The sequence below is a fragment of the Miscanthus floridulus genome, chromosome 6 (genome assembly GCF_019320115.1).
Source record: "Miscanthus floridulus cultivar M001 chromosome 6, ASM1932011v1, whole genome shotgun sequence".
Lineage (NCBI taxonomy): Eukaryota > Viridiplantae > Streptophyta > Magnoliopsida > Poales > Poaceae > Miscanthus > Miscanthus floridulus.
This window is the reverse complement of record NC_089585.1, coordinates 44,874,996-44,947,084: the sequence shown is the minus strand read 5'-3', so window position 1 is coordinate 44,947,084 and position 72,089 is coordinate 44,874,996. Positions and strand designations below refer to the sequence as shown.

General features: G+C 46.4%; 2 protein-coding genes and 1 pseudogene across 2 annotated transcripts; 1 reads left to right on the top strand and 2 right to left on the bottom strand.

The window, feature by feature from the left end:
• The first annotated feature begins 16,999 nt into the window (after positions 1 to 16,999).
• On the top strand, positions 17,000 to 41,473 carry LOC136458194 (uncharacterized; annotated as a pseudogene).
• A 2,544-nt stretch (positions 41,474 to 44,017) lies between these two features.
• LOC136458193 (endoglucanase 3-like) lies at positions 44,018 to 46,317 on the bottom strand. Its single transcript, XM_066458175.1, has 3 exons — positions 45,968 to 46,317; positions 45,660 to 45,866; positions 44,018 to 45,406 (listed from the first exon to the last, which is right to left on the bottom strand). The coding sequence occupies exons 1-3, from the start codon at positions 46,199 to 46,201 to the stop codon at positions 44,339 to 44,341; spliced, it is 1,509 nt and encodes a 502-aa protein (XP_066314272.1). The 5' UTR covers positions 46,202 to 46,317; the 3' UTR covers positions 44,018 to 44,338.
• A 7,190-nt stretch (positions 46,318 to 53,507) lies between these two features.
• Positions 53,508 to 60,890, bottom strand: LOC136458192 (pectinesterase-like). The gene is made up of 2 exons (XM_066458174.1): positions 59,756 to 60,890; positions 53,508 to 54,392 (listed from the first exon to the last, which is right to left on the bottom strand). The coding sequence occupies exons 1-2, from the start codon at positions 60,798 to 60,800 to the stop codon at positions 53,707 to 53,709; spliced, it is 1,731 nt and encodes a 576-aa protein (XP_066314271.1). The 5' UTR covers positions 60,801 to 60,890; the 3' UTR covers positions 53,508 to 53,706.
• Between the last annotated feature and the right edge of the window lie 11,199 nt (positions 60,891 to 72,089).

The following is a 72,089-nucleotide window of genomic DNA, read 5'->3' as shown; positions in this document are numbered from 1 at the left end:
TCCTTCTCGGTAAACAAGCATTGAAAGCCAAGATCACACAATTATTCAATGGATAGCAAGTTGAAACTCAATGAAGTAACATATAGCACATTTGAGATTGAATGATCATTTGATATTTCCACTTTATCCAATCCTTTAACTTTGCCCTTTGAATTATCACCAAATGTAATTCTTTCTTGACCATCAACTTCTTCAAGTGAGGTGAACATATGAGGATCACCGATCATATGTTGAGTGCAACCACTATCAATTATCCAATAACTTACACTGGTCTTGTAGTTCACCAACACACAAGAGATCAAGCTTGTTTAGGGACCCAAACTTATTGAGGGCCCTTGACTTTCTCAACAAGTGACTTTGCAACCTAAATTTTTTTAGGCCTATTGCATGTAATGAGCATTGAAAGCAAAAGGTCTAGCATGCTTGGGCAAGGGTTGTGGTGGTGGAGTTTGACACTCATGGGCAAAGTGACCTTCTTATCCACACTCAAAATACCTCTTTGGCTTTAGTTTTGACTTGTGTTGTTGATGATGTTAAGCTTGAGCCTTCTTCTCTTGATGTGCCAAGTACCCAATACCACTTCTATCTATCTTTATGATGGTGTTCATGAGTAACTCACTTTAAAGATGTTGACCTCTTGTGAATTTTCTCAACCCGGTCTTGAGACGTTCTTTTTCTAACTTGAGCTTCTTATTATTTGCTTTTAGCTCATCATGATTCTTCTCCTTCTTGAGCCTCTTGTTCTCTTCTTTAAGCTTCTCATTCTCAAGAGCTAGATCACTATCATGGTCAAGGTTCTCTATCACAATGGTGTTGGTGGTTGAAAGCTTCTCAAGATCTCTCTTTAGCTTCTAATTCTCATTCTTGATCTTGACATACTCATCATAGTTATTGGACTCAACCACTTGCTTGCCTTTACTACTAGAACCTTGCCCAATGCTCTCAATAATCAAATCATCACATGATGTAGCTATATCAATCTTAACAACATGGTTACTAGCATCATGTGGCTCATTAGATAAAAACTCATGAGAGACAACAAGATTATCATGATTGATCTTGAGATTTGCATATTCTTCTTTTAGCATTTTATAGCTAGTGATGAGCTCATTATGTATCCCCTCAAGTTTATTATGTTTATCTTTAAGCTCTTTCTTAGAAGATTTGATCTCCTTGAGTTTGGATGACATAGCATCATTTGCTTCTCTAAGCTCAACACTAGCTTTTTCGGCTATGTCACATTTAGCTAAAAGAGAGCCATTCTTAAGTTCTAGCTTTTCATTCTTAGCTCTAGTCTTTCTAATGATCTTAGTGTATTGATTTAGCAATTTGACAAGATCATCATATGAGGGTGATTCAAATTCATCATCACTATCACTATCATCATTGCTAGCATGTTCATTACCACTACTCTCATCATCACTTTGTACCTTTCATTCACCCTTGGCCATAAGGCATAGGTGTGTAGAGGATGATGATGATGGTGTCGGTGAACATAGTGAAGAGTCAATCACAATAGCAGTCACCTTCTCGTTCTCATTATCATCATCGGATAAGCAACTTGATGAATCAATATCCATGAGCCAATCACTGACGATGTATGCCTTGCCATTTTTCTTCTTCTTATAGAAATCCTTCTTCTTACCATCCTTCTTCTTGTATGGCTTGCTTTTCTTCTTCTCGTCATCATCTTCATTGCTTGAGTCATCTTTCTTGTCCTTGTACTTCTTCTTGTATTTGTCTTTCTTTGGCTTGGGGCATTGATGTGTGAGATGACCAAGTTCTCCATAATTATAATAATCCATCTCTGAGATTGGTTTCCTTATATTGCTAGTGAAGAACTTCTTTTTCTTGCCATCAAATTTGACACAGTTCTTGTTGAGCTTCTTAAGCATCTTGGTGGTTCTTCTCACCATGAGAGCAAGACTTGTATCATCAATTTCATCATCACTAGAGCTCTCATATTCAACTCTTGCTTTGCCCTTCCCTTGACTAGCCTTGAAGGCCAAGTCTTTCTTCTTGGTGGAATAAGAGCCATCTTATGGTGTGATATGTATATACATCTCATGTGCATTGATCTTTCCGAAGATTTGAGTTGGTGTAGCGGTGGAATGATCACGTTGATGAAGCACGGTCACAATGTGCCCATATTTGTCAATGGGGAGGACACTCAAGATCTTTCTTACAATATCGGATGGTAGCATTTGTGTAAATCCAAGCCCATTGACTTTCTCTACAAGAATATTTAAGCGTGAGTATATTTTATTAGCATTTTCTTTCAGAAGCATCTCAAAAGAATTAAGTTTTTTTATGACAAGATGATAGCGATCCTCATGCTCACTCTTTGTTCCCTCATGGAGCGCATAAATGTCTAACCATAGTGCATGGGCGTCCTTGTAGTTCCGCACACGGTTAAACACATCTTTGCAAAAGCCTCTAAAGATGGTGTTTCTAGCATTTGCATTCCATTTCTCATAATTAACCTCATCGCCTTGGAGGTGTGTGGGATCCTTAGGTTTTGAGAAACCTTGAGAGGCGGCTCTAAGAATTCCAACATCTAAAGCTTCTAAGTAAGCCTCCATACGGATTTTCCAATAAGAAAAATTATCTCCCTCAAAGATAGAAGGAGGTCCAATCCCGTGGGACATCTTTCTCTAGGCGGTTAAGCCTAAATACATGAGCACATGGCTCTGATACCAATTGAAAGGATCAAGATGCCCAAGAGGAGGGTGAATTGGACTAATTCTAAAATATTTTGCAATAATTAAACCCTACACTTAGCCTACTTCACCCCTTGTGCCTAGAATGTGATTCTATTGATCTACTGTACAAAAGTTTACGTTCCAATCCTACTCTAACATGGCAATTCTAATAATGTAAAGACAAGAAATGAATTGCTCGAATGTAAATGCTTAAAGTAAAGAGAGGAGAAGGAACGTGGTGATGTTTTGTCAAGGTATCAGAGAGTCACCACTCCCCATTAGTCCTCGTTGGAGCATGCATGCAAGGGTGTAGCTCCCCCTTGATCCACGCAAGGATCAAGTGCTCTCTATGGGCTGATTCTTTGATACTCTATCATGGCGAATCACCCACAACTGCTTACAACTTGAGTTGAGTCATCCATAAGCTCCGCGGATGATCACCAAACTTCTGATCACCACCAAGCCATCTAGGTGATGGCAATCACTAAGAGTAATAAGCACGAACTCTCACTTGACCACAACAAGCCTAATGAGAAGGATGGATGCACACTTGCTACTCTCCTTGCACTAATGAGGCCTTAATCTTGGATTCTCAAATCTCAATCACCTCACTAGGCTCTTGCTCTCGTAAGCACTCTCAAGGGTGTTTCTCAGCTAATCAAATGGGCAAGAGACCTCCCTTGGATGAATAGAGGAAGTATTTATACCCCTTCATTCAAAACGAACCATTAGGAGGTTGAGTCAGCACTCTACGGGGTGACCGAATGCTCTGGTCAGTTCTCCCCGCCATAGAGCCATTAAGTTGTGACCGGACTCTGACCTGCGTCCGGTCAACACTAATCGGACACGTCCGATCATGAAAACTGCTCTCTAGAACCTTATCGATGCTGACCGGACACTGGCACCTAGAGTCCAGTCACTTTGTTGTTTGGCGTCTGGTCAGTAACCGGATCCTGACTAGCGTCTGGTCAGCACTGACCGGACACGTTCGATCAGGAAACTCCCTCTCTGGAACCTCTTTGGAGTTGACCGGACTCTAGCACCCAACGTCTGGTCACATTTCACTCAGCGTTCGGTCGCAACCAGACGGCTCTAGGTGATCAAATGAACTGACCTAACTCACCCTTTAGTGTCCGATCACTACCAGACCAGCGTCCGGTCAGTCATTTGAACCTCCATTCACTTCTAACTCGAAATCATATGTGAATAAAGTTTGCTCCAATTGATCTTAGGGCTACTCTAGAGCTACCTAGTGCTAGATTTGACAAGTGTGCACCACACCTAACTTACTAGACTCACCTAAGTCAAGCTACTAGTTCATACCCCCCTTAATAATACGGCCAAAGGAAAAAACAAAGTCCTAAACTACTCTAAGTGTCTCTTCAACTCCAAACAACACTTAGAACTAGTTCATCCTTAACCTTATCGTCCATCCTTTGAAAACCAAAACGATTTCCATCGTAGGGGCATGACAACCATGATTGTCCAATCAATTATCATTACCATGACCTAACTTAATTGCCTCTGCAAAACACACATTAGTCATAGTAATCTCGTATTGTCATTAATCACCGAAACCCAACTAGGGGCCTAGATGCTTTCAGAAATATATATGACTAATTATATCTTTTTTTTAATTGCCTCAATCTTCTGGTACAAGTTGTAGTATCTGAACTCACACACTAACATACACCACACGCACGCTACCCACTCACTCACACCCCTAGTACACAAGCTAGATCTACAACCTATTACCTAGGCTATGAAACACGGCTGAGAGATTTGACAGTTGTGGCACATCCGTGTGAGACAACGGAAATTATTTAGGGAACTATTATTCTCGAGTGAGACACCAACGTCGAAGCCAGGCTTTGAACGCGGGCGGGTAGGACGCACACCAGCGATCCTAGCCAACTGAGCTACGGCTCAGTTCTCGACTACCTGTATCAGGAGAATGTATATTCGAAGTAATCTAATTTGAACACGACAAATACTTCCTATAGTGCAAAACGAGATCTGTTCGCTTGAGCTACTTTTCAAACATGGAACAGTGTTTTTCTCTCATAATATTTTAGCATAAGTATTAGCATAAGCCAAATTTTAGCATAAGTGAACATGAGCTCACTTCCTGCTGCGTCTAAATGCCATTTTAGGATGACGAAGACGGTCTGCTACTTAGCAGGAACGTCTAGCGCCCGGACGTCTGGCGCCAGCAAGGCGTCTAGACGCCTTGCGCCTGCTTCCCCTGCCTTCACGGGATGTGATGCTGTTGCCCTGCGCCTGCTGCCTACTATTATAATTTGCTAGATAAATGTACCCGCATGTGCTCCTCACCTGTGCCTCTGTCGTTGGGTCCCGATTTGATCATGCATGCTTGGGGGGAATTATCACGCCCGCTGCCATCAGGAGCAGCAGCGACGGGGCACGCCTAGCCGCGCACTCCTGTTGCTCGGATGCTACTGCTGGCGTGTGAAGCTACAGCTGACCAGCCGCATCAATCTGGAATAAGGAGAGAGAGAGAGCAGTCGAGCATGGATGCAGCTTCATGCTCCACGCCTGCTGCCAGACCATGGATACATCTTTGCGCTCCGTGCCTGCTGTCACGCCCGCTTGGCTTCTCGTGCCGCACATGGGGACTATTGTGCCCGAGGGGACCACCTCTGCCTACACCCCCTAGCCGCGCTTGCTGATGAAACACTTGCAACGTAAAGCATTTGCTGCAACATACGTTCGAAATATATGAAACATTTACAACATACGCTCGCAACATAAGTGCAAAAGCACTGCAAAATATGCATCATCCATATAAAACACTTGCAACATACGTCTGAAATAGGTGAAACATTTGGAAAATACACTTGCAATATATGTGTGAAAATATATGCAACATCTAGATAGAACACTTGCACCTTGCAACATGAAAACACTTGCAAACACTGAAACAGATGAAACATTTTGGAGCATACTGTTACAACATATGTGTGAAAACATATGCAACATCCAGATTAAAATGCTTGCAACATGCCTTTGAAACACTTGCAACATGTGCAACATCCCCCGATCTACTTTTACAACATCCATATGAAACAATTACAACATGCCTCAGAAATGTCTGAAACAATTGAAGCATACATTTACAACATAGGGAGAGAGAGCCTAGGCTGGTCGATTCCAGTCGACAGGGTGGGAACCGGTGGTGAGCGGCTGCGCGCGAGCACCACCACCAGCGCTAACGGCACCGGGCTTGGATCAGCGGTGACGGTGAGGGATGGGGAGCGAGGAGTACCATGGCCGCCGGGGTGAAAGAGGTCACTGTGCCGGTGTAGGGGAGAGTCACTGTGAAAGAGGTCACTCCCTTGCAACACCGCTGCACCACCACCATGGATCTCGCTCATGCTCCATGGATCTTGTCGGGGTGGGGGAGAGGGCCACCAGATTCACTGGTGTTGGGCGCTCCCAGTGGGTGAGGACGCCGGGGTAGGGGGAGGGGCATTGCTGGGTGGGGGAGGAGGACGCTGGGGTGGGGAAGGGTGCACAGCGGGGTGGGTGAGGGCGCCACCGCCAGCCAAGGAGGCAGCCATGGCCGTGCGTCGAGGTGGAGCAAGGCACGAGCGTGGAAGGGATAAGGATAAAGAGGAGGAAGCGAGGAATAAGATTTTTTTTGGGTGCGAGAGTGAGCAGAGTGGCGTCTGTCCATCCGTACGTCAGGTAAGGAGCATTACCGGCATTTTTTTAGGGGAAGGAGCATTACCGGTATGACAAGGCCACAAGGGCACTGCCGCATTGGGGTAGGAACGACCTGCATCAATGGTGAACGCGGCACATGCACATCGTCATACATGGGCCTCTTATAGTCTTATTCTAAAAGTTTGGGCCTTCTTTATATATATGGGCCTGTAATTCATTTTAAAATTTGGGCCTTCTATTTTAGTCATAGGAGGCCCTACCAAGTGCGATAAACAAGTTTCTGCTAAAAAGGTGCAATAAACAAGTCAATTTGTGTCTGGGATAAATAATTATTCAACTAATTCATCTCTGAATTCCCTTTTCCATCGGCACAAACAAATAGTATAGTACTCCGTACAAAATTAACGATGACTATATGCTATTTTGGTGACACTATTTTTTGGCAAATGATAGCCAGTCGTGGCACTCATATGCAAGACTGAGATTGAGCTGGCACAATTTGAGATTGACAAAGTCACCAGGTTCCACCACAAGAAACACAACTAGATGAGCCACTTAGTTCACCGATAATGGAAACTTTGGAAGTCATGATTTATGCTATTTCCGTTCCTGTCATGCACTAATTGTTCAGTCTTCACAACTATTCGGTTGTTTCCTTTCCTCTACTATTCAGTCTTCACCATAGTTATTAAGATCGGACCGAAGATCGAACCGGCGAGGCCGTCGGTTCATTGGTTCACTGATCTAACCATTTAGAACCGGTTGAACCACCGGTTCAATTGTTTTGGACCAATTAAATCAAACCGGTCACAAATACATTGAACCGGCATATATGTATATGCTATAATTAATAATTGATAAATGGTAAATAGCACAATTTAATTGTACAACCATAAGGTTCATACATATGCAGAGAATAACATGTTCTTAAATTCAAAACATACAAGCTCCACAAGTTTTAATGCTCCAGAGTTGTTTTATAATGTATATATATATAAACAAATGAAAAGATAATACATGGAGCACTTACAAATTAGCGCAAAAAGGACTTGAATAATAATTCAAATATTCATCATTGCAAAACAATCTTAAATATTAAAATAAAGTGCGCTATTGCGAAGAGCTTTGAGATAATCAAAACGGATATTATTTGACTAATTTGGAGTTGGTATGACAAAGATATAAATTTTGAATTTTAAAAGGCACTGATGTCAGCGCATCCAAAATTCAAACGTAGCTCGGCATGCATGCCAACTGTGCAAGCGTGAACCACCACAGGTGGTAACAGCTAGGCAGGGGACAGGCAGGGCCTACCAACAGCAGCCGCAGGCACACGCGCCACCCACGAACCAATCAGCAGCATGCTGCGGTGCTGCTCGCGGATGACCAGCAAGAAACCGTCCGGTCCGTATGGAACCGGTCGGTTCACCGGTTTCGTAAAAACCGGTCGGTTCAATCGGTTTTTAGCGGTTCGATTGTACAGACGGTCTTTTAAGTGAACCGGACCGGTTGAAAGGTCCTTGTTTGGTTTTGGTAATTGAGTGATAATCTAGGTGGACTAATTGTGTTTATGTGAGATACACAGGTGATTAGTCCACAGGTACATGTGTGTGAGCAACATATGCCATGAAGGTGAAAATGGCTTGGAGATGTTGCAAAGCTCACACATGTGATGATGAAGGAGCTTAAATGCACATGAGACATGACATTGAGTCATGTGATCAAGGCGGAGAAGATCAAGACAAGACTTGGCTCGATGAATCGGTTGCAAGCGTGAAGGGCAAGTTGAAGGCTTTGGAGTGATGGACCGCGTGGCGGTGAAGCTTGAGCAAGACTTGGCGCCGATGGATGATGGCAACGGTGAAGAGCAAGTAGAGTCAAGATCGATGAACCAATATGATCATGTGATGATATGAAGTGGATCATATCATTGTTGATCGTGTTGGTGCATGTGTTGCATCGACATTGAAGGAGATGGAATGGAATGCGCAAGGCAAAGGTATAACCTAGGGCATTTCATTTCACCGATCATAGGTGTGTAGAGAAGTTTATGACCGGGTTTAGGATAGATGGCTGTACTATCAAGAGGGGCAAACTTCTTTGCATATCGGTCATCTAGTGCCACTCGAGTGATCTAACTTTGCATTGTCGCTAGGATCGAGTGGCGTGGCAAGTTGAGTGGCTAACATCCTTTGAGAAATGATTGTGAAAATGCTAACACACATACACATGGTGGTGTACACTTGGTGGTGTTGGCACATTTACAAAGGAGGTGGTGTTTGCAGGGGTGAGATGGGTTTGGGTCCCTCTCTCCCTCCCGCCGAGCTTGCGAGGCGGGATTCGGCGCTTTCGGGAAAATGGAACGCTTTCGGGAAAATGGAATGTCTATTTTCTATTGCGCTGGATGCAAATTCTTGGTGGTTAGCACATTGGTGCAAGGGTGAAGAAGTTAGAAGTGAAAATGAGTTGGTCGCGAAGATGCCGGCGTCGGTCAACTAACCAGACGCTGGATCTGAATGCACCGGACGCTGGAAGGCTGCGTCCGGTCAGGCTGACGTACGGTGACGCAGTAGCTGAAGTGTGACCGGACGCTGGCTGCGTCCGATCGCGTTTGACCGGATGCGTCCGGTCATGCTCGGGAGCTTACTGGAAATGACCGGACGCTGGGGGGTCAGCGTCCGGTCAGTTGAAGTTGCTGCGTCCGGTCAAGTCAAGTGACCGTTGGAACCGAGACACGTGGTCGTCTACGAGCGACCGGACGCTGAGGTCCAGCGTCCGGTCAACACGACCAGAGTGTTCGGTCGGCCCGACCGTTGCCCAGTGAAGGGGTAACGGCTAGTTTAGCCCTTGGGGCTATAAATAGAAGTGGCCTTCGGCCATGGCTGGTGTGGAGCACCAAAGGGGACTTAGTGTCCATGCTTGTGAGTGCTTGGGAGCCCTCCATCACACACATACTTGATAGTGATCATTCGATTGTGTGAGTGGACGATTCTAGTGCGATTGCATCGTGAGGTTGCATCGAGTGGCACTAGGTGATCGAGTTGCAAGTCGATGGTGCTTGTTACTCTTGGAGGTTGCCACCTCCTAGACGGCTTGGTGGTGGTCTCCGTCGAAGCGCGCAAGAAGCTTGTGTGGCGCTCCGGAGAAGTGCTTGTGAGGGGCATTGTGCTCATCCCGCGGGAGCCACGAAGAGCAACTCTAGTAAAGCGTGTCATTGAGCTACCCTCACTCAAGGGGTAGGTTCTTGCGGCGCCCGACGTGCGGGCTTAGCGGGTGATGCTAATTAGCCGCCGAACCACCAAGTGAGCGATCGACACAACGGGGACTAGCGTGTTGGCAAACACGTGAACCTCGGGAGAAAAATCATCGTGTCAACCTTGTTCTTCCCGTTGGTTTGCATCCCCATTACACAAGCTTGCCATTACTTTTATACATATTAAGCTTGTGTAGTTGCTCTTGTAATTAGATAGCTTGTGTAGCTTGCTAATTACCTTCTTGCTTGTGTAGCATAGAAGTAGCTTCCTTGTGTGGCTAATTTGGTTTTAGTAACCTTGTTAGTCACATTGCTTAGTTTGTGTAGCTAAGTATTTACGCTCTCTAATTAGGCATTGGTTGCCTTGTTATTGAGCATTGCTAGTGAGCTTAGTTATCTTTGTGCTTTTGCTTACTAGCATGTGTAGGAGCTCCCTTGTTGCTTAAAGTACTAGTGGCATAGGTTTGTGTAACCTTGCTCCTAGAATTGTTTAGGAGAGCTCTAGCTAGCCCGACACCTTTGTTGCATAATTGTTATCTTTGCAAGGTGCTAGTGAACATATATAGTGGGGTGTAGTCTTGGCTAGACCGTTAGTTTAAATTCCGCATTTGTATCGGTTAGCCGACGTGATTAAGTTTTAGAAAAAACTATTCACCCCCCTCTAGTCGCCATCTCGACCCTTCACCGGTCTAGCTTGGTTCGGTCTTTTAACGGTCGAACCGCTGGTCCGGTTCGGTCCGGTCCTAATAACTAGGGTCTTCACAACTGTAAATAGTGGATAAACAGTGACGAGTGGTGAATGAATGAATAGTTGTATAGGGTCTCACCGGCTTCAGTTTATTCTTGTTTGAGGAAGTATATGTTATATATTATTAGCCTATACAGAAACATAGGTTCATGGACTAATAGAGTACCTATAGCTAGTAGCAGCGTTTTATTTTAAATAGACATATATGAGTTTATTATCTTAGTATATGGACAACAAAACAACTTCCATGTTAATTATTAAGGCCTAGAATTCAACTTGTTAATAAAAAACATAAAACTAAAGTACCCCTCCACATGGTGATAAACCACCCACTGCTATTTAGTATTTACACAAAAATTAACCAAGTACCCTAGTATCTATTATTTGTCTATTACCAATACATGCCATTATTAAAAATAACTCCTTTATATTTAGCTAAGTGATTGAATATTTGTCTTGAAATAAGAAGAGACCAAAGGTTGTGATTCAAATTGTCTTGAAATAAGAAGAGGCCAAAGGTTGTGATATCTTTTTTATATAAAAATAAGAGCTTAAAATAAATATAGAAGAAATTTCACAAGAAAAGACACAAAACGTGGCAACCAAGGAAGGCATTATATGTAAAGCTAATGGTAATTGATATCCGACGATGAAAAGGAATGCTGACGCCTGACGGAGCCATTAATATATATGCAGAGCAATATGTGTAAGTGTTATACAGCAATATATAGATTTTTTTAGCAGAATTGTACAATAATAGATGAGTTATTGTATAAGGCTTGGATGGGCCCATATATGATTTGTATAGCTAGAGGTCACGACGTTAACTAACTAAGAAACAGAGATGTAGGGTGCTCATGGTGGAACAACTATTTCTTGTTGCAACAAACGCTAATAAGGCCATTGTCTTTAGAGTATGATGTGTTAGTAAAAACAGAGTCTAAACTAAGTTGCATAAAAATCGAAAGATACACTAGCCACGCGGTGCTCATGGGTCTCCTTGCTAGTTTAGTTGTAAATAGTGAAATACTCCGTACATACAAAAATACTTGAAAAAAGTGTCATCCTAAATGAAACCGTGTGTTCATAGACCCTCTTCGCTTGATCGATTCTGTGGCTTATAAGCTGGCTAATACTGAGAAAAACATTGTATCATGACTGATAAGCATGGCTGATACGATCAAGCGAACATGATGTATATAGTAAAGGAGGCCCTGGCAATTTGCTGATTCTTTTGTCAGATTTCAAATAATTGGAGGGCTTCAGTTTTACAATAATCTGCTGAGGGAGAAAAAAAAAGGTAGCTGTTGCTGCTGCTGCTACTTAAGCTATACTGAACACCCCTAAGAGCGAGGCTAATAATGCAGCCGACTACTGATGTATGAATTCTTACAGCCTAACTCTTAGCCCACCCATATAGGATGTGTTTGGTTCGTGTTTTAGTCCTGGCCTGACTAGCCAACTAAGCCAGGGCAACACAAGCCTGGCTCTACCAATGCAAGGGGGTCTTGTTTGGTTCACTTGTCTTAGCTAAGCCGGGCTTACCCATGCCATGTTTGGTTTGCTGGTTAGCTTGAATACAGTCACCTGGTTCTCATTCAGGTAAGATTACCTCATCGAGCCATTCTGTCAAACAGTTGGTGAGCACTCGAACTGTGAGAGCTCCTCACAAGTCCAGATGCAGGGAAAGCAGCGAGCACCTCCTCATCCAGCATGGTTGCCCGAGCTCCTCACGAGTCCAGATACAGGGGAAGCAGCGAGCACTTCCTCATCCGCCATGGCTGCCCGAGCTCCTCTCGAGTCCAGATGCAGGGGAAGCAGCGAGCACCTCTTCATCCGCCATGGCTGCCCGAGCTCCTCACGAGTCTAGATGCAGGGGAAGCAGCGACCACCTCCTCATCCGCCACGGATGCCCATGCTTGCCTACTTGCCCGTGCTTGCCTGCTCGGTGCTCCTTGCCTCCTCCCCAGGCCACCTCCTCGCTGTGCAGGCTGGGCTTGACCTGCGCTCCCCCACGAACTCCTCGCGTGGCTGCACGACAGCTCCAGCAACGATGTGACTGTCAGCGGCACCCGCTGCAGCCACCTCTGCTGGCCGAGCAAGACGCCATGTGCGAGACGGCCGCCGCACATCTGCTGGCCACGCGAGACGGCCGCGCATCAGGCTCCGGGGAGACGGCCGCCGCGCATCCGCATCCGGCCGCCGTGAATCCAGCTCTGCCGCGCATCCGGCTCCGGGGCCTCATCCACCGGCTCCGCCACAGCTCGCGCTCGCGTGGAGGACGACCGACGGCGTTGAGGAGCGCCGGGGACAGGAGCGCGGAGCGCTGCTCGTAGGGGAGGTGACGCGATTCTTTTCCAACACTGCGGACAGCTTAGCCAAGCCTGGCTTCCGGGGAACGGCCACCCACCGCGTTTCCACGGGGCCTAGGTAAGAGGCTCTGGTTGCATTACCTAAGCGTAGCTAGAAGCATAAAACAGGCAACCAAACAGACTGCATCCAGCAAGTCTGGTCGAAAGCTAAGCCAACCAACCAAACACATTAACGTTACATCTTCGCTATTAATACATGACTCATTTATCTCTCTTGAAGCCTACTATGAACTTACCGTCTGCTTTTCCTCTCTCCCTCTCGCATCTTACAGGCCTTTACTATACTTGCTCTCAAAAGATCGATTGATAGCAATGGTAGACTACTAATAGTAGTTCAATGGCGGACCATTTGCTAGGTACTAGTCGTGGGTTGTGATAGTTGAGATCAATTAGAGCAAGGCTAATAATATATCTTTTACGAGTTGTTGGTTATATGGACCATGAACATTTATTGTAGCTCACTTATATAATAGTTAGTTCAGTTATAATCCACCACTTTCTCTTAAAAAGTTTTTTTTTCTTATGATTCAGTTGGCTTACAAACCATCTTTCATCTCTTTCCTCTCCTCTCTTCTTCACCTCATTATTAAGTCTAAGAACATTATCTTAATATACTTGCTCTTAAAAGAATCACGTATATGTAAAGCTGTTGGGGAAGAATGTCTTTGTGCCAATGTCTGATGCGTCCCACGGTCCCACCCCACGGTGTAGGCTTAATAAATTCCTCTCGCGGATTACTCAGGACTTGTGTAATATGTTTTATTATTACTATCCGAACACTCATATATAATATCTCTTTGTGACACCCGATATGACGCCCTAAACTTTAGCCCAGGATTTAAACACCGCAATTATTACTATCCGAACACTCATATATGACACCTGCACGTGACACCCGATGTGACACCCCTAAACTTTAGCCTCTAGATTTAAACACCACCAGAGTGACACCCCTAAATTTTAGCCCGGTTGTCACATGGGAGTGTTCGGATAGTAATAATAAAACAAATTACACAAGTCCTCGGTAATCCGCGAGACGAATTTATCAAGCCTAATTAATCATGGACGAATTTACTGTAGCACCACGTTGTCAATTCATGGACTACTTAGGATTAAAAATTCGTCCCGTAAAATAGTCGTAATATGTGATATTAGTTATTTTTTTATCTATATTTAATACTATATTTACGTGTCTAAACATATAATGTGATAGAGACTAAATACAACACCATACTTGGCGCTGGTTAATCCGGCGCCCTGCTGGTGCTGAGGAGCGAGGCCCAAGCTCCAGCTGTGCTGAACTTTTGCTGTGGAGTCGGAGCGAGATGCTCAGAGTCAGAGTCAGAGAACACCTGCACGGCCACGTTGTGTCTCGCAGTCGCAGGCCATCCCATTGCTGCTGACCTGCTGTGTTGTCTTCGAGACCGCGATCGAGTGCTTGTCCGGTCCCGCCGTTCAGCGTCGTCACACAAGGTTGCCCGTGACCGTGAGCTCACACCCTCACCGCGCTGGTCACTTCGTCGGAGAACGTAGGTAGCGCAGCTGCTGGCATGAAGCACCATGCAGCAGCACATGTTCCTCAAAAGGATAGACTCTGAGCCAATCGCCGCTTGAGCCCATACACACCGGATCGTACGTACTAGTGGGCCAGGAAAACATGTCACATGACTCGAGACTGAAATGATGTTAAAAGTGTACTGTTACTGTATATTCCTAATTTGCCAGCAATCGCTGCGGACTTACTCCGCACTGTATTAGCAAGAACACCAGCGATCGCTGCCCGAACCTTTTCAGACTATAGTGCCGCTCGCTTCTCTGCTTGGCTGCCGCTAGTCCGTCCTACTAGGCTAGCCCTCGTCGCATGTTGTGCGTCCAACTGGTGCGTTTCTGTGAAAGGGCCACCGCAGCTTTGCCCTGTGCGAGTCACAGGCAGGCAGAGGCCGGACCGCAGGACTGTTGGCTGTTGCTGCACCAGCCTACCGAGCCCGACGTCCACACTTGCTGCTACGCATGTGGCTTTCTCAGCATGGACAGGTAGTACAGTACGACGGCCCAATGGAACAGGTCTAGTGACTGCCAAACCCTTGCTGATGCGCCTTGGCATTTGCTTCCTGGTAACACGAATCTTGTTCATCGGAGTACGTACTATTGAAGCTGCAGGAATGCAGTGTGAATACTAGAAATACTGGGCATTCTGATGATGATTGGAGTGGATGAGCCAATCCAATCCGTTGCCTCCGGTCCTATATATATAAATCCATTTTCTGTGCAACAGCTTGCATTGCAGGTTCCTGCGTGTGTTCACATTTTATTTTCCACATGTTATGCCTTGTTTAGTTCCACCCCAAATTCCTAAAAAGTGCTACAGTACCTATCACATCGAATGTTTTCGACCCGTGTATGGAGCATTAAATGTAGACGAAAAAAAACTAATTGCACAGTTTGGTGGGAAATTGCGAGACGAACGTTTTGAGCCTAATTAGTCTATGATTGAACACTAATTACCAAATAAAAATGAAAGTGCTACAATAGCCCCAAATTCTAACTTCCTGAAACTAAAACACGGGCTAAAATGGGGGTATGGAACAAGCTCACAGGCGGGTGGGCGGGCAGCTGCACTGCAGCAGCTCTCGTGTATGCACATGCACGCCACGCGCCGGCAACAAGGCCCGCCTGCGCCGAGTTACGAGGCCACCAACGTGCTACGTCGGGTCAGTCAAACACACCGCTGACCACTCTCAGTATGCTGCCTGTCATGCGCGCACAATCCTCAAATTCTGGCGGGAAGGATGGGCGCACCACGAACATTCTTCTTCAAATTTTACCCCGTTTTGATTTTGGGAGGATGGACAGGCTTCGGGTAAGTTATTTATCCAATGCCGTACTGACTACTGCACGCGTCTCGTTCTCCTATGCGGATGAAGAGTCGCCGTGACCGGACTGACCGTGCAGCTGACACAAAGTTTAGGATACGTTTTAGCCCGGGTTTAGTTCACGAAAAGTTTTTCCAAAAAGTGCTACAGTACCCATCACATCGAATCTTACGATACGTGCATGGAGCATTAAATATAGATGAAAAAAACTAATTGAACAATTTGGTTGGAAATTGCGAGACGAACGTTTTGAGCCTAATTCGTTCATGATTGAACAATAATTGTCAAATAAAAACGAAAAGTGCTACGGTAGCCAAATTTCCAACTTTCCACCAACTAAACACAGGCTTAGTATGCAATATGGCCATATAGGAGTACTATATGCTGTATACTCGCTACACTGAAGCACGGAGACATCCTCGGCGGCGGCGGCAACCCTAGGGCACCGGTGGCCTGAGCGTCGGTGAAGATCTCGGCATGAAGGAGGCGAATAACGTGGAGGCGGCGGCCGCAGTCCTAGGGGCGGCGAAGGTCTTAGAATCCGGTGAGGCGGAAGCGGATCTTGTCGGCTCGCGTCTGATCGGCTAGTTTCTGACTGGACAACGACGACGGATGAAGGTGGTCTAATCGGCGACACTTGGCTTCACCTGACTTGAAGCGGATGAAGATGGCACCAGCAAGGTTCACAACGATGGCGCACTAGGGACGACGACTTGATGCCTTCCACTCACTGAATCTAGCCGCTTCAAGAGAGGATGTTGGGAAGGAGGGATGTGTTTTTCGGTTGTGTGTTCTCCTCTTTGAAGAGGTGTGAGTCTAAGTGCTCTTATATCATTTTGGTTGTGTATATCATTGGTGGATATAGAGGCCGGATTAATGAAACTATTATCTAAAAAATACGCGTTGCACTGAAATGACCATTCGCCGTGTGATTCCTCGTTGCAGCCAAACCTGAAACCTACCAATATACTTGTAGGATTGCAATTACCTCTCACACCTACCTCCTAGCCCTTTTGTTTTCTTTGGAATGTAGGATTTTCAAAATACTCCAAATCCTACATTTTATAATACATTTGCATCTAAATTACTTATATTTGCCTTTGTAATAGATAATTGAGTTACCCCTTAAGTTTGCATATCATTGTTAACAATAAACTCAAATTTAGATATAAAACTTGTCAATATTTTTATCACTGATTATAGTATACGACATTGTTATATATATACAAGACGGAGAGTTCATACTAGTTCACACAGAGGATGTCCTACGTCAAGTGCATGTGGATTGTGTTGCTTTGTGCGCCATATGTGTCGAGAGTGTTAGAGGTGTTGCTAGGTATAGAGAGTTCATATCTCTAAGAAGAATGGATAGTGATGTGCCTGCAATGGGATTTTTGCATGGATATATGCTTGAGGCAAATAAAGAAATTGCTTTGAGGTTTGACAATGATGAGGAAAAATATAAACCTGTTTGGAAAATAATTGACAAAAGGTGGGACAGCAAGTTGAAGAGTCCACTACACTTGGCTGGGTACTATTTGAACCCTTATTATTATTACCCAAACAATGCAAACATTGAGAATGATGGATCATTTAGAGCAGCTGTAATTGAATGTGTTACGACGCTGATTGATGATGAAGAAATTCAAGATAATATCATTGAAGACCTCAACAAATATAAGGAGCAGCAAGGGTCATTTGGACATGACATTGCCACAAGGCGGAGGAGAAATAAGGACTTCAACCCAGGTGAAAAATGTGAAACTAATGTGATTAATAAATTATCCAATATAATTGTTTTTGCTATCACAAGAGTTTAACTTCTTTGCTTATTAATGCAGCAACATGGTGGCTGAATCATGGCACGACTACACCTAATTTGAGGCTGTTGGCAATAAAGATTCTAAGTTTGACATGTAGCTCCTCTGGCTGTGAGAGGAATTGGTTGAAAGGTCCTAATGGCTAGAGGGGGGGTGAATAGCCTAATAAAAATTTCTACAACAACACTTAACCAAATGGTTAGACAATTATGAGGCGAAGCGAGTGTTGCGCTAGCCTACTCAAAATGCAAGCCACCTACCACAATTCTAGTTTAGATAGTGTCAATTCACACAAGAGCAATGACACTACCCTATGTTAGTGTGCTCTCAAAGGCTAACTAAAGAGCCACACCAACCAAGCATGCAAGCTCTCACAACTAGCTACACTAAAAAGCTTGTCAACTAGTTTGCGGTAAAGTAAAGAGAGTGATCAAGAGGGTTATACCGCCGTGTAGATGAATGAACCAATCAATCACAAAGATGAATAACAATGAAGACCAATCACCTCGGAATCAATGATGAAGACAATGATTTTTTACCGAGGTTCACTTGCTTGTCGGCAAGCTAGTCCTCGTTGTGGCGATTCACTCACTTGGAGGTTCACGCGCTAATTGGCTTCACACGCCAAACCCTCAATAGGGTGCCGCACAACCAACACAAGATGAGGATCACACAAGCCACGAGCAATTCACTAAAGTACCTTTTGGCTCTCCGCCGGGGACAAGGTCAAGAACCCCTCACAATCACCACGATCGGAGCCGGAGACAATCACCTCCTCCGCTCGACGATCCTCGCTGCTCCAAGCCGTCTAGGTGGCGGCAACCACCAAGAGTAACAAGCGAAATCCACAGCGAAACACGATCACTAAGTGCCTCTAGATGCAATCACTTAAGCAATGCACTTGGATCACTCTCAATCTCACTATGATGATGAATCAATGATGTAGATGAGTGGGAGTCCTTTGGCTAGGCTCACAAGGTTGCTATGTCAATGAAAATGTGCAAGAGTTGTCCCTTGAGCCAGCCATGGGGCTATAAATAGAGCCCCCAATAAATAGAGCCGTTATACCCCTTCACTGGGCAAAACGCGCTCTGACCGGACGCTCCGGTCAAACTGACCGGACGCTGGCCCTCAACGTCCGGTCGTCCGATGGACGCCACGTGTCATCCCCTTCAAACGCTGTTCGTCAGATTCCAACGGCTACGAAGCTGACCGGACGCTCCGGTAAAACTGACCGGACGCTGATGCCCCAGCGTCCGGTCGTTTCCAGTAAGCTCCCCGAGGCATGTTTTTCCGACCGGACACGTCCGGTCCACCTTGACCGGACGCAGCCAGCGTCCGGTGCTCAACCCTAGCCTACTGTGCCGTCTGACAGCTCGACCGGACACAGCCTTTCAGCGTCCGGTCGCTGAGTGACCCAGCGTCCAGTCAGTAGACCGACGCCAGCATCATTTCGACCAACTCCATTTCAACTCTAACTTCTTCACCCTTGCTCCAATGTGCCAACCACCAAGAATTTTGCATCCGGCGCAATAGAAAATAGACATTTCATTTTTCCAAAAGCGCCGAATCCCGCCGAGCAAGCTCGGCGGGAGGGAGAGAGGGACCCAAACCCATCTCAACCCTACAAGCACCTTGTGCACGTGTGTTAGCATATTTTCACAAATATTTTCAAGGGTGTTAGCACTCCACTAGATCCTAAATGCATATGCAATGAGTTAGAGCATCTAGTGGCACTTTGATAACCGCATTCCGATACGAGTTTCACCCCTCTTAATAGTACGGCTATCAAACCTAAATGTGATCACACTCTCTAAGTGTCTTGGTCACCAAAACAAAATAGCTTCTATGGTTTATACCTTTGCCTTGAGCTTTTTGTTTTTCTCTTTCTTCTCTTCAAGTTTAAGCCCTTGATCATCTCCATGCTATCACCATTGTCATGTTATGATCTTCATTTGCTTCTCTACTTGAAGTGTGCTACCTATCTCATGATCACTTGATGAACTAGGTTAGCACTTAGGGTTTCATCAATTCACCAAAACCAAATTAGAGCTTTCAATCTCCCCCTTTTTGGTAATTGATGACAACCCTTATACAAAGATATGAATTGAAATTCAATTGAATTCATGTTGCTTGCCCAAGCATATTTACCATGTGTAAAAGGATATGGACAAGTTTCATGAACCCTAAGTGGTAGCAATTGCTCCCCCTACATATGTGCTAAGAGTTTGGATTGAAGTGTGCACATATGCTTAGATAGGAAATGTAGGAGTCAATGTCTACCATATGATGCTAAGGTATAAAAGATGGACCTTTGAAGCGTGATACCAATCGGAGTGCACCAATATACCATCCTTAGCACCATGGTTAGCTTAATACCACTTAGAAACATTTGGAAGTGAAATCACTAGATATCCTATACATGCTAGTTTGCATTTCATCATTTAAATCTACAACTAGCATACATCACACAAGCATGGATATTATAAATATGGAACTTATGCCATGCAAGCAAACATATGAAATGCACGTTCAAATGCATCATACAAGTTCATGAGCTTGCTCCCCCTACTTGTGTGCTCAAAATTTTAGTTGATCCCTTTCCTTTGTTTCTCTCCCCCTTATCCCCTTTATCTTTGTTTCTCTCCCCCTTTGTCATTAATGACCATAAAGGTTCTAAATAGAATTACTTGTAGGGTCGAGATTATCAATGTCAATCAATGGGGTGAGGGTCATTTTCCCAAATTTGGTTCAATTCTAGATTATTTCCCAAAGATATTTAACTCGGTTTGATCTAAGGACAAGCTTCTTCACACCTCCAAATAAGGGTTATCTTGTACCATGTTGAGTTAAACACTTATAGTTCATTTTCTAGATTAAACACTAGGTTTACAAGCCTATAAACATGTCATATGCCATCACTAGATCAAGTCAAGCATAGAAGCAATAGTGACACCATATTGACATCAAAATTCATTTGATTTTCATGAATGAGCCTAATAAGATAGAACCATATGCAAGATCCTACTAAGATTGAAAATATGACTAGATGCACTAAACATATCCTTAGCAAGGATGTATGTCATGCCAATCAACTTTTACCTTAGATTGCTCGAAGGAGAGGCATGTCATATGAGTGGGGGTGCATCAACACATATTTGAGAAATCCAATATGTTCAACTCATTTCTTAGCTTGCAAAACCTTTTCTCATCCAATGGCTTAGTGAATATATCGGCAAGTTGATCTTCGGTGCCTATACTCTCAATGCAAATGTCCCCTTTTTGTTGGTGATCTCTTATGAAATGATGGCGGACATCAATGTGCTTTGTTCTTGCATGTTGCACCGGATTGTTTGTCAACTTGATTGCACTCTCATTGTCACATAGCAATGGCACTTTTTTGAACTTGATTCCAAAATCACTCAAAGTGGCCTTCATCCAAAGTATTTGTGCACAACAACTACCGGCGGATATGTATTCGGCTTCGGCGGTAGATAATGCAACACTATTTTGCTTCTTTGATGACCATGAAACAAGTGATCTTCCCAACAATTGACATGTGCCCGATGTGCTCTTCCTTTCAACCTTGCATCCCGCATAATCCGAGTCGGAGTAACCAACTAGCTCAAACTTTGCTCATTTGGGATACCACAAACCAACATTTTGTGTATGCTTCAAGTACCTCAATATCCTCTTTGTAGCCTTTAAATGACTTTCTCTTGGTGAGGCTTGAAATCTTGCACACATGCATACACTAAACATGACATCCGGCCTTGATGCGGTCACATAGAGTAGGCTTCCAATCATAGACCGATACAACTTTTGATCCACCATGTTTCCACTTGCATCACTATCCAAGTTGCCATTGGTTCCCATTGGTGTGCTAATGACTTTGCTATCAATCATTCCAAACTTCTTGATCATGTCCTTGATGTACTTGCCTTGACTCACAAATGTACCATTCTTCAATTGCTTAATTTGAAGACCAAGGAAGTAACTCAACTCTCCAATCATGGACATCTCAAATTCATTAGCCATCATTTTACCAAACTCATCACAAAATTCTTGATTGGTTGATCCAAATATGATGTCATCTACATAGATTTGCAATACAAATAGATCTTTTCCAATCTTCTTGATGAAAAGAGTTGTGTCAACCTTGCCCATTGTGAACCCTTTAGAGAGTAGGAAGTCCCTCAATCTCTCATACCATGCTCTAGGTGCTTGCTTCAAGCCATACAATGCTTTCTTCAACTTGTACACATGGTTGGGCTTCTTATCATCTTCAAAACCGGGAGGTTGCTCAACATATACTTCTTCATTGATATAACCATTGAGAAATGCACTCTTGACATCCATTTGATAGAGCTTGATGTTGTGGGCACAAGCATAGGCTAGCAAGATTCTAATTGCTTCCAATCTAGCAACCGGGGCATAGGTTTCTCCAAAGTCAAGACCTTCAACTTGTGTATAGCCTTGTGCTACCAATCTTGCTTTATTCCTTACAACTATCCCATCTTGATCTTGCTTGTTTCTAAAGACCCATTTGGTTCCAATCACATTGTGTCCCTTTGGTCTTTCTACCAATTCCCATACTTGATTTCTTGTGAAGTTATTCAATTCTTCATGCATAGCATTCACCCAATCAACATCCTTCAAAGCTTCATCTATCTTCTTTGGTTCAATGGATGACACAAAAGAGAAGTGTTCACAAAATGATGCTAATCTTGATCTTGTTTGTACACCTCTTGAGATATCACCAATGATTGTATCTAAAGGATGATCTCTTGCAATACTTGTTGGTTGAAGCAATGGAACTTGATTGCTTGCACTTGCTAGATCATTGGGTTGAGATGATGTACTAGCCACTTGATCTTGATCAATATCATGAGAGTTATTTGCACTAGCTTGATTTGTATCATCTTGCACATAAGAGTTGGAGAGCACTTGCACTTGATCATCTTCATCATCAATCACTTGCCTAGGCCTCAATTCACCAATATCCATGTTCTTCATAGCATTTGAAAGTTGAATGCCTCTAACATCTTCTAAGTTCTCATTCTCTTCTTGTGAACCCTTGGTTTCATCAAATTCAACATCATGAACTTCCTCAAGAGTACCACTATCCAAATTCCAAACTCTATATGCTTTGCTTGTGGTGGAATACCCAAGTAGGAATCCTTCATCATATTTCTTGTCAAACTTGCCCAATCTTGTGCCTTTCTTCAAGATATAGCATTTGCAACCAAAGACCCGAAAATATGCAATGTTGGGCTTTCTACCATTCAAGAGCTCATATGGTGTCTTTTCTTTCAATCGGTGACAATAGAGGCGGTTGCTACAATAGCAAGCCGTGTTGATAGCTTCGGCCCAAAAAGATTGACTCACATTGTACTCACTAAGCATAGACCTTGCCATATCAATGAGTGTTCTATTCTTTCTCTCAACAAGGCCATTTGATTGAGGTGTGTACTTGGCCGAGAATTGATGTCTAATTCCAAATTCATCACTTAACTCATCAATTCTAGTGTTCTTAAACTCACTACCATTGTCACTTCTAACTCTCTTGATGGTTGTTTCAAATTCATTGTGAATGCCTTTGACAAATAATTTAAATGTTGCAAATACATCACTTTTGTCCACTAGAAAGAATACCCATGTGTATCTAGTGTAATCATCCACTATCACAAATCCATATTTATTTCCACCGATACTAGTGTATTGTGTTGGCCCAAACAAATCCATATGCAATAACTCAAATGCTTTACTAGTGCTCATCATGCTTTTCTTAGGATGGGTGTTTCCAACTTGTTTGCCGGCTTGACAAGAACTACAAAGCTTATCCTTTTCAAACACAACATCTTTCAAGCCTTTAACTAAGTCATGCTTAATCAATCTATTCAATTGTTTCATTCCAACATGACCAAGCCTTCTATGCCATAACCAACCCATGCTAGACTTAGTGAACAAGCATGTAGACAATCTAGCTTCACTAGCATTGAAATCAACCAAGTATAGATTCTCATATCTAAAGCCTTTGAAGATCAAGTTAGATCCATCTACACTTATGATTTCTACATCATCTACCCCAAATATGCATTTGAATCCAAGATCACACAATTGAGCCACGGATAGCAAATTGAAGTTCAAGCTCTCTACTAGCAACACATTGGATATGCTCAAGTCATTGGATATTGCAATCTTACCAAGCCCTTTGACCTTGCCTTTGCCATTGTCACCAAATGTGATACTATCATAGCCATCATTGCCATTGGTGTTGATTGAGTTGAACATTCTTGCATCACCGGTCATGTGTTGAGTGGGTGCACCCACTATCAAGAACCCAATGCCTTCCTCCGGCTTTGTAATTGACCTACAAAAGAAGATCAATTCTTTTTAGGTACCCAAACTTGCTTGGGTCCTTGAAGGTTAGTAACCAAGCTCTTTGGCACCCAAATGGCTTTCTTCTTTGAGCCCATCCATGGTTTGCCAATGAACTTAGCCTTCACACCATTTGTACCCTTAACAAGCATATAGGAAGAATTAAGCTTAATGGAGGATACATTAGCATTTTTGCTTTTGTTGGTGCATTCATGCTCTCTATGACCAACTTGCTTGCAACTAGTGCAAAACCGACCATTGTTCTTCACAAAACTTGTCTTGTGAGGAGCAAAGGCCGCCTTGCCTTTCTTGGGGGTATAGCCCAATCCCTCTTTGTAGAGAGAAGCTCTTTGGCTACCCAAGGCCATAAGCAAGCGGTCCTCACCACCATAAGCCTTAGCCAAGGTGTGAGTGAGCTTAGTTACCTCCTTCTTGAGGTTCTCATTCTCAACCACTAGTGAGGTATCATAAGTGTGACCATCACTACTAGATGAGGTAGAAGTGGAAGTGCTACAAGAAGGGTTAGTTGGAGGAACAATGATAGGCATAGATAGTGATGTATCAATTAAATCATAAGTTAAACCTACATCACAAGTTTCAACATGCTTCTTTTTATCTTGTTCATTAAGCAAAGTGGAATGAGCTTTTTCAAGCTTTTTGTGAGCCTTGCCAAGCTTCTCATGGGCATCCTCTTGCCTCTCATGAGATGCACTAAGCTCATCAAATGCTTGCTTAAGGGCTTTTAGTTCCTTACGCAAGCTTTTGTGTGGGGGTATTAACCCCTATACCCTTACGGCTAAGCTTGGGCTGGCCCGGATCGATGGGTTCAGTCCACCCGAAAAACGACGTGCGGCTCGGTCCACCTGATCGGAGTCCCGCACAAGGAATCAAGACGGATTTGGCGACCTAGCAGGATCCTGGTCGATTAGAATAGGAATCCTTGTCCGGCCACATATGGCAATTGTAACTGACTAGGATTAGTTTCCAGATCTGTAACCCTGCCCCCTGGACTATATAAGGCGGGCAGGGGACCCCTCTAAAAAACATCTCTCATTGACATACAGCAATACAAATCAGACGCAGGACGTAGGTATTACGCCTTCTTGGCGGCCGAACCTGGATAAAACCTCGTGTCTGTCTTGCGTCACCGTCTTGTTTGGGACTTGCGCATCTGTCTGCCGATAATCTACTACCTTGGGCATACCCCTAGGTAGACTGCCGACCATATTTCGTCGACAGTGGCGCGCCAGGTAGGGGGTGTGCGTACTGCTCTCCAAGCAAACAAGATGGTCATCATCTCCGGCTCCATGGCTACGCCCAACGGCCTCACGTTCACCGTCGGCCAGATCACCTGGACCACCGGCCCCGACGTTTCCATCGCCATGACCACGGAGGAGGCGTGGATTCAACCCGCGCCGACGACTACTTCACCTGCATCGGCTACGGCTCCGACCACGGTGGACACGGCTCCGACCACGACGAACGTGGCTCCGACCACGATGGATCTGGCTCCGACCACGGTACATCTGGCTCCGACCACGATTACAGCCACGCCGACAACCCGTCGTCCGCTTCCCCGCTACAAAGGAAAGCAGATCGACGACACCGACTTGCTCGACTCCATCGATCGGGTCGGCATCAAACTCGCTGAAACCCTAGCTCTGGTAAGTACGATTCAAAGCCAACCTAATGAGCAGGTAACATCTCCCCGCAACAGATCTATCCAACCAGCTCGGACCAGTCATCCTGCACGACTTGGAACAGATCTTGTGGTCGTATCTACCCCTGAGGGGCGCTCCGCTCGTCGCCAGCCAGCCTTCGCGACGGGTCTCCGACTCTGCGAGTACGAGGTCCCGAAGGAGAACCACCAGGTCCAGCCCTACGGCCTGCGAAACGCTGCCTCCAGCTACGCGTACAACCTACGACGCCGCTCGGATCTGTGTCCTATACATCGATCTCGGCCGAAGCCATGCAACATCGTCAACATGGTCCGGATCGAAGATCATCAAGAAGGATCCGTCCACATAGTCCGAGAGGGTGATTCCAGCTCCTCATCCGGCATTGCTTCCAACGCATCGGTCCACACCGAGCTTCAGCGTCACGAAGATGAAGGCGTCAAATACGATCTGGATCTACCAGACCACGCCCCGGGTTTCCCCCAATTTCCGTCTTTCCCGCCAAGACGAGGGGATTTAATCCATGTTGTCAGCAACGACGAGCCGCCAGCGGTTGGCGAAACAGAACAAGAAAAGACTGCACGCGAAGCACGCAATATTGACCGGTTTAATCGCCGGCAAACCGAAGCTGGAGCAGACCAGGAGGCACGACGCATAAGGGTCCAGCCACGTGACCTCAACAATGCTTTCGACAGGGTGGGGGACAAACAAGTCTTCAAGACCCCAAGCGCCAACGTAGCCATCGCCATGGCGACAATGCAGCGGCTGCCCAACACTCCCGAGACTCAAGTAATCCGTGATGACATACAAGCTTATCTGACGGCTGCTATGGCTCAGACCGCAGAGATGAACCAAGCCCGGGCTCCATCCGTTTCTGTCGAATCAAGCCACAGCCGCCAGTACTCAAGTCGCTCACAGCCACTCAACCAACGTGGCTCGCGCAATAACGACCCATCAGACAACCGTCAAGGCGGAAACGGTGGTCGTGATGGTGGTCGGGACGACAACCGCCGCCGGGAGGATAACCGCCACGACATTCGAGGCGACAACTGCCGAGATAACCGCGACAATCGCCGTGATAACCACGGTCGCAGGGCCAACCCAGATGGCAATCGAGATCGCCGCGATGGCAATAACGATCTCCGCCATCACCTCGGTGGACGTGATCTACGTGCTCGCATCAACCAGAGAGCCGACGATCGTGCATCCCATGAAAGCTATCGCCGTATGGAGTATGACACCGCCCACGGTCCGCCGGGCCTGAAGCAGTTCACTCCACACCTGCGCCAAGTCATATGGCCCAAGAATTTCAAGCTCGAGAAGCTTCAGAAGTACGACGGCAAGGAAAACCCCGAATTATGGGTCATGCTCTACGAAACTACGTGCCGCTCGGCCATGGCCGACGAGCACGTCATGTCTAACTACTTCCCAGTCGCTGTTGGTCATGCAGGTCACCAATGGCTGGTTAGCTTGCCAGCGAACTATTTTGACTCTTGGCAGGAGCTCAGGCAGGCTTTCATCGACAACTTCATCGCTACTTGTGAACAACCCGGCAACAAGTACGATCTGCAGCGGATCCAAGATCGAAAGGATGAACCACTGCGCGAGTACGTTCGGCGTTTCTCGGAGATGCGCATCAAGGTCCCATCAATATCCGACAACGAAGCAATCGAGGCTTTCGTCACCGGCCTCCGTTTCCACGACGCCCTAAGAGACAAGCTCCTCCGGAAGAGACCCGAATCGGTCACAGCGCTTTTGGCCACCGCTAAGAAATATGCGGACGCTGACGACGCTAAAAAGATAATCGTTGAAGAAGCAGCAAGGGTTCCACGCTCCGACCACCCTCCACACCGCGACGATTACCGCAGTAATCGTGGTCGGAACGACAATTTTGACCGCCGCAACCAGCGCAACGACTCCCGCGACCACCGTGATCAACGTAATCAGCGGCGCAACCGCCGTGGCGATTACAGAAACAAGCGCGCTCGGGAAGACGACGGCGAGGTCAATACCGTGAAAAAGGGCGGCGGACGTCGTAACTACGAGGACGACTACGCCAAAGCATTGAAGGGGCCCTGCCAGCTCCATCCTAAGTCGAACCACACCATGGAGAATTGCCGCGTCCTCAAGACTATCTACACGCGTCAACAGGCTCCGGATACGTCCGACAAGCCTAACGACGCGGGGGAACAGCGCAACGAGGACAACGACGACGACGATGCAGACCCTCATCACAAATACGTCAAGCCGACTGATCACGTACACACCATCATCGGCGGCAAGGTGTCCATCGAAACCAAACGAGAACGCAAGCTGCTCGCCCGCGCTTGCATGAACGTGGCAAACACCGACAACCTTCTCACCGATCCACGGCTTCCTCCGTGGTCTCACCGTGAAATCTACTTCAGCAGGAAGGAACAATGGGCCGCCATACCCGAGCCAGGGCGTTTTCCCCTGGTCCTCGATCCTTGTATCAACAAGGTTCAATTCGACAGGGTACTGATCGACGGCGGCAGCTCCATTGATATACTGTTCAAGAACAGCCTGCCCACTCTGAAAATAGCCCAGGCAGACCTGAAGCCGTACGAGGCACAGTTCTGGGGTGTTCTCCCCGGACAGAGCTCCACACCTCTCGGGCAGATCACGCTACCTGTGCAGTTTGGGACTCCGGACCACTTCCGCACCGACTACGTCAACTTCGTGGTCGCTGACTTCGACGGCACCTACCATGCTATTCTTGGTCGACCGTCGCTCACCAAGTTCATGGCCATACCTCATTACAGGTATCTGGTGCTCAAGATGCCTACTGAGAAAGGAGTTTTAACCCTCAGGGGCAACGTATACGCAGCTTATACCTGCGAGGACGACAGCTTCAAAATCGCAGAGGCCCACGACCTCTCTATTCGCATGGCCGAGACCATGCTCGACGCTAAGAAGACCCCGGCCGACCACCTGGAGATCCCAGAGCTCGAGGCTCCGCGCAAGAACATCAGATCCAAGGAGCACAAGACGATCCAGCTGGTCGAAGGCGATCCCAGCAAAACGGCCCTTATCGGGGCCGACCTGGATCCCAAATAGGAAGACGCGCTCGTCAGGTTCTTGAGGGGCAACGTGGATGTGTTTGCATGGAAACCTTCCGACATGCCCGGTGTACCTCGGGACTTGATCGAGCACTCCTTAAATGTCAACAGCAAGGCCAAACCAATCAAGCAGAAGCTACGACGGTTCGCTCGCGACAAAAAGGAGGCGATTAGGGTAGAAGTTACGCGGCTTTTGGCAGCCGGATTTATCAAAGAAGTGTATCATCCGGAATGGTTAGCCAACCCGGTTCTTGTACACAAAAAGAATAATGAATGGAGAATGTGCGTTGATTACATTGATCTCAACAAACACTGCCCTAAGGACCCCTTTGGTTTACCTCGCATAGACGAGGTCGTAGATTCAACCGCCGGTTGCGAGCTGCTTTCCTTTCTCGATTGCTACTCTGGTTATCACCAGATCGCTCTCAAAAAAGACGACCAGATCAAGACATCTTTCATCACGCCTTTCGGCGCCTACTGCTACACGACTATGTCGTTCGGGCTCAAAAATGCCGGTGCTACCTACCAACGCGCTGTACAGGCCTGCCTCAACGACGAGATAAAAGACGGCCTCGTCGAGGCTTATGTCGACGACGTAGTTGTCAAAACCAAGGAAGCTCATACCCTTGTTGACAATCTAGAACGCACCTTCGCAGCCCTTAATACGTTCCAATGGAAATTAAACCCAAAGAAGTGCATCTTTGGTGTCCCTTCTGGCATATTGCTTGGCAACGTCGTCAGTTACGACGGCATACGCCCTAACCCGGAGAAAGTCAAAGCTGTCTTAGACATGAAGCCCCCGAGAAAGGTGAAGGATGTCCAGAAGCTTACCGGCTGCATGGCTGCTCTAAGCCGTTTCATATCAAGGTTAGGAGAAAAAGGACTACCTTTCTTCAAACTGCTCAAAGCGTCCGAGAAGTTTGAGTGGTCGGAGGAAGCAGACGCTGCCTTCACGCAGCTGAAGCAATACCTCACGTCACCTCCGGTACTTACTGCTCCCAGAGAAGACGAAACTCTCCTACTTTACATTGCGGCAACCGATCGGGTGGTTTCCACTACACTGGTGGTCGAGCGCGACGAGCCGGGCCACGCCTACAAGGTACAGCGGCCAATTTATTTCATTAGTGAGGTACTCAACGAATCCAAAACCAGGTACCCACAGATTCAGAAACTGCTCTACGCCATACTGATAACATCCCGAAAGTTGAGACATTACTTCGACGGATATCGTGTGGTAGTCATGACCGAGTATCCTTTGGGGGACATCATTCGCAATAAGGATGCGAACGGGCGCATCGTCAAATGGGCAATGGAGCTATGCCCCCTTTCCTTGGAATTTGCAAGCCGTACTACAATCAAGTCTCAGGCACTCGTCGATTTCATCGTCGAGTGGACAGACTTAAGCACGCCTGCCTCTCCGGGATCCGACGAATATTGGACGATGTACTTCGATGGTTCTCTCAACATTGACGGTGCGGGAGCAGGAGTTCTTTTCGTGTCACCATCCAAGGAGCAGCTCCGGTACGTCCTCAGGATTTATTTCCCAGCATCTAATAATGCCGCCGAGTATGAAGCATGCCTGCATGGTCTACGCATTGCGATTGAGCTTGGGGTTAAACGTCTCTATGTCTACGGAGATTCGGCTCTGGTCATCAACCAGCTCAACAAGGACTGGGACACGACCAGTGAAAAGATGGACGCATATTGCAAATCAATAAGAAAGCTGGAAGGCAGGTTCTATGGCATCGAGTACATACACGTGGTCCGGGACAAGAACCAAGCAGCGGATGCGTTGTCAAAGTTAGGATTATCCCGAGCCAAAATCCCACATGGCGTATTCGTCCAGGACCTGTTCACGCCTTCCATTGAAGACGAAGATTCAACGACCAACAAAATTTCAGACCAGCAATTAGTGGCTACGGTTCCGGCGCCGAGCACAGCCGAGCCGCTTCCGACCACTCATGAGCCGGACTGGAGAACACCTTTCATCAAGTACTTGACAGATGGTAGCGGTTATATCGATCGAACAGAAAATGAGCGCCTGATGCGTCGTAGTAAGCAGTATCTGCTCGCCGATGGCAAGTTATGGCGCAAAAACGCTAAGGAGGAAATCTTGATGAAGTGTATAACCCAGGAGGAAGGCGAGCATCTCCTAGACCAAATCCACTCTGGCTCCTGCGGCAACCACGCGGCCTCAAGAACACTGGTCGGTAAGGCTTTCCGAGTAGGGTTCTATTGGCCGTCAGCAGTGGCCGACGCAGAGAAGCTAGTCCGCCGCTGTGAGGGTTGTCAGTTCTTCTCCAAGAGAATCCATGTACCAGCACATGAGATCCAGACGATTCCAGCCTCTTGGCCCTTCGCCTGCTGGGGACTGGACATGATTGGGCCTTTCAAACCAGCTCCTGGGAAATTTACATGTGTCTTCGTGCTAATTGATAAGTTTTCTAAGTGGATAGAATACATGCCTCTGGTACAGGCATCCTCAGAGAAAGCTGTCACATTCCTCGACCAGGTCATCCACCGTTTCGGCGTGCCCAACAGCATCATTACTGATCTAGGTACTCAGTTCACCGGGAACGCTTTTTGGGACTTCTGCGATGAAAGGAGCATAGTTGTAAGATACGTCTCGGTGGCGCATCCTAGAGCTAATGGACAAGTCGAGCGGGCAAATGGCATGATCTTGGACGCATTGAAGAAGAGGATGTACAGAGAAAATGATAAAGCTCCTGGAAGATGGCTCAAAGAGTTACCAGCCGTGGTCTGGGGCCTCCGAACTCAGCCCAGTCGTAACACCGGCGTCTCACCATACTTTATGGTTTACGGCGCTGAGGCAGTCCTCCCACCAGATATAGCTTTCAGATCAGCACGGGTAGAGAACTTCGATGAAGGCAGGGTCAATGAAATACGGGAGCTAGAAGTCAACAGCGCAGAAGAGAAAAGGCTTGATTCCTGCGTACGCACGGCCAAATACCTTGCTGTTTTGCGCAGGTACTACAACAAGAACGTTAAAGAGCGTTTCTTCGTGGTCGGGGACTTAGTCCTGAAGTGGAAGACGAACCAGGCTGGCGTCCACAAACTCGCAACCCCATGGGAGGGACCCTTCATGATCAAGGAAGTCACACGTCCAACGTCTTACAGGTTAGCTCACCTGGACGGCACGGACGTACCAAACTCGTGGCACATCGACAAGCTTAGACGTTTCTATGCTTAACTACTGAGATATGTACTCTACTTACATTTTTGATTTACTTTAATAAAGCAATTATGATTTCTCCGACCACTCTAATGTGTCACTCCGAATTTCATGGTTATTTTAACCTAAGGCAGTACAAGCCGACCACCACTCCTTCTACGGTTTTCGGAGCAGGCCCTGTCTCCGGTTCCTCCCAACACGTGCACGGGATCTGCTCTCTGCGTTGCGGGTGATCGGCAGGTCCCCTCTGGTTTGACTTGTCTGCGTCCACGTATGCACAGGTCATAGTACCTCATACTCCGACCACATGCCAGACTGGGGCCGCACAAACTTTTCAGGATGACGTTTCGAGCAAAACGGTACAACTAAAACAGAGCGTTAACACGTTCCCACTTAGTTACACCGACAAAAAAAAAAAAAATTCAAGCTTAAAGTGCGTTTTGTATAAAACAAATAAGCTTATAATGATATACAGTTACGTTATTACAAGCTTGCCTGAAAAGGCTCAAGTTTACAATAACACAACTATGTCCTCCTTCTACAGCTCTAAGCCTATTACATTGGCTGGTCGGGGCGCATGGCATTTACTGCTCGCCGCCTCCGATACCCTACTCGATTCTAGGGGACTCTAGAGCTAGTCAAGCTGAAGGGGATGGCCCCGCCGGTGCCTGGCTGGTCGAGACCGCAGGCTTCGTTGGTTGGCTTGAAGGTGATGGCATTTCCAGCTGGCTTGTCGATGGCATACCCTGCACAGGTGCTGTCCCACCTCCGCACAGGTTAATATCGCCAATTATCCTTGACGACAAGTCCAGCTGGGCCGTCCGAAGCTCTTCGGCCTTGTCTGGGTCTATCTCCTTCGGGTACCCAGCCTCCAAGCGTTTGAGATCGATCAGGGGGTAGTGAGCACGCACCATGCTTAGCACATGGGCGCCCGTGTACTCACCTGCCTCCTTCACGAAGTCTTGGAACCATCCCCATGCTTGCTTGCATCTCTCGACCAGTCCGAGCTGAGGCGTCCTTAGCTCTTCCTCTATGAGCGCCGGGTCGATGAGGTCGAGGACGGGCACAATGCCAGTTGCCATTTCTTGGCACTGCTTGCTCCACGTGTCCCGCTCCTCGACGGCCTTAAGGCATTGTGCTTTCCAGTCGTCACGCTCCTTGATCACGGCCTCAAGGTGCCTCTTGGCATTTACTTTCAAAACTGAAAATATTACAAGACATCAAACGTGATGACACGACAAGGCAATGTGGACAGTTGAATGAGCAAGGCGGTCTGGAGTGCTTACTTTTCAGGTCGTCCTTCATTCTGTTAGTGTGGTCTTGGAGTTCCGACTGGCGGCGTTCCAATTTCTCGTTGTCCTCCTTCAGGCGACCACATTCTGCAAGCGCGCGGCTGTTCTCCCCCTGGAGGCGGGTCACTTCAGCTTCTAAACCTGCATTACAGCTATTACTGTCAGGAACAAAAAAAAAAAAAAAAACACAAGTCCAGCACTTGCTATGATACGGTGAACACTTACATGTTTTCTCCTGCTCTTTGTTTTTGAGCTGGCCGACCAGGTTTTGGTTCTGTGCTTCTTGGTTGGTCCTCTCCTGGTCGGTGGCTTCAAGTTGGCGCCGTAGGCGTTCAACTTCAGCCGTCAGCTCCTTATTGGTCTTCATGACTACTTCTATCTGGTCGAAGCACCTTTTTCGGTACCTCGCAGTTTTCATCACGTCCTGCATACAGACAAGCTACGTCAGACAGCTTGACTACACAACAGGTTTAAGGACTAAAGCCAAATATACCTGGACTTCAGTCACCAGGCGTTTGGCTGCTCGCTCAACTCTTAAGGTTTCCTCGGCCTCTGGGATCTCCTCGTGCATGACCCATTCATCGTTCCGATAGCGCGACACATATACATGTTGTCGTCTATCTTGGGGACGGCCCAGGACTTCTTCCACTTCATCCTCTTCAGCCTCCTGTTCGGGAGGCGGCAGTGGTCCGGAGTTCGCAGACTCCACGACCACCAGGGCTTTCCCACGAGCCGTCGCGTCGGCACCCTTGTCCTGGGCAACTTCTGGCTGCTGCCCCTCGGCTAGATCCAGCTCCTGTGGTGCTGTGGTATCCTCCTCATCGGGGTTTGTGCTCGGAGCACTTGTGTTCTGCTCGGGGACTGGCGTCTGGTCGTACGCCTGCCGAGGCCCAGGCAGAGTCCCTTCCATGGGCTCCTCCACGGCTTGTTTCTGTGCAGTTTGTCCCGCCGTTTTTGGAAAGGACGTCCCGCACCCAGCTAGCTGGTCGGGGCTTTCGGTGGACGCCGATCTAATACATTCAGAGACAAATTCATAAGACAATAGCATCCAATGCAAAATGACAAGCTTACATCCAAAATGTATATACTTACAGTTTTGACTTGCGGAAGGATGTGGCGAAGGAACGTCTCCTCGACCGCCCCTGCTCTGCTTGCTCGGCAGTTTCCACCGGGACTTGTTCAACCTCCGGTACGGGCGTCGGAGGATGATGCGGCATGTTCCCTTCGTCTGTGCTCTGTGTTGCCGTGGTCGGTGCTGTGACCACTGCTGGCACAGAGGAGCCACCCTGCTCCGACGGCCCCACCTGCCTTCTCCTCTTTCGGGGGATGAGCCGGAAGATGTCCGCATCCTCTGCTTCGTCGTCCGACTGGGAGATGATGGCTTGGCGTCGTTTGCTGGTAGCCGGACGCTTGCCGGCGGCTCTGGTCGAGGCGTCTTCAACGGTCTCGAGTACCGCCCAGTGAACGCCGTCGGTCCTGGCGCTGGTCTGGGCGGTTGATCCAGTAACTTGCGGCCACTCTACACCGGGGGGAGACGACACAAACACTCCTGCCCGGTCACGGCCATTATACTAAGACGCAAAATGAAGGAAAAAATAGTTATTTTCTTGGTGCAACATGACTTTACAGTTAAAAGGAGGCGTCATTTACCTTTGGGGGAGGGCGAGCCAGCTTGAAGGCGTGTTCAATGGCGTTCAATGCAACATAGTTGGGATCGGCCAGGTTGAATAGCTCTCCAATCCTGGCCTTGATCTCCAGCTTGTCCAGCGGCTCCTTTCTGGTCCTCGTCGGATCAGCGCCTCCTTGGTACTCGAAGCCGGGGTGAATCCTTTTCTGGCACGGCTGAATTCTACGGCTGATGAAGTTGCCGACAACGCTCGGGCCGTCAAGCCTTCCCCACGGAATCAACCCGAGTAGTTCGGCGATCTGCTCCAAGTTGTCGGGCTTCTCCGACCAGCTGCTTTTCTTCTCTGGAATCAGTCCCACATCGCACAGAGTGATGGAGTTTGGCTCTTCACGGATGTAGAACCACTTCTTGTACCACTCGTCCAAAGAGGTGTTCCAGGGGCAGTGCAGATATTGAGCCTTCATGCCGTCCCGAAGGTTCAGGTAGACGCCTCCGGCGATCTTCGAGCCACCGCTTCCCTTTTTCCGAAGGCAAAACAGGTGGCGAAAGAGGTCGAAATGGGGCTGGAAGCCACCATACGCCTCGCAGAGATGGATGAAGGTAGAGACGAGAAGAATCGAGTTGGGATGCAGATTGCAAATCCCAATCTCGTAGTACAAACAGAGCCCCTGAAGGAAAGGGTGCACTGGAATCCCAAAACCCCGTTTGAAAAAATCTTCAAAGATCACAATTTCACCTGGTTGTGGATCGGGGAAGCTTTCTCCTTCGGGTGCACGCCATCCCGCAAGTGCCTTATTGTGGAGCACTCCCATGGCGACGAGGTCCTCGATGGTTTGCTCGTTGCTCCGCGACTTCCACCATTCCTTCGCCATGACCCCGCCTTTCTTCTGGGCGTCTCTCTTCGCCATTTGTTCGTCCTTACTAAGTGGGTGGATGCGGGAGACCGAGGGGATTGGTGATGATCTTTGGGGAATAGGGTTTGGCAGGAGGAAGAAGAAGGTTGTGGCGGCGGATGACAATGGGGAATGGTGAGGGTAACTTACCAGACCTACATTATATAAAGCAAAAGGGCACCGTCGTTTCGTCCGCCCGAGAATATTGGGAGTCGTGCGCACGCGCCGTGGACGGTTGTTCACACAACCCCAAAATCTGCGCCAATAAACGCGCTCCTTCGATAACAGTGTACGCGCCTCTTCGTTGATGGTGTAAGAGGGCCCACACTGACACACCTCAATACAGGTGTCAACCGACTGTTTGTCAGAAAACAATAAGAAGACAGAATGACGTACTATACCTATTTGTTTTTTTGACCAGACGTGTCAGACTGGACAGACTAGACTTGGCAGAGAGTAGAGAAAAATAAATACACCAAATAATAGTACAAGCAGCGCACGTGATCGTGGATTTGCCTTGACCACTACTGTGCTCGGGGACTGCCCAGACCACTACGGTGCTCGGGGACTGCCCAGACCACTACGGTGCTCGGGTACTGTCCAGACCACCTTTTTTGCTCGAAGGCTGCTCCGACCACGGTTGTGCCCGGGGACTGCTCCGACCATTACTATATTCAGGAACTGCTATGACCACCGCTGTGTTCAGAGACCCTCCCGACCACTTTTTGGAGTTTTGCTCTCTTCGGCTACATGTGATTTATACTCACATACAGTTGAAAGACATTTATTTGGACCTTGCTACAAGACTCATATTTCGCCTTCCAGCAAGCTCGGGGACTACATCGGTACGATGCACCTGCCGGTGTATTTTGTTTGGCCTGTACGGCAATTGGATTCTTAACTTCAGCAGAATTTCTTTTTTAGACCCTGGCACCACGTGCTTGAGTCACCTACTACCAGGCTCGGGGACTAAGTGGACACACTTCACCTAGCGGTGAATGTGTTTGTGCTTTGAATGGTTATAAGGATTATTAATATGCTCGGGGACTGCCCCGACCACTGTTTGAATAGTGTTTTTCCTTGGCTACATGTGATTTGTACTCACATACAGTTAAGAGACATTTCTTTAGACCTTGCTACAAGGCTCATACCTCGCCTTCCAGCAAGCTCGGGGACTACATCGGTACGATGCACCTGCCGGTGCATCTCGTATCGCTGTACGACGATTGGGTTCTCAACTAAACTATGAATTCTTTTTAGACCCTGGCACCACGTGCCTACGTCACCTCCTACCAGGCTCGGGGACTAAGTGGGCACACTTCACCTTGCGGTGAATGTGTTTGTTTTTCGACCCCTACGCTTCTGATGTTCAAGAATGCTATGCTTCAAGACCACTTACATTTCTTTTCAGAAATACAAGTGGGCACACTTCTCAGGACAGAAATCTTTTCTTTTTATAAGAGCACCATACATTCTTCGGACAACCTACTTCTCCGGTGATGACGGTGGTCGGAGGCGTCAAGGTTCCAAGCCTCGCTTGTCGGAGAAGGTGAAAATGGCGTGTCGCAGCATAATACATGATGCTCGGGGACTAGCTGTGGGGGTATTAACCCCTATACCCTTACGGCTAAGCTTGGGCTGGCCCGGATCGATGGGTTCAGTCCACCTGAAAAACGACGTGCGGCTCGGTCCACCTGATCGGAGTCCCGCACAAGGAATCAAGACGGATTTGGCGACCAAGCAGGATCCTGGTCGATTAGAATAGGAATCCTTGTCCGGCCACATATGGCAATTGTAACTGACTAGGATTAGTTTCCAGATCTGTAACCCTGCCCCCCGGACTATATAAGGCGGGCAGGGGACCCCTCTAAAAAACATCTCTCATTGACATACAGCAATACAAATCAGACGCAGGACGTAGGTATTACGCCTTCTTGGTGGCCGAACCTGGATAAAACCTCGTGTCTGTCTTGCGTCACCGTCTTGTTTGGGACTTGCGCATCTGTCTGCCGATAATCTACTACCTTGGGCATACCCCTAGGTAGACTGCCGACCATATTTCGTCGACATTTTGCATTCCTTTCTTGAGATGTCAAAGTGTTCTCTAGCATCTTCTAGCATGTCAATTAATTCATCTTTTGTAGGTTCATCATCATCATTATCACTATCACTATCATGTTTACTATCACCTCCATCATCACAAGTTTGTACCTTAGTGGCCTTAGCCATGAAGCATGATGGAGAGTCGAAGAGAGAAGGCTTCTCATTGATTGCTATACTTGCAAGAACCTTCTTCTTGGTGGTCTTGTGATCATCACTATCATCATCATCATCACTTGAGGAAGCATCACTATCCCAAGTGACCACATATGATCCACCCTTCTTCTTCTTGAAGAATGTCTTGTCCTTCTTCTCCTTCTTTTCTTTCTTGTCCTTCTTCTTGTTCTTCTTGTCATCATCATTATCGCTATTATATGGGCATTGAGCAACAAGATGATCTTTGCTTCCACACTTGAAGCATCTTCTTGACTCATCTTTGTTCTTGGATGAATACTTCTTTCTTCTTGCACGGTAGCCTTTCTTTACCATGAACTTGCCAAACCTCTTGACAAAGAGAGCCATCTTCTCATCATCACTATCATCCCATGAATCATCATCCTCACTTGATGTTTCTTGCTTTGCTTTGCCCTTGGATGATGTGGCCTTGAATGCCACGCTCTTCTTCTTGTCATCCTTCTTTTCATCTTTCTTCTCCCTCTTTTCTTCCTTCTCATCATCATCTCTATAAGCATCATCGGTCATGATATCTCCCAAGATTTGATTTGGTGTTATTGTGTTCAAACCACTCCTCACTAACAAGGTGACCAACATTTTAAATCTCCCGGGCAAGCATCTCAAAAACTTGTTTGAGAAGTCCTTGTCCTCTATGTTCTCACCAAGTGCTTTGAGATCATTTACAATCACCTCCATTCGGTGGAACATGTCTGGCACACTCTCATCCTCCTTCATCTTGAAGCTTGCAAACTTTTCTTTGAGGATGTATGCCTTTGCACCCTTCACGGCTTGAGTACCTTCAAATGATTCTTCCAACTTCTTCCAAGCCTCATGTGCCATCTCAATATTTTTGATTTGCTCAAATGTTCTTGCATCAATTGCATCATGAATGGCACTTAGAGCAATATCATTGTTTTGGAGAAGTACTTCTTCGGCGGCGGTGGGATTTTCCGGATTACCAATCTCAATTTTAGTTTCTACCACCTTCCACACCTTTCTATTGATTGACTTGATATGTGTGGCCATCTTTGATTTCCAATAAGAATAATTTGAGCCATCAAATTGGGGTGGCTTCTTGTTGTTGTTGATTTGAGCCATTTTAACACCGAAGGTTGTTAAGCCTCAAATAACGGTGACCTCGGCTCCGATACCACTTGAAAGGTCCTAATGGCTAGAGGGGGGGGGGTGAATAGCCTAATAAAAATTTCTACAACAACACTTAACCAAATGGTTAGACAATTATGAGGCGAAGCGAGTGTTGCGCTAGCCTACTCAAAATGCAAGCCACCTACCACAATTCTAGTTTAGATAGTGTCAATTCACACAAGAGCAATGACACTACCCTATGTTAGTGTGCTCTCAAAGGCTAACTAAAGAGCCACACCAACCAAGCATGCAAGCTCTCACAACTAGCTACACTAAAGAGCTTATCAACTAGTTTGCGGTAAAGTAAAGAGAGTGATCAAGAGGGTTATACCGCCGTGTAGATGAATGAACCAATCAATCACAAAGATGAATAACAATGAAGACCAATCACCTCGGAATCAATGATGAAGACAATGATTTTTTACCGAGGTTCACTTGCTTGCCGGCAAGCTAGTCCTCGTTGTGGCGATTCACTCACTTGGAGGTTCACGCGCTAATTGGCTTCACACGCCAAACCCTCAATAGGGTGCCGCACAACCAACACAAGATGAGGATCACACAAGCCATGAGCAATTCACTAAAGTACCTTTTGGCTCTCCGCCGGGGACAAGGTCAAGAACCCCTCACAATCACCACGATCGGAGCCGGAGACAATCACCTCCTCCGCTCGACGATCCTCGCTGCTCTAAGCGTCTAGGTGGCGGCAACCACCAAGAGTAACAAGCGAAATCCGCAGCGAAACACGATCACTAAGTGCCTCTAGATGCAATCACTCAAGCAATGCACTTGGATCACTCTCAATCTCACTATGATGATGAATCAATGATGTAGATGAGTGGGAGTCCTTTGGCTAGGCTCACAAGGTTGCTATGTCAATGAAAATGTGCAAGAGTTGTCCCTTGAGCCGGCCATGGGGCTATAAATAGAGCCCCCAACAAATAGAGCCGTTATACCCCTTCACTGGGCAAAACGCGCTCTGACCGGACGCTCCGGTCAAACTGACCGGACGCTGGCCCTCAGCATCCGGTCGTCCGATGGACGCCACGTGTCATCCCCTTCAAACGCTGTTCGTCAGATTCCAACGGCTACGAAGCTGACCGGACGCTCCGGTAAAACTGACCGGACGCTGATGCCCCAGCGTCCGGTCGTTTCCAGTAAGCTCCCCGAGGCATGTTTTTTCGACCGGACACGTCCGGTCCACCTTGACCGGACGCAGCCAGCGTCCGGTGCTCAACCCTAGCCTACTGTGCCGTCTGACAGCTCGACCGGACGCAGCCTTTCAGCGTCCGGTCGCTGAGTGACCCAGCGTCCGGTCAGTAGACCGACGCCAGCATCATTTCGACCAACTCCATTTCAACTCTAACTTCTTCACCCTTGCTCCAATGTGCCAACCACCAAGAATTTTGCATCCGGCGCAATAGAAAATAGACATTTCATTTTTCCAAAAGCGCCGAATCCCGCCGAGCAAGCTCGGCGGGAGGGAGAGAGGGACCCAAACCCATCTCAACCCTACAAGCACCTTGTGCACGTGTGTTAGCATATTTTCACAAATATTTTCAAGGGTGTTAGCACTCCACTAGATCCTAAATGCATATGCAATGAGTTAGAGCATCTAGTGGCACTTTGATAACCGCATTCCGATACGAGTTTCACCCCTCTTAATAGTACGGCTATCAAACCTAAATGTGATCACACTCTCTAAGTGTCTTGATCACCAAAACAAAATAGCTCCTATGGTTTATACCTTTGCCTTGAGCTTTTTGTTTTTCTCTTTCTTCTCTTCAAGTTTAAGCCCTTGATCATCTCCATGCTATCACCATTGTCATGTTATGATCTTCATTTGCTTCTCTACTTGAAGTGTGCTACCTATCTCATGATCACTTGATGAACTAGGTTAGCACTTAGGGTTTCATCAATTCACCAAAACCAAACTAGAGCTTTCATTGGTCAGCATTTGAACATGTATTAAAAATAATTCTACTTCCACAACTCACCTACATTAATTTATTTTGCATTGCTGCTCATTCCTTGAATTTTATTCAACTGAACAAAACTAGGTACACACAAAAAAGCGCAACAGATTACTTCATGAAAGGATGAGAGACCTTGTATTTGTTAAATTTAACTCCAAACTAAGGCATAAGAAAGAGAACAAGAGTAGAGATCACATAGATAAGGAAATTAATGATGTGCTGGAGGATGACAACAATGAGTTCATTACTAGATTAGAACCAAATGCAACTCAAAGTTAAGAATATCAGGGATGTACGGAACCATCAACAAAAGCACAAGAAGCATCGACATCTCAAGCAAAAGCCAAAAGGGAGAGAGCTCCACGCCCTAGGAAGAAATTCAGGACCCTGGCATCTCTGATGACGCCTCAGTCTGCATCCTCTGCTTCTGAATCAGAGAAAAATCAAGATGGTATGGTATCTACTGATGCTGAAGATGATTAGCTAAGTACACCAAACTATTCATATGTTGAAATGCATGTGTGATGTACTGATATGTACCAGACTATGGCCTATGGCTCCATGCCTTTTGTTTGTTTGTCTAGCTGTCTATCACCTTTGTATGAACTTTGAACTCACGTATGTCCCTATGTGATGTATGATGTATCATTTATGAACTACGAACTTTGATGTAATGTGTTAGTAAGACTTTGAACTATCTGTCCCTATTGGTATTTGTAATGTTTTCATCTTCTATATCTTTATTATGTGTAAAATTACATGATGTTTGACATATTTTTTGCTCAGCCGCTAAATGGCTTAGCCCGCTATTTAGCTCGCTATAGCCTTTTCTTAGCCTTTTGGAGAGGCTGCCGCTAAGAGGCTTAGCTCGCTATTTAAAACATTGGTAGCGAGTGGCGCGAGCAGGCGTGGGGCGTGGCTGTGCGCCGAGTAGAGGAGGCTGGAGAAGCACGTCGGTGAGCTGATCAAGCAGCATTTTGCACCCGTTCCTGCTATGGTTTCGTGCCTCCTTTGCTCGTGGTCAGCAAGGCGGCGCGCGGGGCGCGCAGCCAGGAGAGCAGTGTGGTGGCCGGCGAAGGCCCTCCTCGTAGCTGCGGACACAGCGCTCAGCCAGGATGGCGACGCGATGGCCAGGAGGGCCGCATCCTGGCTACAACCATGGCATTCGCCCAGGAGCGTAGAGTGTTGCGGCCGGTGGGGCATGCGGGCGGGTGGAGGCGGTGAGGTTAGAGGTGCGGCGGACGGAGGGGAAGAAAGTAGCTGATTCTCCCCATCGCGGAATTGGTGGTTTCCTCGTGCGTTAGATTACAAGCCGACGTCGTTTCTCATATGAGATCGTGGATTTCATGTAGCTTTCTCTTCTTTGCTCGTTAAATAAGATGCCACATCAGATCTTTTTTCTTTTTCTTTTTTTTGCCTACAATATGTGGCAGGGTATTTAGGCCCCGTTTAGTTGCCAAAAAATTTTGCATAGTAACTGTCACATCGAATTTTGCGGTACATGCATGGAGTACTAAATGTAGACGAAAAAAAAACTAATTACACAGTTGGTCGAGAAATCACGAGACGAAACTTTTGAACCTAATTAGTCCATAATTAGACACTAATTACTAAATACAAACGAAATGCTACAGTGAGCCAAAATCCAAATTTTTTTTGATCTAAACGCACCCTTAATGCTATAGAAACTATCCGAGGGGGAGGGCTGGGCCTGCCCTCATGACTCTATTCTCTTTGAAAAAAAATAAAAAAGAATAAAAAAAAAGACCTCGGGGATTGCAGGTACCGCCTACCTACTCCACCCATCATCTCGGACTGCTTTGATGGAGTGAGCTCATTTATGTCTCTCGGTTTGGTAGTTCGTTATACTTGAGCACCGTGAGCCACCGCCATGTGGGTCACGCGAGGCCCGAGGGCGCTTACCAACCAGCCTCGCCGCTCACCAGCGTGGCCATGAAATGAAACCGTGTTCTCCTGTACTACTTCATTCAGAGTCGGTGGAAAGTTGGAAATTTGGACACGGTAGTATTTTTGTTTTTATTTAGTAATTAGTGTTCAATCATAAACTAATTAGATTTAAAATGTTTGTTTCGTAATTTCCAATCAAATTGTGCAATTAGTTTTTTTTCGTCTACATTTAATGCTCCATGCACGTATCGCAAGATTCAATATGATGGGTACTGTAATATTTTTTGGGAAAACTTTTTATGAACTAAACATGGGCTCAGTTGGTGTGCGTGTGCGTGTGTACGTAGCCCTAACCCCAAGCCTAACGAACTCAATGGGTGGTCCGTCATGTGTGCTGTGCGCCTGTGCAACAAGGACAACGAGCTCCTACGATGACGCTAGCGTTAGCCCTTGTTTAGGCCCCGTTTAGATTTTTTTTTTTATTTTGGCTACGGTAGTACTTTCGTTTATATTTGGTAATTAGTGTCTAATTATGGACTAATTAGGTTTAAAAGTTTCGTCTCACGATTTCTCACCCAACTGTGCAATTATTTTTTTTCGTCTACATTTAGTACTCCATGCATGTGCCGCAAGATTCGATGTGACGGGTACTGCGTAAATTTTTTTGGAATCTAAACAGGCCCTTAGTTCAATATGAAAGAAGATTTCCCGTCACATCAAACTTACGGCATATGCATGGAGTACTAAATATAGACGAAATCAAAAACTAATTACACAGTTTGCTTTAACTTTGCAAGACGAATTTTTTGAGCCTAATTAATCAATGTTTGAACAATAATTAACAAATACAAATAAAATGCTACAGTAAAAAAATCGTGCACTATGCAAAATTTGCAGGTGTAAACTTTGCCGAACTAAACACGCCCGTAGCGTCTGTCCACGCCCTCACTCGGGTTGAGTCGTGTCGTTGAAATGGTTAACGAATAACGAGGACGCGCGGCTTTGTTCCATCAGTGATTCTTGTGCGTCAGCAGGTGTCACTGACAGGTCAGAAAACGACATGACGTGACGTCATACTGTACTCAGTTCTCAACAGGGAGCAAGTCTTCGTGCAACAAGAACACGAAATGGCGGATAGGTTCATACAGACACAGTTGCGAGCTGCAACCGTAGAAGCAATACACTTGGTGGAGGCGTGGAGCACAGCTTGTCTCCCCGCTTACATCCGTGCACCATCAGCGGCGTCACGAACAAACAAATCACGCCTACTGGCACTAGTGGCAATATATTAAAGACCCACAAGCGAAGCGCCCTTGGTTTTTTGGCTTGCACTTGCACTGGGGTCATCAAATCGCGACGCTCTCGATTCCGAACAATCAATCGACACGGCAACAATAACACTAATAATACCTCTCATGAATGAAAGCCAAGCAAATGCAGCTAGAGCTGGCCGTAGGAGTGCGCGAGGTAGGCGAGCGCGCCGACGAGCGGCGCGTTGATGTAGGTGGCCGGCTCCGAGTGCTCGTGGTCGTTTCGCTCGTCGGGGAACCTGTCCTGCATGTCGGGGCCCCCGACGACGGCGCCGACGAGCACGTTGGGGTTGGCGCCGCCCGCGTACAGCGCCGTGAACCCCTGCGAGCACCCGATCCTACCCGGGTGCGCCGCCACGGACGGCAGCGACGAGGCGCGGTGGTGGATGCGGCGCGGGTACCTGGCGCCGTAGCCCACCATGTAGGACATCCCCATCGGGTTGCTCCCCAGCAGGTAGTCCACCTGCCGGCGCGCGATGGCGCGCAGCCGCTGCGGCGTCACCGCCACGCCGCCGCCGCAGCGCACCGAGCCCTTGGCGAACGCCAGGTACTTGGCGTAGGTGAGCAGGAGGAAGGCGCTGGACGTCACGTACTGCATGTTGCTGTCGCTGAGCCGGAACAGCAGCCCGCCCCGGGTGTACTGCGTCGCGTCCGTGGCCGTGCCGGGCACCATGGAGCAGATGAAGCCGTCGGCGTGCGCCTTGTACTCGTGGAGCGCGCCCAGGCGCTGCACCAGGAACGACTTGGCGATGAGCACGCGAGCCCCCGCGTGCTTGTTGTCCCACCCGAACGTGTTGTCCGACTCGTCGGCCCCCAGCACCTGCCCGTTCGTCTGGATGTAGCTCAGGTACATGGGGCTCTTGGTGGCGCGGTGCAGCCACGCCGCGCCCCACAGCAGCTCGTCCTGGTACCCGGAGTAGGAGCAGTAGTACGGGCACACGTCCGCCGCCAGGCCGGTGCTGTAGGAGCCCCGGTGCTTGTCCGCGAACTCGAACACCCGCTTGGCCCTGGCCACGAGGCGGCTGGCGTAGGCCGGGTCGGACTTGCGGAAGACGAGGGACGCGGCGGCGAGCGCGGCGGCGGTCTCGGCGGCGACGTCGGAGCCCGGGGTGCCGGGGTCCACCTTGTACACCGTCCTCGGGGTGTCCATGTCCTCAGGACGCTCCCAGCACGCGTGGTCCTTGGTCGCGTCACCAACCTGTGAATGTGAATATGTGATGACGACCAGAGAAGAGAGAGTGAGGGGAGATCGATCAGAACAGCTTGGGGTGCCGCCAATGGGTGCAACACCAGCAGCAGTCCACACTGCTTGCGGAAAAGGAAGCAGCCATTCGTGCCGTGCTCGTTGTACTAGTGTACAACTAGGAAGTGACTCTTTTCTGTTTGACCATGATTCGCCCCATGAGGAACAGGAACAGGAACAGGAAAGCAAGAGCAAGACCACCACTTGCCTGGACGTAGATGGTGTCCGGATGCGCCGTGGCCTTGAGCAGGTAGTCGGCGCCCCAGCGGACTGCATCCCTCGCGTGCTGCAGCTCCGACTTCATGAGCCCGCCGAACTCCACCACGCTCCACGCCAGCATCGTCATGCTGAACGCCATCGGGAACCCGAACTTGACGTTGTCGCCGGCGTCGTGGTACCCGCCCACCAGGTCCACCTGCCCGCCAGACACACGGTCAACAAGAACAACGCCGGCCGTCAACGAACAGCTAGCACAATGCAGGACTGAATGAAAGCAGAGAGGCGGTCACTACTTGCCTTGGCGGCGGAGCCGTCGGAGAGGCCCGAGTCCCTGCGCCAGGACATGCGCTGCGACGGCGGCAGCTTGCCCGACCGCTGGCCCTCGAAGAAGAGGATGGACTTGGCGAGCGCGTCCCTGTAGTCGTGCGCGGCGGGGCCGTGGTGCCCGCGGGAGGCAATGGCGTCGCCTGGCAGGCGGAGGGCGGCCGCGAGGAGGACGAAGGCGACCAAGAGGCAGCGGAGACGAGCCATGGCCGGCAGGCCACTGGACCTCCTCTCCTCGCTCGCCTACTGGACGGACACTGGAACGTCGCCGCTCACTGTCACTGGCCACTGGCTCCTCGGCTACTACTGGCTCTCCTCCCTGCCTCCTCGCTTGGCACCAGTGGCCACTCGAGCGCTGCTTTTAAAGGCGCGCGACTGTTTTTCGCCGTATACCTCCTTTTTCGGTTTTAGAACGGCCATTACTTCTCTTACTTTTCTCCTGCCATGGCCGCGTGCCCCGAGAGCACATGGACATGGGCATGGCCACTGGGCACTGGCTGGCATGCGCCAGTGAGCGAGCGTGGGCGACAGGCTCAGCCGCTTCGTCAAGGAAATGGTACCCATATCGACATATCGTCAGTGGCAGAACACAAAAGGTTTTGCTTTTTTTAAGCCCATTTCGGCGCATGAAGACGGATAAAAAAATTGTGGGATAAGATAGATGCCTCCCTGGCTCCCTGGAGATTGTAAATGCGTGATGTGTCGTGTGCATTGTGGCTGCCGAGGAGGAATTGCCAGTGCCAAGAAATCAAGCACGGTCAGGTTTTGGTTTCTCAAAACGGCAAAATTGATTTTGTTAACGGAAGCAGAGCTCGGAAATGGGAAGAGGCAGACGGTTGGCTCAAGGAGCTTCACCGCCGCAGCAATGACTGTGCAGACGAGGGAACCGTGCAGCCATCACCGCCGGTCATTAAGCCACAAGAGGTGCACTTTTCCGCTTTTTCATTTGAGCTGCACAAGATGCCCACTCTTTCGTTGCTCAGGGACCTCGGGCGCAAGAACAGAAACCGTAGGCGTTGTTGTTTGTCCGGCCTGGTAAAGAGGCTCAGCCCGGCCCAGCTTGCCATGCACCACCCCCTACTGTCTATCCATAAATCAGCTTTGTTTGGAAGTTTCAGTTCTAGTAAACTACAGTAGTAGATATCTCACGCGCTGCTGCATGGATTACAAAAAAATTGGAATAAAATTAACAACGTGTTTGGTGCATTCTCAGGTAACGTAAATGGAAACGAAATCAATTCACGCGGGTTTCGATGGTGGGATCATTGATTGCTGACTTACAGTATACCGGCAGGAGCGTAATTCGACAAAGGTCGGAGACGCGCGCTATTAGCCGAGAGTAGAGCGTTATCTGATTACGCGATATCTCATTACGGACCGAATCGAACCAAGCACATGTATCGGCATCTACTCCCGGAAGTATTCACATTTCGCCGAACCAAATGCTTCGTAAGTGGAGAGAATACGGATGGCTTGCATTAAGATGTTAGGTGCTGCATGCATTACAAGAAGTTTGAAATAAAATTAAGGGCCTGTTTGGTTCTCTAGTCCATGGACTAAAAGTTTTAGTCCACTTTAGTTCATGAACTAAAAGTGGACTAAAGTGGTGTTTGGTTTCTTTAACTAAAATGGACTAAAATAGAGAGAGAGCAATAAATGAGAGGCATGGGTGTCCCCAACACCTTTTAGTCCATTTTAGTCCAGTTTTATGGACTAAAGGACTAAAGGATTTTAGTCCACTTTTAGTCCAAGTGTTTGGCTGTTTAGTCCAACTAAAGTGCAGATTTTAGTCCAAAATACTTTAGTCCATGGGAACCAAACAGGCCCTAAGTGGAGAGAATACGGATGGCTTACATTAAGATGTTAGAAGCTAGTGGGATGACGTGCCTACCAATGAAGATGATGCAGATAGTTAGTGGAGGATGATGTGGATAACTTGCATGTTGATGTAGACTTGTAGCGGGAATAACTTCATAAGAGATATAGATATGTGTATTTCTTTAGGGTCTATTTGGTTGAACCATGAGTTGTGAAAAATTCGTTGGAAGTTATGTGTTGTGGTAAAACTATAAGCTATTTGGTTGAAACCCCCCTCGCTATCTCCTTTAAAATAGCTATTTATTTCCACCTATTTCAAAAAGCAAAAAGACAGTCAAAGTAGGGTCCAAAATACTTCCAAAACTATATTACAAGAAAACAACTGCTTCTAAAAATTTAGAATACATCATGAAACATCATCACAGTACTATATGAATGCATACACCATAATAGTCGGGCAAGCCTACACCCGCCGGCATTGTCGGGCAAGACTACCATCGCTAACCCTTACTCTAATAAGCGACTAAGCGTGACATATGTTCTAGGAAACACCCAATCTCTAAAACTCGTACACTATCCTAATGTCCTAACCTCGCGGAAGGTAAGGGAAAGTGCTCCTTAGCCATCGACTGGTTGGTGACAGGGGAGGAAAAGAAATTGGACTGCTCTAATTCCTCTATGCACCATATCTCATTTTAAAATGAATTAGGAGCCGCCATCATTTTTGGCTTTGCCGGCTTCAGCTTCTCGGCAAGCCAGAGTCATTGAAAATTGTGCCTGAAACCTTAACGTGCCTATCCGAGAGACATGAAAATTGTGTTTGAAACCTTCGGCGGTGTTTGGCATGGCTCTAGGTTCGTGGCTCATCTAAAACGGCTCTGGCTCTTCTGATTTTTACTGAAAAACGGCTCTTCCAAAAAAACGTTTGGCAGGTCTCCTCTGGAGGAGCCAGAGAGGAGCCCTGTCAAACAGGCCCGAAATGAAATCATTTAAAAAACAAAGTGCTCGCCTTGTTATGTTTCTCTGTTCTTAGGTCGAGTCGCTTGGCTCTTTTGGCTTGCAATCCTGCTCCTGGTGTAATTGGGCAAACTATTTCTACTTGCATACATAAGGGGTGTTTGGTAGTGCTCCGGGAGTGGCTCCGCTTGAGCAACCTAATGTGAACTCGTTGCTCCGCTTCCTCGAGGAATGCGCTGAGAGAAGTCACGAGAGAGAGCACGAGTTGAAAATAGTCGCTTCCCCTCGCTCTTCTGTCCAGGCAAGTGGGCCCTCCCCGAACTACCCCTGGTCGCTCTCACACGGTTGCTCGGAGGCGCGTGGCGGTGAAAGGTCCTAATGGCTAGAGAGGGGTGAATAGCCTATTAAAAATTTTCTACAACAACACTTAAGAAACCGGTTAGACAATTATGAGACGAAATAAGTGTTGCCCTAGCCTACTAAAAATGCAAGCCACCTACCATAATTCTAGTTTCTATAGTTTCTTTTCACACAATGGCTATGTCACTACACTAAGTTAGTGTGCTCTCAAAGACTAACTAAAGAGCCACACTAACTAAACTAACAAGCTCTCACAACTAGCTATAATAAAGAGTTTGATAACTAGTTTGCGGTAATGTAAAGAGATAGAGTAAGATGGTTATACTGTCGTGTCGAGGAATGAACCAATCAACCACAAGAATCAATATCAATGAAGACCAATCACCTTCGGAATCAAATAATGACACAATGATTTTTTTACCAAGATTCACTTGCTCGCCGGCAAGCTAGTCCTCGTTATGACGATTCACTCACTTGGAGCTTCACGCGCTAATTGGCATCACACGCCAAACCCTCAATAGGGTGCCGCACAACCAACACAAGATGAGGATCACACAAGCCACGAGCAATTCACTAGTGTACCTTTTGGCTCTCTACCGGGGAAAGGTCAAGAACCCCTCACAATCACCACGATCGGAGCTGGAGACAATCACCAACCTTCGCTCGACGATCCTCGCTGCTCCAAACTGTCTAGGTGGCGGCAACCAACAAGAGTAACAAGCGAATCCCATAGCGAAACACGAACACCAAGTGCCTCTAGATGCAAACACTCAAGCAAAGCACTTGGATTCACTCTCAATCTCACAAAGATGATGGATCAATGATGGAGATGAGTGGGGCGGCTTTGGCTAAGCTCACAAGGTTGCTATGTCAATACAAATGGTCGAGAGGGTGAGCTTAAACCGGCCATGGGGCTTAAATAGAAGCCCTCACAAAATAGAGCCGTTGGCTCTTCAGTCCGCTGAAAATCGGAGCGACCGGACTCACCGGTCGGTTTGACCGGAAGCAGGACCTCAGCGTCCGGTCACGCGATGCACGCCACGTGCCCCCTGCTTCAAATGTTGATCGCCCGATCTCAACGGTTATCAGTGCATTTAAGTTGTGACCGGACGCACTGCTCAAAGTGACCGGACGCAGGACCCCAGTGTCCGGTCGTTTCCAGTAAGGTTCCACTCGCGACCTGACGCGTCCGGTCACGCCCGACCAGACACAAGACCCCAGTGTCCGGTCACTTCTAGTAAGCTCACAGAGGTGGAAATTTGCGACCATACGTGTTCGGTCATGTCCGACCGGACTCACCCAGCGTCCGGTCACTCACTGTCTTCTTTGTGCGCTGCCACGTCAACGAGATCGGACGCAGCCAGCCAGCGTCCGACCGGCGCCAGCGTCTTCACTGCTTCCTGATCGGACGCTTCGGTCCAGTTGAGACCAGCGTCCGGTGCACTCAGTGAAACCATATCTTTTATGTACAGGGCGCCGGTGGCACCGTTGGACTGTCCGCACTCTATGAGCGGACACTCCGCCGGTGAAGTTTCTAACCCTTACTCAAATGTGTCAAACCACCAAGTGTATCACCTTGTGCACATGTGTTAGCATATGTTCACAAATATTTTCAAGGGTGTTAGCATTTCACTAGATCCTAAATGCATATGCAATGAGTTAGAACATCTAGTGACACTTTGATAACCGCATTTCGATACGAGTTTCACCCCTCTTACTAGTACGGCTCTCGATCCTAAATGTGATCACACTCACTAAGTGTCTCGATCATTAAAACAAAATAGCTCCTACCATTTATACCTTTGCCTTGAGTATTTTGTTTTTCTTTCTTCTTTTCCAAGTCCAAGCACTTGATCATCACCATGGCAACACCAGCGTTAAGTCATGATCTTCATTTACTTCACCACTTGGAGTAGTGCTACCTATCTCATAATCGCTTTGATAAACTAGGTTAGAACTTAGGGTTTTATCAATTCACCAAAACTAAACTAGAGCTTTCAGGCGGGCACACAACCATGGCCATCGTGCTTTGCCCCCCTCAGGCTGCTCGAAGGTGCGCCGTGGTCCTGCCACCATGGATGTGCCAGCCTTGCCCTATCATTGTCGCGACCACCCTCACCGAGGCCCTGTCGTCGTCTTGCGGCCCACAGCCTCTCCCTGTCATGGTCGTGCCCACCCGACGCACCATGGCAGGCCCTTGCATGGCCTTCTCTGTGCATGTGCAGTCGTGGCGCGGTGGCGGGTTTGAGGCGCGTGGGCACTGTGACGCCGAGGCAGGGTCAGAGATGAGGAAGAAATGGACGAAGGCCAGGAGACGTCGAAATCTCGAGATAAAATAACCTGTCCGAATAACAAGAACAAACAAAGCAAGAGAAATCAAATATGGGAGAAAAATAAACATAATAATAAAAGTATTTATAAACATTTTATCATTTCTATCTACCAAAGATGTTCTATCAAATATTTTTAAGACAACATCAGCTATCACTGAACACTGAAGCAGAGTCCTACCAAACCGACTCATAGTTCATAATTGCGGCCTCTTTAACACGAGCATGGATAAAAGAGGGGAATTGCAAGGATTCCAGACACGGGACACGGGTGCCCAATCGCATATGCGTTGCATTGCGTTGGTTCGACCCGGCGAGCTATCTTGAGAGTTGAGACACACATGGGACATGGGAGAGCCACACAACGGGCTTGTTTGTTTGCCTGGTCCGAGCTGGCCTGGACGGACGAGTGGAGCCCGGGTATTCTCAAATAGGCTAGATTGGTGCAACAGCATATTGTTCGGTGGACTTGTATCTTTTGGGCCTAGTTTGTATAGATGTTTGTTTGCCTACGCCCACACGTCAGCCACACCCACCAAGCACCTGCGCCCGCATCAGAGCCCGAGCGAGCCGTGCCCGGGGGCTTTCGTTTCCTCCCACCCTGGCCCAAGGGTGCTTTGGGTTCTATGCTGCATGGTCTCCTATGAAAAACAAGCGATCGTGCACCTCGGGAGCCTGTCTTTAGCTGCCGTCCAGACAAAGGAACACACCCAACATATTCCACGGATTTCTCTGCCTACGAGCAGAGGATGGCGCATGTACGGCTCGTCATCAGTTGGGTAATAGCCGCCCGTATGGGCGCGCACGACCAACGTCGGGTCGCCATGACTTTTAGCCTGTTCGCTGCGTTGTTAACGATAGTAAATTTTCAGTTAGAATAATATTTTTCTCTCACACCAAACCAGCCAGCAATAATAATCCACGATTATATACGATCGTTTTAGCCCTAGCCAAAGATGCTCTTTATTCTCCGCTCGTGTCGGAGCCCTCCACTGCACTCCAACTGCTAGACGCGAAGGCCGTGCGTGATCATCGGCGGAACACAAGCCGCGCATTATTCATCCGTGGTTGGGCCGGCGCACGCGCAAGGCAGGCTTACGAAATCAAAGTAGAACATAAAGGCACCGCCGGACTTCATGCTCATTGACTTCATTCGTGTCTCGCCCTCGATCGATCGCTAGACAGAACCATGCCATATGCAAAAGCGTCATGAAAAGCCTGTGCTAGAAGAACGGCCCTGGACATGTGGCAACGTGACAACGCGTGAAGCCGATAACTGTGAATGATCCACCGAAAGACCTACTACATACGCGGCAATTCCCCCGTGACTGCACTTGCCACTTGGGACTTGGGAGGACAACACAACCTTGCAAGTGCAGGCTTGCGTTGCGTTGCATACTCCGATTCAACTGTACTTGTAATAGAGAAGTACGGAACCATCTATCGTCACGTGCCTCCCTACCAAAAGGCCGACTGCACACTCACCAAATTTGACGCCATGCATGAACGTAGAGATATGTACAAAGAAGTACTGTACGTTATTAAGACCCATATAAATATATTAATAAAAATAAGGATTAAGTCATTTTTGGTCTATCAGCTTTTACCTTCCTCGGTAGGCTAGTGGTTACAAGGGCTTTAGTACAATCTCAGGTCCTCAGTTTGACTTAGCGAATATTCTAGAATTTTACAACGTTTGGTAGACGCCCCCCCCCCCCCCCCCCCCCCCCCCCCCCCGACAACGAGGCATCTGTGGCAACTTCGGTCAACCTCAGGAATTTGTTGGCCTAGTCTTCGGAGATGCTCATTTTGTGTGCGTGTGTTCATATGTGGTGAGTGTGCGTGGATTGTGAGCGTCCGTGCTTTACTATGTAATTCTTAAAAAAACTTTCTTTTGTCTAATTTTCACTCCCAGTTATAAAAACATCTAACTTCGGCACCTCGGCTATCAAAAACTAATAGTTGCGGTGCTAAAGTTAGATGGTTTTACAGTTGAGGGTTAAAATTAGACAAATGTAATAGTTAAGAGGCTAAAAGAATAAACTTAATCCTAGAAATAATACACCGATTCATGATATGCACGCTTACATATATGGAACGATTTAATATATAATTGGCCTGGTCCCCAAACACAAAAGAATCAACGACAGCAACGCGTACAACCGGATCGGTGCCTGCTTTTTGGCTCTGATGAAATGAACGAATTACTTCCGCTGCCAATCCAATTTATTGCCACCCCTTGCGCGCTCACAAGCCGGTGGTGAAGGGGATGGACGTGCCGGCGAGCCAGACGTCCCCGTCGATGAAGGAGCCGACGGTGAAGGCGCTGGCCTCGGACGCGCTGGTGATGACACGGTACCCCTTCCACTTGACCCGGGCGGACGTCCCGGCGCCGGGCCCCGTGTTCATGTACTCGCCGTAGTAGAGCGTGTCGAGCGCGAAGTTGCCGTTCCACTCGAGCCAGCCGGCCGGGTCGATGAGCGAGTCCAGCTCCGACTGCAGGAACACCGTGCGGGAGTACTGCTTCCACGGCCGGCCCAGGTAGGTCTTGGTGGCGGAGGAGTCGAGGTCCGCCGCCGCCGCCACCTTGCACCTGTGGACGGAGATGCCCGTGTTCTGGTTGGGGTCCTCCCGCCCCTGCGCCGTGAAGATGTTGCTCTGGTTGGGCAGCGGCTTGCGCGCGTACAGGTTGCAGCCCTGCAGCACGGCGGCGGCGTTGCCGAACACGAAGTCGATGGTGCCGTAGATGTCGCAGTCGCGGAAGAACTGCCGGAGGGAGTGCACGTACAGCGTGTCCTGGTACCCCACGAAGCTGCAGCGGTAGAACGCCGACAGGTCCGCGCCCACGCGGAGCGCCACCGCCTGGTGCTTCGACGGGCCGGCCGAGTTCTCGATCGTCAGGTCGCGTGCCAAGAAGTTGTTGCCCACCACAGCTGCAGCGCCATCCCACAACAAACAAACAAACAAATCGTCAGTCAGCATCGGCGACTGGCCCAACTGTTTCCATAGAAAGAGGACCGGGTCAATTCATCAATTTCTTTAGCATTCGTTGTCTTGGCCCGTCGAACAAATCTAGCCCAGTTTGTCGAAAACTGGACCTTGGCCTGTTTTGCTTTCCCCACCCAAGGCAAAATTAAATGTAACAAAGATTGACCGCGAAATCATCATAAAAAATAAATACATGTTACATTTAATTTTGCCTCGACTTCAATTTATATTTTAAATTTTTTTTGAATGTTATATTCTCTCAAATTTATGAAATTTTGCAATTATTTTTAGTACAAATCTCTTATATATATATGTTTACAAGCTTGATAATTTTGTTTAAAAAAAACAAATCGTAGGAGAGCTAGTAATTATGTGTTAAAAAGAAGAAGAAACCCTCACAATGAAGAAACAAAGACCCTTTTACAATGGAGCAACAAAGAGCCCCTAAAAGGGTCCAACAGCAACAACGAACTAAGAACAATCAAAACATTGTTAATGTTTGTAGTTAAGATTTGACCAAAATTTGCCTAGCTAGACAACATATTTTTATGACCAGTGGGAGTACAACACAAAAGGGTAATTTTGCATAAATGCATTGGTAAGAGCTATAGTTTCAATATAGAATATGAATAAAAATGGGCACAACTAGGTTAAAATTTGGAAGCAAAAATGTACAAACGTTGATATAATTTAAACAAAGATTTTAACTAAATATACAACAAGAGTTGGTATAATTTAAGCAAATATTTCAACTAAATACATATTGAAGACATACAAAGGTGTGATGCAAAAGAGTAAAAACTATGAACATGAAGGAAAACATTTTTGTTGTTGTTGCAAAAACCGTATATGGTAATTGGTAAAGTTTCACAACCGAATAGACATTCAGAGTATCTTTTATACGACTACAAAGATGAGCACTTTTGACTCGTTTTAGTTACGAACTTATATGTCCCATAACATTAATTAATTATAACCCGGATTGTTAGCCTAGGTTTAATAGAGTGGCACGCAAGATGATTCAATAGCACGCAGAAGTCGTTTTTTTTATTTAATCCGGTAGCATTTCTTTTTATCTATCTTTATAACGCCCTGACGAGATTTGAATCGCATTCAGCAGTCCAGCAGGGCGAAAGGGACGGGTCGACTAGCGCTGCATGGGAAGCTGTGCGCCCACATGCCGGCTGCTCCGATGCGGACGCGCACATGCAAGGCAGCCGTGTACGTCTGCGGCGCATGCAGCCGCGGCAGGGCCCGTCCTAGTCGGATACGGAGACCACGCTGAGCACCGACTTGTTCGCATGTGTATGTGTACAACTGTATACGTCCGGAACAGTGGTGCGCACATGCTATGACTCTCATGGTTCTTCTGTGGTAAACTGTACCAGAGCACAGTACAATGCTGTTTTCGCAAGGAATAGACGAATCAGCATACATTATATATGTGCCGTTCCTTGTGTCTAGCCCTATAGGGCTTGATTGGTTGCCGCAACCAGGAGATCCAAAGGCCTACCCTGTATCCCTTCGTGCACTTACGATCGTATTTGGTTGTCCTGCTCGTACCTTGCCTACATCTTTTCATTCATTTGTCCTCTTCCATTCCGCACGCCTGTCTTCTGGATTTCTCATTCCATCCCTCATGATGCAGGATGACTTGATTCACCCAGGATGCAGAGACCCATGCGTCAGACACCTAAAAAACTGATGCATGCATGCAACCAAACACAACCTCGTCTCGTACTGAACCAACAACAAAGACAACCAAACACGACCACTTGCACGAGCTCCTGCACGAGCTCAACCCGACTTCTTCGGTCCTGCACAGCCTAGCCATCTTGGCTCAAAGCTTGCTCTGCAACCAATCACGCCCATAGTATCTGTCGTTCTCGTACAGTATGCTGCTACTGCACATACTATAGTTAAGCGCTTGAAGGTCACCATCCAAGTAGGATCTTCCAAGTTTTAGTGTTTGACTATGTGGTAACATTGTTTTACCCTACTTCTACTAATGCATTTCCGTTGGACAAGCATCAATGTTTCATCTAGAATACGATATCCCTTCTCGATTCCTTCTACTTCCGGCCTTTTTATTTATTTTTCTTCTTCCGGCGATGGCATTTGAAGTAAGCCCTAGCACCTCGATTCCTCCTGTCCCCGCTAGCACTAACTGCCAAGCCTTACCACCCCAAAATTCTTACATACTCTAACAAATTTTATCGCAGGATTCCATCATGCATACACCGACAGTAATCAGCCTGTTCGGCAGGCTGTATCTGGCTTCTTATTAGCCAGCTAACAATGTTTTTCTCTCACACCAAATCAGGCAGCAGTACTTTCAGCCCATGGCTTATAAGCCAATCCAGCTGAAACGAACATGTTAAATATGGCCCTGTTCGCTGGTATGAAACTTGGTTAAAAAACACTGTTCTGACTGAATTATTGTAAGAGAAAAATACTGTTCCGGCTAAAAAAACAAGCCGAACAAGTCGAATATAAGATAAGTCGAACGGGCCATATGTGTTAGAGTAGTTTTACATTACTGGTTAGCAACAGCTGCACCACTGTTGTGCTATATATACCGGTGCTGTCCCTTCCCTTGTGTGTATGCACAAAGCTACTAGCGTGCAGCCGCAGCAGCACACAGTACAATGCTGGTGTGGTGTGCCGCCGGCTGGTCCGGAAGAAGGATGTGATCTTGGCAAGCTACCTGGGGCCTGTTTAGTTCCCTCCCAAAATGCCAATTTTTTCAAAATTTCTCGTCACATCGAATCTTTGGACGCATGCATGAAGTATTAAATATAAATAAAAAATAAAACTAATTACATAGTTTAGACGAAATCCATGATACGAATCTTTTAAGCCTAATTAGATTATGATTGGACACTAATTATCAAATAACAACGAAAATTACTACAGTGTCATTTTGCCAAAAATTTCGGATCTAAACCGGCCCCTAGATTTCTGATGTGTGTGTCCCGCATGGTGCGTGGAGTAGGATCTGAGGCGCCACTAATGTATCTTGCACGTACGTAGATCCGCCGCTCCGCACGCCATTCAATTCGTCGTGCCATTTAATTTATCCGACCGGCGACCATCCCCTGGCTCCCCGCCATGCATGAGCTAGTACAGTTACACGGCTTGCCCTACCTACCAGCACCACGCCAGCATTTATGCCAGTTATGTTGCCAACCGCTTCGATTTGCAGGCATACACGCGAGTCCGGTGGGTTTTGTTTTTGTTCTAACCGAAACGTGTATTTTTATTAAGAGAAGAAATAATCACAGTCCCATTACCAAGAGCTGGTAGTTTCGGTGGGACTATCAAAAGCCTTTCCTAGTCTAGTTTAGGTCTTGTTTAGTTTAGCTAGCTAAAATTTAGTTGGGGGATTAAAGAGGTCCTTAAGTGTCTGCAAACTCTCTTGCTCGGTTGGAATGTTGGATACTTGGATGCATTACACGACAAACATATCAGAAGTTTAGAACGCAGCGGTGTGAGATCGATCCTGAAATTCCAAAGAAATTAAAGAGAACCGTCCACTAAACGTCTAAACCTCTAGAGCAGCCAAATCAACAGATGATCAACTGATTCTACTTCCTGGCTGCATAAAAAGTGCAATCACATGATCGTCCTGCAAGCCGTGACAGTTTTCTTCTTTGTGCCGTCCAGCATCGTCTGTCATGCAATGCGACCCAGTAACCCACGCGGTCACGCGGAGAACTTCACCTTTGGGAGGAGCCTTGCAATCTCGGAGCTCTCCTTGCTTGCAGTTGCAGCGGGTAACGACTAACGATATATCCTACTCCATCTATTCTATATTTTCTACAATTATGTCTTTTGCTGTAGATATATCTAAGTGCATGAAGAAACTATATATTCTATAAAAGTTCGACCCAATAAACGCGCGTAACAGTGCCGTACCCGGAATAGTCCACCGCCGCTGGTCCACCGACGACACATGCCATGGTTGCATGGCATGGTTTATTGGGTCCCTGCAGACTCTCTGAGCGAATGAACTGGCGATTTTTATTTTTGGGTTCAGATAACCAGGCAGGCATTCACTGACGCCCGCCAGCATGCACGCACTGGAATGCTGGCTCGTCACACCGACTCCGATACGGAGGCGGCATCATGCACCCCGGATCCCGGACGATTTGGTCCGCAGCGCCGCCCGCCCCGCGCGCGACAGAGAGATCGACATCGACATGCCGGCCGAGTGCGTGTGCGCGCGCGTCAGGGGAGGTCGTGCGCAGCACTGGCACTTGCTTTCTCCCCGCCCTGCTAGTTCTTTGCCATGCTCGATTGCTCGTGCGTGCACGCTTTCTTACACGCAAGCGAATCCAGTACACGCGCTATGCATCGCACGTGCTTCTAGTACGTATTACGAGAATCGCAATGTCAAAGAAGCAGCCAAATTGATGGGGGTATTATTTAGCTACAGAGACCAGCGCAGCGCAGCAGAAAAGGCTGGCTCCGACAGAGCATGTGGTTCGTGCGGTCCTGCCACTCGTGGCACAAGTTTTTTAGCTACTACAAGACATCCCGGGAAATACCATGCCGACAGAGGTATATACGTACTTAGCAGCTAAGATATGTATGCTTGCTTCCTCCTATACTTTTAAACTCTCTTCAACTCGATCAAGATAAATCAACTTATGCAGTTGTTCTACGCTTTTTCAAAATTCTTTCCGTCTTTTCGTTCCAAGATAAATCAAGACACAGGGTTAGAGTTATCCTAAATCATACACTAGCCAAATACTGTGCTACGTAGTAATTACTGAACTCCGCTCCCCAAATGGTACGCGCGTGAAGATTCTAGGTTATTATCTATCTATCAATCTAGTTGGCGTGAGTAAATTCACACAGGATCAACCAAAAAACCAAAGCATTTCAGTGTATAGCTGATCTGGTGGATGGCAATGGCATTATGGCAATATCATCACATGCATCCATCTGCCAGGACTGCATCTGCATGAATGCCACCGTGCGCAAATTATGCATCGTATGCCCCATGGTTTGGACACCAGCCAATTTCTACTCCCCGTCTAAAATACACTGTCGGAGCATGCACGCGTTAATGAGTAGTGAGTGGGTGCTGTCTCACTAGTACTACAAACTGTTCGCATTGCAATGATGAACTGGTCTGTCTGCACGATTGATTTGAATTTGGATGTCAACACAAGCAGTACCGAACCGGATCGGATCGGATCGGATCGGATCGATTAATGCACGATGCGATGGGATTGGGAGATATTAGAATGTAATCAATCATTCTAAAGCATATAAGTACTGAAGTAGCTAGTGTACTTACCGACTGTGGCTGAGCGGAAGGTGGTGTAGCCGTCCACGACGTTGCGGCTGGCCTTGATGACGGTCTTGCCGATGCCGTCGCCGACGAACATCAGGTTCACGTGCTTCTTCCCGACCTCCACGTTCTCCATGTACGCCCCGGCCTTGATGTAGATCACGTACCGCTTCTTCGAGTTGGTCGGAGCCGCCGCCACGGCCGCCGACACCGTCGTGTAGCCCCCGCTCCCGTCCTTGGCCACCACCGCGTCCGCGGCGATGGCCGTCGCCGGGGCTTGCAGCAGCCGCCGGTCGCCGGGACGCACCCACCGCGGGAACCCCTTCACCATCTGCCCGTACCCCGTGAATGGCTGCCGCGCCGCCGCTGCGGTCGGCGACGGCGTAGGCGCAGAGGAGGGGCTGGCGCCGGGCAGCTTCTTGGCCATGGCGAGCGAGTTGCTCACCATGCGGGAGACGTGGTGGAAGGTCGGCTCGATGTAGGGCCGCACCCGCCCGCCGTTCTGGTACGCGAAGCCGTCGAGGCAGGTGTACTGGTTGGTGATGGCCGCGGAGAGCACCGTCATGACGTGGTCCATCGTCGCGCGCCTGGCGCCCAGCGACGGGGCCGCGGAGCCGTTCCCGGACCCGGAGCTCCTGCCGGCGGGGGACTCGAGGTCGGCGGTCGTGGCGCGGAGCTCGTCCATGGTGGTGGATAGCAGCTCCAGGCAGTCGTTGATGGCGAGGCGGTCCCGCGCCGAGAGGGACCTATCCTGTAGGTAGGATGAGCAGTTGGTGGAGGTGGCGGCCACGACGTCCTCGGTGCGGTTCACGGCCGCGCAGATGACGTCCGGGAGGGGCTTCTTGTGCAGGTCCGGGATGTCCGCGAGTGTGGACAGGCAGAGCTCCGGGTACAGCGTGCCGTCGCAGTGCGCGGCGGCCGCGGCCTCCGCGGAGGGGTAGAAGGGGACGGCGCTGGCGGCGGCGTCGGAGGCGGCGCTGGTGGCGGCGGCAGCGAATGCGACAATTAGGAGGACGAGGAGATGCTCGGCTCTCTTGGGTATGGGTGGCATTGTGTCCTTGTCTGTGGCAGCTTGCTCCCGCGTGCAGTGGAGCTGCAGAGAGAGCTTGAGTGTGGAGAGTGGACAGTGAAGAGTGATAGATAGATTGGGGTTTATGGGTCGTTGCTTTGCTATATAGGCAGCTTCGTGTCGGTGTTGGAACCGAGATCCGAAGCAGTCGCCTCGGTAGCGATTGAAACACAAGAATTTCAAACTATGGTCCCTAGTCCCTACCCCTACATGGATCCTGTAACTGAGATTTCGTTTTAGGGCGCGTTTAGTTGCCCCCAGAGTTGGCGCCGCCTGAATTCTGCAGGCACTGCAGTGCACTATAGCATTTCGTTTGTATTTGGTAATAATTGTCTAATCGTTGACTAATTAGGCTCAAAACGTTCGTATCGCAAAGTACAACCAAATTGTGCAATTAGTTTTTGATTTCGCCAACATTTAGTACTCCATACATGTACCGCAAGTTTGATGTGACGGGGAATCTTCTTTTTGCATAGTGCCAAAGTTTGGATTCTGGGTGAACTAAACATGACCTTATATGGGATCCAAATGTGGCAGAATTATCGGTCTTTAATTTAAACTAGCAAACGTAACTGTGCGTTACAACAGAGGAAAAAAACCCATCAAATATTCATGAAAAACAGTGATCGGAATGATACATATCTATTTATTTATGTTTGCACAAAATTTTAAAGCTATAGTTTATTTTGAGATGAGTATTACATCTATAATATAAGTTAATATTATCAATAATATGACATTGTCCTATTAATCAAATATCAAATTTAAAATATTTTTTGGATATATTTTTCTGCCATTACAAAGCATAGAAATATTTACTTGTAAATATATCATAATTTTAATTTCTTAATATACATATGTTGGTACAGTTAAATATGAGTTCCACGACTTCCTTTGTAGACCCATAAAAAGTTGCAATTCTAATGTTGGGTCAAAATCAGCAAAAAAGTTAGTTGTTAGATGCGTCAAAACTCAAAACTTGTTTGTCCGCTAATAATTACAATGGGAGTTCTCTCTCGATTTTTCACATGCTAGGCCTCGTTGGGAATTATATGGGACCGAATGGGATAACAAATTGCTCAAACTTCCAGTTTACATTTGATTAGTTGGACCATGCCTCAACAAGATTATAATAAGTTTTTAATTAAAAATTTAAATTACATATCTTGGTGTTGAAAATCTCTGTTTTTTAAGAAAGAGGATTCAAAGATCCATGCTATTATATTTATTATTATTTGCTTTTGGCATTTATAAGAAAAACACAAAAATAGAAGAACTTACAACCTGAAGGTGGTGGATACGGATAGCATAGAAAATAACAAACATGCCTGTGCATTGCAACGGAACACGATACTTCTTGGAATCATACTTCATACTATTGTGAGACTAGTCTCAATGGGGTTTCACAGAGTTTCATAGGCATTAAATATGCCGATGTGACACCCTATTGATGAAGAGAGATGTAATAAAAGTTTTTATGGGGGATGAAACTCTTCCGCAATGTTTTTCTAAAATATGGATGTGTTGGAAACTGGAACATGAAACCTCAACTGAGACGGGCCTTAGACACAAGTTGTTCTAACTCATATGAATATAGATCGTGGTTCTGGGTCACATACGTGACATAGAAGGTATAAGGGCAAGATAGGGGTGTCTTATCGGATTTGGATTAGTTTACGTATGGAGATGGACGCGAGGTAAGTTTCTAGAAGGAACTGAAGAAGAATTTTTTTAATATTTATGTAAATATAGGTAAATAGATATAGATTAAACTGGATGACAAACCTCTTAAGATTAGTTAGACTATTGGTTCATCAGGTTATAATAGTAATAAGTTTTTTCCTAACCAAAATTATATTATAATAACTTAGCAACTGGAATATTTATTCATTTGAGAAGAATAATGAGTTCAAATACCCATAATACAATATTTATTACTTATTAACTCTATTTATGAGAAGAAACGGAAGAAAAAATAGAAGACACAAAAAGTCACGGAACTAACAAGGAAAAGGAAAATAGAAAAAAAGGAATTGGGAAAGGACCGAGAAGAATAAAGAGTTCAAATACCCATAATACAATAGTTGTTATTCATTTATTCTATTTATAAGAAGAAACGGGAGGAAAAAAAAGAAGAAACAAAAAAGTTACGTAACTAAGGCTCCGTTGGCTTCTTATAATCCGGACTTTTTAGCTTGCTTTTTTCAGTCGAAATAATATTTTTCTATCCCAATAAATTAGCCAAAACAGTGTTTCGACTTGTTTTTTCAGCGAAGCGAACGGGACCTAATAGGAAAAATAAAATATGAATAGAAAATAGAAAAAAAAAAACGGAATTGGGAAATGACCCGGACAGGCACAACGTTTTTCACAGAAGAAACAGACGTTTCCATCCGACGACGGAAAAATCGCAGCAGGAGATTCCGGAGCACGTGGTTGGTTGAAAAAAAATTTGGTGGTAGAAATTTTACCTCTTTAGTATTATGTATAGATATAAACTAGCCCATCAGGCAATGCATCAATCCATGATTCGCATATCTATATAATCTAAAAATCTTACGTTACATGAACATTAAAAGTTTAGTGGATAAACTGGTCTATATACTCTTAGATACTCCCTTTGTCTTTGAATGAATTAATTTAAAAAATTGCCTTAAGTTATTTTTTTGACCTTTTAACAGGATTCATAGTAAAGAGTGCCAAATTTAAGATACCAAATTAGTATAATTAGATATCCCATAAAACATATTTTTCAGAACGTTTTCAGTTGGTGTCGTAAATATTTGTTATCTTTTCTATAAATTTGGTCAAACATAAATATTGATTTAAGATAACTCTAGAAAATGATTTATTTAGGGATCAAGGGATACGATATAATCTCTATCCGATTATGATAAATTTATTTCCAGTTACTCTGTATATGTTTTCATTTTGCATTGCATCACTGTAGATTTTTAATATGTATTTAGTTGAAAGTCACAAATTTCTCCTCTAAACTACTTAGATCACATGAAGTATCAAATTTAATATAACCCAAATATTTAAAGATGACAACAATTTTAGTTTATCTTTTTAAGTACCGATGGAAAGTAAATTTTTATGTTCATCAGAAGTATTTGATTCCAAGAAAGAATTTTTTTATTCACATGTTATGGCATAGAAATAATAAAAACACTATCACCACTCTTTATCACAAGGATCAACAAGCAGTTCAAGCGAACAGGGCGAAAGGCGACAAAATACAATATATATACTCTCTTCGTCCTCAAATAAATTAATTTCTAAAATCTATACCAGACAAACATTCTTAATTTTGACTAACTTTATAGAAAAAGTAATAATATCTATGACATAAAATGAGCGTATTATGAAAATATGTTCTATGGTGTATTTAATTATACTAATTTGATACCATAAACCTTAGCTTTTTTTTGGTTAAAATTAAAAAAATTGATTTAAGATAACTCTAGAAATCTAATTATTCAGGTAGAGAGGGAGTAACGTACTACAATTAAGCGATAGATCTGGCACCACCTTTTAAGTAGTAAAATATTTGATTTCAGTGATGAATATAACAACGTGGCTAGTGCTCAGTAAAAGGTCCTAATATGGCTAGAGGGGGATGAATAGCCTATTTAAAAATCTACAAACCAACTAGAGCAATTTGATTAGTATGACAAACGGCGTAATGTAAGTTTGCTCAAGCTCTACAAGGGTTGCAAACCACCTATCCAAATAATTCTAGTTGCTATAATCACTAGGCATACACAAGAGCTAAGTTGCTACTCACTAAGAGCTTTCAAACTTGCTACACTAAAGAGCTCCACTAGATAAACTTAAGTTATAAAGAAAGCTCTCAATTCTAGCTACACTAAAGAGCTTACTACAACTAGTTTGCGGGACAGTAATGGAGAGAGTGAGGTGATTATACCGCCGCAGTCGAGGAGTGAACCAATCACAAGATGAATACCAATTCAATCACCGGAAGAATACCAAAGAGCAAGAGACAACCAATTTTTCTCTCGAGGTTCACGTGCTTACCGGCACGCTAGTCTCCGTTGTGTCGACCAACACTTGATGGTTTAGCGGCTAAGAGGTGTTGCACGAACCTTATCCACATAATTGGACACTGTAAGAACCCACCCACAACTAAGGTAACTCAATGACACAAGCAATCCACAAGAGTTACTTTTTGGCTCTCCGCCGGAGAAGGTACAATACCCTCCACAATCACCGGAGCCAGCCACGAACAATCACTAACACGTGCCAAAGCTCCTCCGCTGCTCTAAGCCATCTAGGTGGTGGCAACCACCAAGAGTAACAAGAAGACCCACAGTCAACATGATCCCAAGGGCCACTAGATGCTCGAACACAATGCAGATGCAATTGGATCACTCCCAATCTCACTTTGGATGATCAATTCACAAGGTAGATGAGTGAGAGGCATGGAAGTATGCTCACAAGGTGTATCAACAAGTTATAGAGCTAAGAGGATGAGCAAGAGCCGACCACCACGCTTTTATAGAGACCCAACAACTCAACTAGCCATTATACCCCATCGCTGGGGTGTCTGTGAGGTGACCAGGACGCGCCCGGTATGGCGACCGGACACGTTCGATCACTGCTGAAATGCCACGTGTCTCGTTCAAACGTAAATAGCCATTGGCGCCCAATGGCTCTCTCTGCGTGAAAGTCAGTGAACGATCAGACATGACTGACAAAAAACAATCGGACGCTGGCTAGGTAGCATCAGGTCAACTCCAAAGAGCTCCCAGAGCCACCCTAGAGCGACCAAACACTTCCGGTATCACCGACCGGACGTGCCCCTGCATCAGGTCCACACAATCACGTGCTTCGCCTCCTCTGACTGGACTTGATGTTTAGCGCTAGGTCACTTGTTGCACAGAGCGTCCGATCATCCCTGTCTTAGCTTCTCACACCAGGGTCAAATACCGAACGCGTTCGGTCTCGAATTCTGGACGTGTCCGGTCTCTTCTGAAAAACCACTGTCGTGTCAAATATTGGATGCGTCCGGTCTCCTCGAGACCAACACTTTCAACACGTTTCTCAACACCCTTGTTTCTATGTGCCAACACCCAAGTGTCTCACCACTTGTGCATATGTGTTAGCATTTTTCACAAGCATTTTCAAGGGTTAAATGTTGGCACACTAGGTCCTAATGCATATGCATGGAACTCAATCACCTAGTGGCACTTGACAACCGTATTAACCATAAGAGTTCCCCTCTTAATAGTACGACTATCGATCCTAAATCACTCACACCCTCTATGGTGTCTTGAGTGCAAGCCAAAAATGGCTCCTATCAAAATACATTTGCCTTGAGCCCATTTTTGTTTTTCTCTTTCTTCTTTTATAAATGTGAAGCACTTGATCCATCTTTTTGTGGCCATCACCTTCACCATGACCATCATCTAGCTCCACCACTTGGATTGGACTATCTCATCTAATTCATATACTTAGATCAAAGGTTAGTCCTTGGTTTTATCAATTATCCAAAACTAAACTAGGGCTTTCAATCTCTCCCTTTTTGGTAATTGATGATAATCTATTTACAAAGATATTCAATTGAAATCTTTTTGATTCATGTTGCTTGTCCAAGCATATTACCATGTGTAAAGGTAATGGACAAGTTTCATCAACCTAAATTTGTAGTATTAGCTCCCCCCTACATATGTGCTAAGAGTTTGGATTCAAAAGTTTGCACATATGCATGGATTAGAAGTTTGAGAGAATAATAGCTACCAAATGATGCTAAGGTGTAAAGAATGGACCTTTGAAGCATGATACCAATCGGAGTTGCCATTTGAACACCATCCTTAGCACCATGATTTGCTAGATATCACTTGAAAAGCAAAGACAAACTAGATACCTCGTGAGATCAACATTAGAAGCAAGGCTCTAGTACCACTTGTAAACGATCAAGGTATATCTAGCTATCCTATGCATGCTAGTTTTCATTTCATCAATCATTTTCTACAATCTAGCATACACCACACAAGCATGGATAGGGAATTTTAAAACTTGTGCCATGCAAGCAAATATATGTAATGCACATATAAATGCAACATAAAAGTTTATGAGCTTGCTCCCCCTACTTGTGTGCTTCAAATTTTAATTGATCCCCTTATAATGTCATTTCATTTGCTTTCCTCTATCTCTTACTATCTTTGTGAATTCTCTTCCCTTTTGTCAACAATTAACACAAAAGGTGAGCTCAACTTTTATATAGGTTGGGTGAAACCATGTGATGTGAGGATCATTTTACTAATTTGGTTCAATCTAGACCACTTGCAAAAGATATTTAACTCGGTTTGATCCAAGGGCAAGCTTCTTCACACCTCCAAGTGAGGGTTATCATGCATCATGTTGAGTTAAACACTTATTGCTCATTTTCTAGATCAAACACTTGGTTCACAAGCCTACAAACATGTCATATGCTACCACTAGATCATTTCAAGCATACAAGCAATAGTGGTACCATACAAGCATCAAATTCATTTGATTTTCATGAATGAGCCTAAGACATATGAGGAATGACTAGATGCACTAAACAAGTCCTTAGCAATGGATGAATAACATGTCAATCAACTTTACCTTGCTTTGCTTGAAGGAGAGGCATGTCATATATGGGGGTGCATCAACACATATTTGAGAAGTCAAGTATGTTCACTTTATTCCTTAGCTTGCAAAACCTCTTTTCATCAAGTGGCTTGGTGAAGATATCGACAAGTTGATCATCGGTGCCCACACTCTCAATACAAATGTCCCCTTTTTGTTATTGATCTCTTATGAAATGATGGCGGACATCTATATACTTTGTTCTTGAATGTTGAACCAGATTGTTGGTGAGCTTCACGGCACTCTCATTGTCATATAGCAATGGCACTTGCTTGAATTTAATTCTAAAGTCACTCAAAGTAGCCTCATCCAAAGTAATTGAGCACAACAACTACCGGCCGAAATGTACTCTGCTTCGATGGTTGAAAGTGCTACACTATTTTGCTTCTTTGATGACCAAGACACAAGTGATCATTCCAATAGTTGACATGTGCCCGATGTGCTCTTTCTCTCAACTTTGCATCCCACATAATCGGAGTTCGAATATCCAATCAACTCAAATCTAGCTTTTTTGGATACCACAATCCAACATTTTGTGTATACTTTAAGTACCTCAATATTCTCTTGGTTGCCTTCAAATGACTCTCTCTTGATGAGGCTTGAAATCTAGCACACATGCATACACTAAAAATCATATCCTACCTTGATACAGTCACATAGAGTAGGCTTCCAATCATAGACCGATACATCTTTTAATCCACCATGTTATCACTAGCATTACTATCTAAGCTTCCATTTGTCCCCATTGGTATACTAATAGCTTTAGCATCATCCATTCCAAACTTTTTGAGCATGTCTTTGATGTACTTGCCTTGACTCACAAATGTGCCATTCTTCATTTGCTTAATTTGAAGACCAAGGAAGTAACTAAGCTCTCCAATCATGGACATCTCAAACTCACTAGCCATCACTTTCTTTTCTCCTCACAAAAATCTTGATTTGTTGACCCAAATATGATATCATCAACATAGATTTACAAGACAAATAAGTCATTGCCTAGCTTCTTGGTGAAGAGAGTGGTGTCAACCTTACCCATCTTGAATCCCTTAGAGAGTAAAAAATCCCTCAATCTCTCATACCTTGCTATTGGTGCTTGTTTCAATCTATACAAAGCCTTCTTCAACTTGTAGACTGTAGGGTCGACATGGCGGACTAGGGAGTGAATAGTCCTTTCTAAATTTAATCGCAGTCAGCTAACTGAAACAAATGCGGAATTAAAATAATCGGTCTAGCCAAGACTACACCCCTCTATCAAAGTTCACAAGCACCTTATAAAGATCCTAATTAGGCAACAAAGGTGCTGGGCTAGCTAGAGCTCACCTAACCAATTCTAGAAGCAAGATCACACAAACCTATGCCACTAGTACTTCAAGCAACGAGGGAGCTCCTACACATGCTAGTAAGCAAAAGCACAAAGCCACCTAAGCTCACTAGCAATGCTCAATAACAAGGCTACACAAGCCAAATTATAGAGCATAAATTTCTTAGCTACACAAACTAAGTAATGTGACTAACAAGGTTACTCAAACCAAATTATTCACGCAAGGGAGCTGCTTCTATGCTACACAAGTAAGAAGGTAACTAGCAAGCTACACAAGCTAACTAATTACAAGAGCAACTGCACAAGCACAATATAAATGAAGTAAATATAAGCTTATGTAACGAGGATGCAAACCAAGGGGAATCCAAGGATGACACTGATGATTTTTATCCCAAGGTTCACAGTGCTTACCAACACGCTAGTCCCCATTGAGACAAGCACCAAGGTTGTCGTTGGTCCTCTTGCTAGTGGTGACCCACTAGTCACACTCTCCCACATGGAGTGCTTACCACAAGCTCTAGCACTTGACCCGGCCAGACCACTTGTCGCCCTTCGTATCTCGCTCTACTAGAGTTGCTCTTCACGGCTCCCGTGCGGTGAGCACAATCCCCCTCACAATCACTTCTCCAGAGCACCTGCACAATCTTCTTTGCGTGCTTCAATGGAGACCACCACCAAGCCATCTAGAAGGTGGCAGCCCCAAGAGTAACAAGCACCATCGGCTTGCAACTCGATCACCTAGTGCCACTCGATGCAACCTCACGATGCAATCGCACTAGAATCGCTGAGTCACTCGATTGTATGAACACTATCAAGCTCAAGTGAGTTAGAGGGCTCCTAAGCACACCTACACAAACCACCAAGGGTCAAGGGTGCTCAGCAACCAGCCTAAGGCCGGCCAATGCTTGGTTTTATAGCCCCTAATAAAATAGAGCCGTTGTACCCCTTCACTGGGCACTTTTGAACTCACCAGACTCGTAGGTCATAACGACCGGACACGTAGGTCATAGAGTCCGGTCGCTAGGATGATGCCACATGTCCCTTCCTTTCGAATCCGACCATTGGGCTTCAGCGGCTAGCTCCCACGCTGCGCATACTCTTGGTCGGACGCGCCTAGGTCCAATGATCGGACAAACCTTTATCCTATGATCGGACTTGACTATATCAGCAGTCCGGTCACTTCCAGAGAGATTCTAGAGAGCTCTTTTGATGACCGGATGCGTCAGGTCATCACTGACCGGATTCTCTGTGCATCTGGTTGCTCCTAGACATGTTAAAAACACTGACCAGACTCTATGACTGGACTTGCAGGTGCTGACCGGATGCGTAGGTCACAGAGTCTGATCACAGACCTTTCAACGCTAAAACGACTATAACTCTTAGCTCCGAACTCCAATTTTGATGATCTTAGACATTTTGGAAAGCTTACTCAGAGGGATACACATCCCACATGCATACTTGATCCAAATCACAATGTATCAAAATAGTATTCCAATCCAAGGACCATCCTATAGTTTGGAGTACACTGAAAAACTTTTTTCTCTTCTCTAAGTTGATCCCCAACAACTCCAACTTCTTCTCCTTTGCAAATGTGCCAACACCACCAAGTGTACACCACTAAGTGCAAGTGTGTTAGCATTTTCACAAACATTATTCAAAGGATTAGTCACTCAATTTACCACGCCACTCGATTCTATTAACATCAGAAAGTTAGATCGCTCAAGTGGCACTAGATGACCTGATATGCAAACTAGTTTGCCCCTCTTAATAGTATGGCCATCTATCATAAATCCGGTCATAAACTTCTCTGCACACCTATGAACAGTGAAATGAAATGCCCTATAGGTTATACCTTTGCCTTACGCATTTCATTCCATCTCCTCCAATATCGATGCAACACATGCACCAACATGATCAACAATGATATGATCCACTTCATATCATCATGTGACCTTATTGGTTTATCGATCTTGACCTCACTTGCTCTTCACCGTTGCATCACTCCATCAGTGCCAAGTCTTTGCTCAAGCTTTACCGCCACATGGTCCATCACTCAAAAGCCTCCGACTTGCCCTTTACGCTTGCAACCGGTCCATCAAGCCAAGTCTTGTCTTGATCTTCTCCTACCTTAGTCACATGACTCAATGTCATGTCTCATATGCAATGAGCTCCTTCATCATATGTGTGAGCCTTGTAACATATCCAAGCCATCTTCACCGTCATAGCATATGTTGCTCACACACATGTACCTATGGACTAATTTCCTATGTATCTCACATCAAACATAATTAGTCCACCTAGGTTGTCACTCAATTATCAAAACCAAACAAGGACCTGTCATAGACATGGTTGGGCTTCTTCTCATCTTCAAAACTAGGAGGTTGCTCCACATACACAAGCTCATTGATGTACCCATTGAGAAATACACTCTTCACATCTATTTGGTACAACTTGATGTTATGAGCACAAGCATAGGCTAACAAGATCCTAATTGCTTCCAATCTTATAACCAGGGCATATATTTTTCCAAAGTCAAGATCTTTAACTTGAGTGTAACCTTGAGCCACTAATCTTGCTTTGTTCCTTACAAGTATCCCATCTTGATCTTGCTTGTTCCGAAAGACCCATTTGGTTCTAATCACATTATGATCCTTAGGCCTCTCAACTAACTCCCATACTTGATTTCTTGTGAAGTTGTTTAGTTCTTCATGCATAACATTTACCCAATCAACATCCTTCAATGCTTCATTTATCCTCTTTGGTTCAATGGATAATACAAATGAGAAATATTCACAAAATGATGCCAATCTTGATCTTGTTTGCACACCTCTTGAGATATCGCCAATGATAGAATCCAATGGATGATCTCTTGCAACATTGGTTGGATGGAGCACTTGTACTTGATTGCTTGCATTTGATTGATCACTTGGTTGAGATGATGAACTAGCCACTTGTTGTTGATTTTGCACTTTGTCATCACTAGTACTTGCTTGAACTTGATCATGAGAACCACTAGATTTCATAATTGAGTTAGAGAGCACTTGATTCTTGTCATCTTCAACATCAATCACCTCTCTAAGCCTTATGTCACCAATGTCCATATTCTTCATTTTATTGACCAATTGAGTGCCACCCACATCATCTAGATTCTCATCTTCTTCTTGGGAACCATTGGTTTCATCAAATTCCGCATCATGAACCATCTCAAGAGTACCACTAGCCAAATTCCAAACTCTATAAGCTTTACTAGTAGTGGAGTAACCAAGCAAGAAACCTTCATCACATTTCTTCTCAAACATGCTCAATCTAGT

Coding starts and splice junctions, on each gene's coding strand:
- LOC136458193 (XM_066458175.1), bottom strand. CDS start 46,201: ATGGCTCGTCTCCGCTGCCTCTTGGTCGCCTTCGTCCTCCTCGCGGCC. Junction 45,867..45,967: donor CCGACGGCTCCGCCGCCAAG/GCAAGTAGTGAC, acceptor TCTGGCGGGCAG/GTGGACCTGGTGGGCGGGTA. Junction 45,407..45,659: donor CGGACACCATCTACGTCCAG/GCAAGTGGTGGT, acceptor TCACATTCACAG/GTTGGTGACGCGACCAAGGA.
- LOC136458192 (XM_066458174.1), bottom strand. CDS start 60,800: ATGCCACCCATACCCAAGAGAGCCGAGCATCTCCTCGTCCTCCTAATT. Junction 54,393..59,755: donor CTTCCGCTCAGCCACAGTCG/GTAAGTACACTA, acceptor ATGGCGCTGCAG/CTGTGGTGGGCAACAACTTC.